We start from the raw sequence: 67,688 nt of genomic DNA, 5'->3' as shown, positions 1-67,688 counted from the left end.
AAGGGACCTTTCGAGCAGGGACATCTGCACCAGCTCAGGTTGCTCAGAGCCCCGTCCAGCCTGGCCTGGGATGTCTCCAGGGATGGTTCAGCCACCACCTCTCTGGCCAACCTGGGCCAGGCTCTCACCACCCTCAGCGCCAACAATTTCCCCTTCCTGTCCAGCCTGAATCTCCCTCCTTTAGTTTAAAACCATCACCTTTTGTCCTATCAAGCATCACTACTTATGATCCAACAAGGAGAGATGGGAGAATCCAATTAGTCCTGAAAAAAGGAAGAAATCCCATATACTGGGAGCCCAGCCACCTTGGCACAGCTGGGTGGCAGGCTCTTCCCAAGCCATCTTACTGCAAATGCATCTTGACTCAATGCAGATTCCCACTGCTGGTTGTCCCACCACTAAGGAATGTGGGGAAGAGACAAATTACCAGATTTCACTGCTTGGTATGTGCTTCTCTTGTCAAGTGTTATAGCAATGAAGTCATGGGTACCCTGCACTCACTGGGCAAGGTGCTCAGACTTTCCTCTCTCCCCATCAGCAACAGAAAGTTGTTTGGGTTAGACGGGCAAACAGCTTCCTTTTGAAAGCTCTTCCTTCTCCAAACACATTCCTGCGCTACTGGAAACTGTTCAATTTAGCTAAGTCATTAAGTCATCTGAGCACATATTTTGCAGTAAGAGGAGGCTGCATGGTGGGCTGGTTTGGGAGAACAGTTGGATGTAAAACTCCCCGGGGGGAACAGATGCTGATGACATGTTGCTGTCTAGTTGGTTTTCGTGCAGCACTGTCCACTCCAGCTCCCAAGATTTACATCAACCATTTCACACCAGTAAAACGTAGCTCATGGGATGGTATGAAGCCTTTTCTACACCTGCCTGCTGCCATGGCTCATTCAGAGCCCAGACTAAGGACATCTCTGCTGGCTGGCCCAGAGCAGAACAGCTTTGGGGATGTTCTATGTTATACTAGAGCAATATTATTATTATTGGTACTGTTCAGCACAGCTGAGGCATCTTCCCAGGCAGATGTTCACAGAATGTGTTAGTGCTCACTTTGCCGCCACATGAAAACACTCACAAGATGCTCAGTACAGCCAATACGTCACAGCCTAAATAGCAGCCTTTATTTCCACCTCACCTGTCCTCAAAACAAGATTTTTTTTGTGATTTCCTATGCGTGTAGTACAGCAGTGATCACTGAATAAATAAACAGGAATCCCTCAGGTCCGACGATGATGCTCAAGAAAGGCACAAAAGCAAAAATTCCACTTATCTGAGCATCCTTCCCAAATTTGCTTCCCACACAACCTTTTGGGAGATCACGTTTGCATCAGTTTCCTCAATTACTGCTTCTATCACTGGTGTAATTCTTCAAGTGAACTCCCAAGGGTTCCCCAGAGATGAGCCGGGGGTGGCAGGAAAGGGGGTGTAGTGACTTAGTTCTTGTTCTCCTGAGCTCACCCAAGGCTGCAAACCATGAGTTTTTCATCTCGTGATTTAACCGGGTTTCCTGGAAAGACAATTCCTTGGATTTTCATCCTACACCTTCCTCCTGGCCACACTCGCATGGGGCAGACCAGCCTGCTGTATGGCAAACGCCCATGCTGCAGGTCTGGCCAGGGGCTGCTGTCCCCCTGCCTTGTGGAAGGATGTCCCCTGTCCCTCTTACAGAGCCCCCAGCCCCAGGTTTTGCTGCAGCGCTGGTGGCAGCTGAGATGGGCAGGGGCAGAGCTTGGGGGGCTGAGATTAAGCAGAGCCCCCATGCGAGGAAACGGACCTGTTCTCTCACATGGGGACCAAGAGATCCAAAATCCTTGAGCGTGCCATGCAGCCGAAGGAAATCAGAGCATGGGGTTGAGAGACCGCTTAGAAAACATTAACAGCTCATTACTGATTGTCTGTTTAAAAACCCTTATTAATGTATACACATACGTCCTCAGACAGCAGGTTTACCCCCAGCTAATGGCACTGAGTGGAAGCTGGAACGATCTGTGCGTAACAACCTCAGCAAACTCCCAGGCCTCTCTCATTTACAGTTTTGCTGCACAGGCTCCTTCTGACCTCTTCAAATCCCATCCCAATTACAGCTTCCCACTTACCCTTCAATGTAAATAAATTCTGCGTGGTGGGGATCGCTGCTAACAGCGCAGATAAAAGCAATGACGTTGATGGAGGAAAAGCACAACCTGCAGCTGATTCTTGAGAAGGGCAAGAAAACAGAGCCCAGGCGGGATGGCAGGGCTGAGAAATGGGACAGGAGGTGACAACCGTCAGGATGCTCAGACCTTGGACACGGCTCAGCCCTCTGGGGAGATCCAGAGATCTTGCAAGGAGAAATTCCAAAGTAACATAAAGCTGTCCGCACTGAATAGATGGATAGCCAAGAAATCCCTGTGGGACATCCACACACCTGGGACTACTTCTTTGCATGCATGGGAAACTTGCTTAGGAAACTGCTTAATTTCTTTGCAAAGATGTCCCCATCTACTGCATGTTGGAGGATAGAAACCCAATCTGCATGAGATACAGAGTTTTCTTCCATATCTTCACAAGGTCTTGGTTCAAAGGATTTTGAACCATTTCCTCAGCAAACATAAATCACTACAATGCCATTGGCTTCAGAAAGTTTACACTGGTTTTACACCACTAAAGCACTGGATCTTTTTCGCTTGGGAAAAAAACGCTGCCTTCCCAAATGTATTCAAGAGGGCTCAGGGAGATAAAAAGCTGGATCTCTGCTGGCTTCCTGATACATCTTCAGGCTGGTGCTATGTTGGCAATTTTTTTCTCTGGGTTTGTGGACATTTAATAGCACTTTTGGACACATGGACAGAGTAAAAGCCACACGCATATTCCTTCTGGCACAGAGTGAATGGAGGGAACGAGCCAGATAAACCCATCCAGGCTCTTCAGTCCTCCTACATCCCATCTCTAAAAGTATCGTCCTCAACTTGCACCCAACCTCATCGCAGGTTGGACAATCTTTGACACACAATCATCTTGGGGCCTCAGGCTGAAGTTTCCCTGTGAACTATCACTAACTTTGCAACTTCAAGCCACCAGGTGCAATTGCAGTTGAGATGGGTCTTGGGATGCTGGAGATTGGGGGTGAAGGAGAGGGGTGTTGTGTATTGGTTTTTTGGATTGTTTTCTTAATTGTGGGCTTAATGCAGGGCTCATCTACTGATCATTAAACAATTACCAAGTGGTTTGAATTTGTTTTTAGTGAGAAAGGACTAAATGATCTTATAATGTTCTGGAACTGTCAACATGATCTATGGGGCTATATTCAGCATAAATTACAGGCAGTTTCCATGCCACAAAAGCCACACAAGCTCACAGATCCAGGCAAAATATTCAGCAGAAAATTCTGCCAGGCCGCAGGGCCCATTTTGCCAAGACATGCAGGTGTTCACCGTGGAGAGCAGCCCCACCACCAGCCCAGGAAACTCCACGTATCCTCCCGCCCAACCCCATTCTCAAGTCACCTGAGCCAAAGTGTTATGTGATGCTCCTGCACTCTTGCTCAGTAGCCAAGATCTCCCCTGTCAGGTGGGCAGATAGTTCAGAGGCTGAAACATCAAGGAACACATTTCACACACACAGTCCTGGAGACAGGATGCCCAGCTCACAGGCACAGACACACAACATCCGACTTGGACCTGTCCTCCACGACAGTCAAGGACACTGCTCTGCCATTCTAGTTCCCAGACTTGGGGTATCTGCCAGTGAAGCTCCTCTTTTGGAGGAGACATTTGAAGACCAGGATGGCAGTGCCTGATAAACAGGCATCTCAATGAATGACCCACCTTTGAGAAGGCAGCTAAGCCATCTGCTGTTGGGACAGTGGGGTTTTGCATGAGGTCAATGCAAGGGAAAGGTTTTTCATGCAGCTCTGTTTTTTGCTGACATGTTTTCCCACATTTCAGAAGAGTACGGAAGATGCTAGAGGGCATGCCAGGCACAAATCTGTCATTCACTCCATGAAATGGTGCTTCAAGCCCTAACTGTGATCCCCAAAACACCACCAGAGCCTGACGAAATTCCATCTGTGCTCTGACCACCAACTTCCTCCTGCTCTGCTCCTTTCAGAGATGGGGAGACAACCCAAATGAAGTCCAGAGCTGCCACGTGGAACCACCAGCAGGTAACATTGCCCCACCTCAGTATAAATGTTGGCTTCCTAACAACTTGGAGAAATAGTGATCAAATAACCATCATTTTGGTTGCACAGACGTCACTTGGTGCTCTGCTCAGTTCAGGCCCACGGGCATAGAGCATGGTCCGGCTGAGAGCTGACAGGAGCCATCAGCCTCCCTGGGGCCCAATGCACCAGCAGCTCTGTGGGACATCCTTTCCTTGGCCTCCATCTTCTGCACATGCCACAGAGATGGTGGACTACAAAGCTGGGCAGAAGCTCCATCATTTCAAGATGCTTCTCACCCTGAGTCCACAGCAGATGGGGAAAGTGGTCTTAGCAGCACCCAGCCTCGCGGAACATGGAGTATGATGGAGTCCCACCAACCTTTTGCATCCAGTTTGTCCACCAAGTGGTGGCTTCTCCAGGTGGGGATGGGAGAAGATTTGGGAGCATTTTTCTCAGTGATTCCTGTACTGCTTTTCCTGGCTCTGCATTTTCCAGAGGGCAAAGGGAAGAACCCTGTGTCATCATGTAAGAACATGATCAGGAAATACTCTATCCCTGCTCCTGGTTTTGCTGAGTCTGAAATGAGTCGTTCAGAACAAGATAAGAAACCAACAGCAGCGGATGTGTGCAGGAGGCTGTGGGCTCCCTGCAAAACATCCTGTTGGCCTCCACATCGTAAAGCAACAGGGACAAACACGGCTTGGCAGAGCAGATGTTGGACAAACTGTCCCATCGCTGATGTCCCATCAGGGACAACTCCTAGGATGGAAAAACTCTTGCAAAATCCTGCAATCTCGTTTGGGGAGCCTTCATGCTAAATGGGCTGAGCTTGGTATCAAGGATCCTTTGGAAAGAATATTAATAATAATAATTAATAACTCTGCAATAGAGACAACCCTTCTTCTGCAGCATCAGAGCAGGGAGGGGAGGAACCGGTCCCCAAAGCACAGGTACCCAGCTGGCTTTTCTAGATGTCACATTTTACTCCATAAATGATGCTTTCCTACAGAAAACACCTCTCAGGCTTTCTCTTCAGCACAGCTAATCATCACTGTCCCAGCCTCTGGATCAGACTCAAACCAATCACACTGGTGTGCAAAAAAAAATGCCCGCTTGTGTTTCATTTACTTTTATGGGAACATTAACACATTTCAGTCACATAAAACCTTCACCTTCAAGAAAGGAAGGGAAAAGACAGAAAGGAAAGTCTGCTATTTAAAGTACTTGGTTTAGCCCCAACTATAGGCTGAATGACACCAACTCAAGAGGAGCCAACAGGGTGCAAATGGGTTTCTCCACACATGGCTTCAGATTGATCAAGGGGCCCAGGGATGCCAAGCGACAAAATGACAAGATGCAGGAGCAATTCCAGGACCATACCACCCCGGCTGTCACCACGATCATAGAATCATAGAACATTTTGGGTTGAAGAGACCTCCCCAGCTCCCCCAGTGCCCCCCCTGCCATGAGCAGGGACATCTTCACCAGCTCAGGTTGCTCAGAGCCCCGTCCAGCCTGGCCTGGGATGTCTCATCCACCACCTCTCTGGCCAACCTGGGCCAGGCTCTCACCACCCTTAATGAAAAAAAATTTCTTCCTTATGTCCAGCCTGAATCTCCCTCCTTTGGTTTAAAACCATCACCCCTTGTCCTATCACAACAGGCCCTGAAAAAGAGCCTGTCCCCATCTTTCCTGTCGGTCCCCTTTAAGTACGGAAAGGCCACACTAAGGTCTCCCTGGAGCTTCTGTTCTCCAGACTGAACATCCCAGCTCTCTCAGCCTGTCCTCATAGAAGAGTATCCTCATAGGATGCTGCCACCATCCCAGCCAAGCCATCTCGACCAGTCTGCAGCTGCAAACAGCCGTCCCTGCCCTGTCTGTGGGGTCTTTCGTCGGTGGTTTAGGATCTTCTTTTCGCAGAAGATGCTCCTAACTAAAACCAGATTTGATTCCCAAATAGCCCAATTCTCCTTTAAAGCTTACAAATCTTCCACACCTGTGCTTGCTCATCACTGCTGCTTGGCCCTGCCCTGGGAAGGAGGATGTTTATTCCACTCCTCCACAGTTATTTACAATGGGGTTTTCGGATGGAGATGGAGCACATACTTGTCTAATGGCAACAGGGCAGTGAATTTAATTCTGCTCATTAACAGTCATCAGCTTAACGGGAAGCAATAAAAGATTTCTTTTAAATAGCGGGTGTTTGTGAGATATTATTTATCACTGTCACCATCAGCAGGATGAATGAATTCTTGGCCTGCAAGAGGGGAAACTGAGGCATGAGGCCATTTACAGACTCACCCTGAACCACGCAGACAGAGGTGGGAAGACAACCCAGCCCTCCTCTCCCCCGTCCCTTGAGCTGACCCAAGGCCACACAAGCCATGCTGTTGTTATAAGCCATTATTCGAGCCACAGCAAAGGCAATTTGTGAGGTGCACTGTATCATGCTCGCTATTTCCAGCACCCAAGGGAGTCACGCACCCACCCTCTTCCTCCCTGCATCATCCACCTCCAAATCTCTTGGGTTGGGGAGAGCAACACCCCCTTCCCATGTCCCCCTTACTACCCATTGCTCCAGGAGAGAGCATTTCTATCCCCATTCTGCCCATGAGAAGTAATTTTGCGTGAAGTCACTCCTCGTCTCCCGCTCTGGTAGCAGAAGCATGGCTGCCCTTCTTCTGACCACAGCTGGTGACATCCATGGTGACACCTGGGAATGTAGGTCCTCCCTTAACGACTTTGGGTCCTCACAGGGTGTTCACCTGTACCCAAAGCTGCAAGGACCCCCCCAGGAGAGGAGAGCTGCTCTTGGCTGTCCTAAGGACCACATTTTACTTTGTCATTGGTAAAGAGGAGTCACTGCCAAACAGGGACAGCTTTTTGTCCTTGATGGGACCTGTTGAAATGGCCCATCTGGGATCTCATTTCTGAATTTTTTTCCCAGTTACCAGAGACAGGCAGCCCTTCCCTCTTGTTTAGGATTTACCCAGATAAATGCACACAATTCCCTTCTAGCCTCCAATTTTCCTGGCAGGACAAGACCAAGATCATTTGAACCTCATAGCAGTCCAGTAAAGTCTTATACAATTTATCACGAATACAGAGATCAGAAACCCACTCAGTATTTTGGCCCTTCTCTGGGGGAAAATCCTCACTTTACCCATCCCAGGTTCTTTAACTTGGGCTCTCCGAGGTGTTTTCAGCCCAGCAAAGACCCAAGGTCTTTGTTCTCCACTGTGTCCGGGAGAAGAGCTGCTCAGCTCACCGTGCAGCCCTTCTGACTACGCTTTGTTGCTTGTACCATTAAATTTTGCTCCCAAATTGCATCCTGCTACTCAGGCACATGTTGGTCCCTCTCAATGCTACCGTTGGTTAATCAAATTTAAAATATTATCTTTGCAAATGATCCTTGGAGACTGCCTCTTACTGGGAAACTGTCCAACTCCACAAACTGCCTTTCAAGGAACACTGCGGCGATTATTTTTAATACTGTTAAACACCAAAACAAATAGCAACAGCTTGAGTACGAGCTGTATATGTTGAATCTCTTCAAATGACACCTAGAAATACCTGCTTCTGATCTCCTAAGTCCAGAGGTGGGAAGGATCAGTGTGTTCCACAGAATGTCTTGCTCCGTGCCTCTTCCAGACCCATTCATGACCTGAAGGCCCTTGGGTAAGGGTTTCTGTGGTGAAGAACAGGAGCACCGTGCCATGCCGGGTTGGAGCTCTTTTACTCAGAAGACCAAGCAGGGACCAACCCCCGTCTCACCAATGCAGGCAAGGGATGCTCAGGTTGGCTGTTGGGTCCATGAGAACTGAAACAGGAGGAAGGGTGTGTCCAAGAGCACAGTTTTTCCTTTTTGATGTAAACCAACAGCCAAGAAACTCTCCTCCAGGACCAACCCAGCAGCACTGGTTCCCCCCTCAGCAGGCTCAAGGCACAGCCCCCCAGATCCCAAACACATGAGCAGCCAATACAGCATCAACGGGGTGGTGGTGTCTCCACCATCCCCACACCCAACCCACAGCTTCAACCACCCACCCACTACTCCCCAAAGAACTTTCACCAGCCCTGAGAAGCATTTTACCTTTGCTCACCCCATCGTGGTGGCTGCAGACTCTCTTCATGGGTCTCTCAGAGTGAAAGCAACACGTCCACCAGTGTGGTCAAGCTCGAAGCAGCAGCAGGCGATGGTGTTGCGGCTGGTGGGTGCTGCATGGCTGCCTCAGACATGCTGTGCAGGACCCAGCGGCTGTAAGGACACCCCTGGTGAAGGGACAAGCTTCTGCCCAGCTCCAGCTCTGTCACCTTTTTGGCCAGGAGGAAGAGCTCTCTGCACCACACAGAAGCACTTGATGCTCAAGCAGCATATTTTAAACACATAGAGCTTTGCACCCATGTGTCCATACGTACTCGGGATGGAATGAGGTTTAAGAGAGAAACTCCAAAAGACAGGAAAGAAAGCACAAGAGTGGCTCTTCATTGAGCATCTAAGCCTTTCTCTCTTGCAGATAACTGCTTAGTGCAGCATTCAAGCTGAGCGTTTGCTCTGGTTTGTTTAATTCCCTGTTAGAAGTGGTGTCCCCAGCATGTCCCTGGGCAGGAGGTGCCCCCAGACTGGTGAGCAGGTGAGGCCCCTCACAAGCCCTTTCATCCCACCCATCCTGTCCAGGGCTCCCCAGTGAGATATAGAACCAATTTAGTATGTCTTAGCTAATCTCAGCATGAAGGATTTCACTGATTTTGGTGTTAAATAGCAGGTGTGCATTACAGCACAGACAAAACGAGCAAAGCCAATAAAAGCAATGCAGAATGCCTACCATCTCCCGTATAATCTAGCACATAAAACAGTGCAGCCTGTTTTCAGGCAATTACTTTACAACATATAATCTCATGTGACTGGAAGGAAAGGTGAGGAATAGCTGGATTATTTGGAAAAACACTTGGTCTTTGCCTGTGGGACTCCTGGCTGAGCCAAATCTTCAGCTTGCAGTGACAAGAAGCTCATGGTCTCCATTCAAGCATAGGCGGCAGAATTAATGTTACCCAACACATTCATGTGGTGTGAGATTATCTAATCAGGAAAGGGCAGAGCTAAATCACGCAGGATCTCAGAAGAGTTTTAAATCTCTGTCATAAAGGCAGCACAAAAGCAATTAGGTTGGTGTGGAGAGTCCTGCTCCAGGCAGAACCCACCCAACAGCACCACCTCCATGTGCAACCAGCACGGTCATCGAGCCTGGCCAGGGAGGAGAGCGTGTGGGTCCCCTGCCCAGCCCCGAACTGGCTGGGACAGAGCTGGATCACAGCTGCCCACCCTGCTCAGTGGCCTGGAGGAGCAGAGGTCCAAGCTGCACCTCACCTTGAAGAATAAAGGGGGTGTGAAGCCCCCTGCAATGCTGCAAAGGACCCCCAAGCCGTATGTGCACGCAGTTGCATGCAATGGAACTGCCACCAGTCAACCAGGCCCTTCCCAAGTTTTAAGATGTAAAGCAATGCATTGTTTTTTTTATAGGCCCAGATGCATGCTTTACAAATGTATTTTTTATATTTCAAGAAGTTGATTGACATGCTAAGGGTGGTTTCTATCCTCCACCACCATTGCCCAAACTGCTGGAGATGGCACTGCTAGAAACAGCACTGAGAATGTTGAACACCAGCTTCCAGCAAAGCAAAGACCTGCAGGTTTCTTCAGCCTGGACAAGGGTGACAGATTTGGCAGAGCAGAGGAGATGCAGTCTCTGGTGTGGAAAACGAAAATAGGAAGCAGAGTCACACTGTGTTCAAAAATACAAGAGCTATGAACTTCATTAACTTTTTAGGTAGCGGTTTCAAGACAAATGGTTCAAAAGAAATAGATAGGCAAACAGTGGAAATGACTGGCACAGAATAATCCAGATCTGAGAAAAAAAATGCTTATAATGATAATCTAATTCTATACATTTCTGGATGTAAAATTCATTCTGGCCTATTAAATACAATGACCCTGATTTTGGCTTCAAGAAGCTCTGACCTGTAGATGGCTGAAGGATGGTGGATGTTCCAGAAAAACTTAATTAGAGGCTTGCTCTGCCCCTGCCTCCTCATACAGCACTAGGTGGATCTTTGGAGAGAACTAGCACACTTTTTGTTCTGGTGAATGTAGAGTAGCATCAACATTTTCCATCCATAGTCTGCTAGAACTGGGAGCCAGCTTCTCCTCTGGGAACCGTGTGGTCTTCCTGGATCTGCACAGCTGCAATCTCCAGGAAAAGGGGGAAATCAGACCAAGAGTGGAAAGGAAAAAAATCTGCGTTTAAAAACACACCATGTGCCAGCATCTGAATGAAGAGAATGCTGGAAGAAATGCTGGTGATGTAAATACAACCAGCCTGCTACAGAGCACTAAAAGCAAGTGAGCATATCAAAGCACAGACACATCTGTAGTGTATGAGCAGATCCAAAGCACCAGGCTGGGTTTGGATCAAGCTTTCCTTGGCAAAAGGTCCAAGCAGCCCTTGTGCTCTGCCCTCCAAACACACCTCTGGGGCTGGGGATGGTGTTTCTGATGGACACAGGTCTTTGGCCCTGTGGTAACTGGTCAGCAAACAGGCTCAGAGCCATTTCCAAAGTCAAGGTAGAGTTCTGGGAGGCCACAAGGATGGGCTGAGGGGTTGATGGGGCTATGGCCTCCACAAAGCCATTCCCATGTGTAACATGACATCAAGGCACGGGCAGGAGGCACTGCGTGAAAAACACTGATCGTGTGCAAAACAGCTCCAAGTCAGGGCAAATTTTGGATGGACCAAGCAGAACCGAAGTTCCAGCACATATGTATCTGCTGGGTGGAACAAATGACTCACAGCTGATTCAAGAGAGGCAGAACTCCCCGTGGCCTCCTTCCTCCTTGGGTTCTGCTAAGGTGCAAGCGCTGACTGATGGATTTTCCCCTCCACTGTTTGTCAGGTGGATGCTCTGCTGTCAAATAAGAAGTGAGTCTGAGGTGCTTCTTTAAGAAGCCAAGTGAAAATAACATCTTAAAAAAAAAAATAATCCTGTTTTACCTTTCAAAACTTGAATGCAGGATCCATGAAGGGAAGGAAATATCCAGTGTCTGGGTAATTTCTGATAATCTCTCTCATTATCGTACTTGCCTAGAGAATGACATGGACTTCGTAGCCTCCCCTTCCATTATACTATGCAGGAACCCACCACTAGTTTGAGGCTAAGTGATGGATCTTCGGAAGGACAGACTCAAGACCAGAGAATAATTTTGTGTCTAGATCACAAGGCAGGGACAGAGGTGGTTGGATGTCTCTTCTGGCTCTGCCTGCTCTCCATACCTCACTGTGCCCAAGTCTCCTCATCTCTCTGTGCCAAAGATCCTTATCTGTAGGAGAGCAGTAATCTCTCCTCATGCCTGCTTAGGTCCTGTGACTTCAGACAGGGAGACTATGCCTAGTGGAGAACCTGCTATTTTGTGATAAAACCCCAGAATAAAGAGAACAAAGCACCGCTTGATGCCAAGATTCAACAGTTTTTCAAACCATCACAACTAGACTGTGCTAATCATTATTGTAACAGGCAAGGAGTTTTCCAGAGGTGTCCAAGCGCTGCAGTCAAACCAAGAAGGGCCTCCGTCTTCCTTTGCTGGCTCCGTAGCAAAGCCTCTGTGTTCATCCCAGAATAGCAACATGCAAACCTCGGTGCTTCTCTTCCAAACCAATTTGCATTTTTAGAAACTAATTTGCAAAGCCTCGGACCCTGTGGCTACAAGCAAAGCCCGGCTGGCTGAGACTCACTCCTCAATTACGGCTTCTCCAGGACAGCAACTTTTCTTAAAATGATGCTGTAAGCTTGGACTTGGGGGCAAATTTTCACCTGAAAGAAGAAAGTCCTGGCAGGAGACTCTTGGGATCCTACACGCCAAGAGAGTAGGGGTTGGGGATGGGAATCAGGGTAACCACAGGTCTCTGGGGGGAGCTCCTGACACAGCAGAACGTGGGACCCCATTTTCCAGCTCACCTTACCCTGTGCCCTCACCAGTGCTCCAGCAATAATGTTAGACCAATAGAATAGTTTGGGTTGAAGGGACCTTCCCAGCTCCCCCAGTGCCACCCCTGCCATGAGCAGGGACATCTTCACCAGCTCAGGTTGCTCAGAGCCCCGTCCAGCCTGGCCTGGGATGTCTCCAGGGATGGTTCATCCACCACCTCTCTGGGCAACCTGGGCCAGGCTCTCACCATCCTCAGAGGCAAAAGTTTCTTCCTCGTGTCCATCCTGAATCTCCCTCCTGTGCTGTGTTATAGTACACTCACCAAGAACCACTGTGACCAATTCAGCTGAAGCCACAGGTTAGCAAACCCTGCTGAGATATTCTCCTCATTTCCTACATCTGTGTGCCACACAGGCTTCAGTATGATAGAACTTTTTAGGTATGAGAAGTCACAGCCTTCCTGCGCTCAGCACAAAGATGAAGCCACATGCCAGCGAGCCGCACAGCATCCACCATCGCGCTCACACTTCTTGGGATGCTGGGTGATGGAAACAGCTGCCAGCAGGACACCCAGATGGTGGGGAAGTGGCTGCACACCCACCTTCAACCCATTCTCCTTTAATTCCCAGCTTGGTCCGAATAAGAGGGGGATTAAATTGACATGCCTTATCTCAGACCTTCCAGGGATTTCTGTGCCAGCCACCACAAACAAAGCGCTCGCTCTGAAATAAGTAACGTTTACAAATAATACGTTCCACAGTCAGAGGAATTATTGCACTCAAAGCAGATTGGATCTGTCATACTTTTAAGCTAAGCTAAACATTGCCTATCTGAGGCTAAACCAACACTCGGGCTCTTCTCTGCTGCACAAGCAAGGTAGTTTCTGACACAGATAAACCAGCAAGAAGCCACATTGGCACATCTGTGGCACACAGCACTTGGCAAACAGACAGGACCGGTCGTGATGCTGATTCCAGTGGGCGAGATCAAACCCCACAGGCGCTGCAACAAATGAACAACATAGCCAGAAATGCTGCGTGGAATTCCTGCGTCTCTCCGCACCAGTGCCTAACGCACAGCTTCCCAAAATCCACCCTCTCCCCCTCGCCAGGGTGGTGAAGGGAGTTCTGATTAACACCAGCAAAACCCAGCACAAACTGAAGTGGTGGGAAAAAGACACCACTGGTTATCACCTTAGAAAAAAAATATCTGGTTTCCCTGACAATTTCTTTGTATTTTCCTACTTTTAAACCATTTATCCAATTCACAACTTTTGCTAAAGGCCTCTCTGATGGCAGGAGGCCACACAGCAATCTGCCACCCACCTGGGTCAGAGGGACATAGACACGCGGGGCAGGAAACCCCCAGCCCCTGCGCCCAGTCCATGTTAAACACACAAGCTTAGACGTGCTCCACTCAGCAAGCTGCTCAATGCTTCCGCGAATATTTCGTTAGATACATCGCTTTTACCATCAGCTAATTTATATCCACTGTTTAGACTCTAACAACATTTACAACATTGAAATACTTTGATTTAAAAAAATTAAAAGAAATAAAATTCCTATAGTTTCTGAGCAGAACACCCCATGTAGGATCTCACCAACCAGCCCACAGCCCAGCACCAAGCCAGGAAAACCAAAGCGAAGGAAAACCTCCACATATGCATCAGAACAACCTCTCCCCTCGCAGCACCTATGCAAGAGCAGGTGCCGCTCCCTCCACGGGGCTGAAGCTTTGATTTCATCATTTAAACACAATGCAAAAATAAGCACCAAAACAAACAGATCCATAAAGCAGCAGGAACGCAGCAAAACAGTTGGAGACCTCTACAGTGAAAATGGTCTAAATCCAAGAGGCTTTCGTGCACACGCTGCTGAGCTTTGTAACTCCCCCATGGCCTTCAGGACAACCCGGGATGCACCGACGAGCAGGGAAATGAACCTGGTGGAAGCCTCTTTCTTTAAGTTTCTTTTTCCCCTTTAAAAAATAAAAGCATAGTGATCTTTTTCAAGGCATCCTCCTGCAGGTCCTGCCCTGCAGCCCCCAGACCCCCTTTCCCCGGCCACAGGTTATCGGCAGCGGGGCAGATGTGTGTAATTGCCCTGTCAGACAGCTGAAAGGCGCTCGCCCTTAGCTGATGCCACTTCAAAATGAAATTCTTTCTTTGGCATGGCTATGTCTGATATGCAGGCATCAAAGGGGAGGCAGCAGGTCGCCGGTGCCCCGGGCCACACATTTCCCTTCTAAAAGCAGGAATGAGAGTGTCAGCTCAGGGCCGAGGGGGCCCCGGAGACACAGCAGCAACAAAACCCCCATCCCCTACACCCACCGCAGCAGTGGGGTGATCCCCCCAAATCTTCCACACTGTGCATCCCTGCAAATCCGGGGATGCTTGGCCCCCATGTAGCAAAGACCCACTGCTGCACCACAGGGTGTGCGGAGGCTGTGGGGACCCCACAGCACCCTACATGGAGCCACCCAAAGGCATTCCAGCATCCAAGGGGATGTGGTGACCTGCTCCCATGCACCGGCACCCGGTGGGACAGAGGGGTAGAAAAGCCTCGAGGAGGTTTAAAGCTGTTATTTTGTTGTTGTTGTTGCCGAGAGAAATGCGGGGCCACGCTCGCCTCCCCCCGCGGCTCCCATCTCCTCTCTCCACCTGCGCTCTTCAGGGAGCCAAGGCTTTTGGCAAGCTTTCCACTCCTTTTTTTAAGTCGGTTTCAACCAAGCTGCCCCTTTCGGAGGGTTGTAAAGCTTCAGTCATTAAAGAAAAAACACAAGGCGCCTCATGCACCCTCATTCTACTGCCCTCCCTTCCCACTCCCGCGATCACCAAGGCACCAGCTCCAAACGCACCCACGGCACAGCTCCTGATTTTCCAAGCCAAACACAGTCCGTCCGATGCCTTTGAGCCAGGGGTTTCAGGCCTTGATAGCTCTGACTAACTGTACCTGCTCGGCTCCGATCGCCTTCCTGCTCGGAAGCAATTTGGAAAGGACACAGCACAGGTAGCTATTAGCTAACACATATTTAACTGCTCCAGATATCTTTTTTTTTTGGCATTGTAATGGGGTGATTTGATCTTCAAAGGACTCGTGCAAACCTTTGAAGCTTCCCAAAGAAACCAATCTCCAGTGGGGAGGGGAGGAGAAGGAGGGGAAAATGTTAATAGTTTTAAAACCTGGGGAATCTTGAAGATGGACGAAGGGTATAAAACCCAGTGGGTTTAGCATAAAGCCCTCAGGTAAATCTTCACCTTCTTTTCAAATGCATTTTTTGGCGGGTCGCTTTGCAAACGCTTAGGCCAGGTTAGCAAGGTCGGTTCTATTCCCAGCGGCCGGGAGAAGCAGCTCTTAATCTCCAGGGACCCTCATCTCCCTCGTGGCGCAGCCCCAGCACAGGGGGATCCGCGGTACCTCGGTGAGAAATAGAAAGACTAAAATTTGCAAAGCTTTTAAGGGGAGAAGGGTGGGGGGAAAGCAGGGGCAGGGGGTGGGGAAAAGATGAGGAGAGAAGATACACTCCCTGCCGCACTCCCGGCCAGCACAGCCTCGGCAGCACCCTGAGAGGTGAGACACAAAATGCGTTTACCTTTAAAATAATGACTCATTTTATTTTTTTCTTTTAATATGTAGTTATAAATATATTTTGTCAAAATATATGATCATTATTGTCAAAAAAAACATTTGCACATAAAGTCATAAATAAGGTCAAGGTGAATGTTTAGTTTAGAGAAGAGTCCAGCTATAGCAAGCAGTTCTGGGGTGGGACGGGAGGGAGAGAGAAGGGGGGGAGAAGGTGGCGGGGAAGGGGGGTCAGCGGCACCCGCACCCCTCCACCACCATCTCCTGGTAGTTTTTCAGGACCACCTTGTCATACTCATCCAGGTAGAGCATGGAAATGGCGCTCAGCTCCGTGGGCACGCAGCAGGCCTTGGGGATGCTGGAGTTCACCGAGTTCACCAGCGTCTGCACGATGGCGTGGTTGGTGGAGTTGAGGTGGTCGGCCAGAGGGAAGGGACAGTCCCCGTGGCAGTAAAACGCCTGGTACCCCGGGGGTGCCACGATCCAGTCGTTCCAGCCCACGTCGCTGAAATCCACATAGAGGGCATGGCGGCGGCAGTTTTTTTTGTTCTTGCGGGAACGCTGGTGTTTGGGGCTCCGGCGAGCTCTGCGGGTCAGCGCGTGGCCTCGCCCGTCGTGCCCAAAAGTGACCAGGAGCGGCCTGAGCTGAGCCCAGTCCCCGCGCCCTTGAGGTAAAGATCGGCTAATCCTGACGTGTTTGCCCTGATGAGTCTGTGCGTGGTGGAGGTGGGTCACCTCGATCACCAGCCCGTGGTTCGGTTGCTTGTCCTTGGTCCACCGGATCACGGCCGGGCTCACATCAAAGCTCTCCCAGCGCGTCACGTTGTGGTGCACCAGACGCGTGTCCAACAGGCGCGTAATGGCCTGAGCGCGCTCCGACAGCGGCTTCATCACTTCGTAAATGTTTATCCGGTGGAAGCCCCTCTCCCACGCCGCGCTCGGCTCCTCCACCTGCTCCCGGTACAGCCGCAGCTCTGCCGAGGAGATCACCTCGTTTTCCGGCACGCTGCTGAGGTTGAAGACGAAGCGGATCCAGGGCGTCTCGCTGGGACCCGGGATGCTCTCCAGGTGCTCTGGAGAGGAGCAGGGCAGGGGGGAAGCGGTAAAAGAGAAAGCAAACAAGAGCACGTCAGCCTCGGGGCGCCCAGCCGCGGCCCCCAGCACAGGACCCACGCTTCACCGGCCCGCAGCCGCCGGCACCTCTCTGCTCCCCACGCATCCCTCCGGCCAGACCCGTCCTGCTCGCTCGCCCTCCGCATGCCTGTGCCCAGAGCGGGTCACCCCTGCCTGCTCTCTCCCCCTTTCAGGAAGGCTTTTCCCCCTTCGCTTCCCTACCCCAAGTCTCTCCAAAATCACCTCCCCGGCGAGGTGCGGTGCCACAGAGCACAGAGGTGCCTTGTTACGGGGCGCAGAGGGCAGGGGGAGAAAGAGAAGCAAATTCCAAGGCAGTAATGATGCGGCTGGATTAATAATTCAGATTTACTTTGGAAAAGAAACATCCGCTAGGAAACATTTGGATCGGATTACAAGGGCCTATTGAATAAACCTTATAAACACACAGCTGTAAGTATTAAATTCGAGTAGGGGTTTTTGGAGATTTTTTTTTTTCTTAAGAGCAAAACCAGGCAGCAATCGCTTTGATAGTTCAAAAGAAACACACCAGGGGCGAGATCCCGCCCTCACTTTACTCCCGCATCCGATCCAGAGCCATTAAATCCACCCGAGCCCAGGGAGTGACCCCGAGGCAGAGGCACTGAAGGAAACTCGCTGTTGTCAACAGAAGTGAAAGCACCTCAAAAATATGGTCAAGCTCGGGTTAAGCACAGGATGCTGGAAAAAACACAGAGCAGCACGCCTGTCACCCACACGCAGCAGGCTGGGGGGGGGGCGGTTTTCCTCCCATAAATATAGGGCCAGGCACGTCCTCCTTCTAAATGCATTCGTGAGCTTCCAAACGCAAGGAAATCCCGATTGCTACTGGGGCTGGGAATTTACCTCCTCCCATCACTGACCTTCATGGTGGAAACTCCTCACGGTGTTTGCCCGGCTGGTCGATCGCTCAGGGTACTGCAGGCTAATTTCCTGGAGGTTTTCCTCCTCTTCTCCAGACTGCAGTCGATAGAGATCCAGCATGTAACTAGGAATGACGGCTGATTTGCTGGGCTGAGGCCGCCTTCGCAGCCCAAACATCTGCAGCAGAGTTGTTTCGAAACCCCGCAAGAGTTCATGGCTTTGGGCAGAGCGGCGTCCGGGTCCGGCTTGTCCCTGAAGCTCTGCGATTTTCTTCCTGCCGGTCTCCGGTATCAGGCTAGCATGGTTAGTACCTCCTAGCAGGACTTGGCATAGTAGGATGACCATCAGCATTCGGTTACCAGGAATCATGGTGTCTCTGGGGTGTAAAAAACGCAACAACAAGAAAAGTCAGGATGAGAAGCAACTCCCCCTCCTCCTCCTCCTCTTGCGAATAAACTTAAAAATAATAATAATGCTACTAACAAATGGCAAAAGGGTACTAGAAGCAGCCCCCGAGCGGCCCGGCGGGCAGGGATCGGCCGCTCGCCCCCGGCTGCTGGCCGCCCGCAGCCCCCACGGGCAGGCGGGTCCCGCCGCATCCCGGCCCCGCTCGCCCCGCCGGGTGAAGCTGCGGCGGGGAAGGGTCGCCCGGCTCGGCGGGACGGGAGAGTTGCGGGTTCGCGTCCCGCCGCCGGACGCCGGGAGGGGGAGAACGGGGACAATAAAATAAAGTTTAAAAAAATAAAATAAAAACGACCCGTAATAAAAACTGAAAAAGTAAAGAGTGAAGCCGAGGAAGAAGAGGGCTGTACTCACTGACAGCAAGCAAGGCATATCAGCACAGTCCATGATTCTGGAGAACCAGCCCGGACCCAACGCGCCGAAAGCCCCGGGGCAGCGGCTGCCGAGCGCCTCCCGCGATCGCCGCCCGGGCGCAGTGCGGCCGCCGCCGCCGCCGGCCCCGGTTTTCTCCCGGCCCCGCAGTCACGTGGAGCCGCGCACCCCGCCAGCCCGGCCCGGCCCGGCCCGCCGCCCCCGGCCCGCCCCCGCCCGGCCCGGCCCCGCGGGGGACGGCCCGGCCCGCCCCGCCGCCCCCGCCCGGCTGACGGCCCGCGGCGCCCGCCGCCCCGGGAAGGGGGGTGGAGGGGCCGGGCCGGGGGTCGGGACCCCGCCGGGGGTGGGACGGCGGAGTTAGCGCGGTCCCCCGAGGGGTTCCCCCCGCTCCGCTCAGGTGCATCCCCGGGGGGCACCGTGGGTGCGAGTGTCCCCGGGGCTCCCGTGTCACCGCACGGTCCCCGGCGGGCACCGCGAGGCCGGTTCGGGATGGGAAACTGGGCAAGGGAAACTCGGGAAGAGCCTTGAGAGGAAGGGAGGGAGCGCTTGGGAATGGGGAGCAGCTGCAGGGGCAGAGGGCCAGCGGCAGAGCCCCGGTTCCTCCCGCGCTCATGGCACCCGCACCCGCCGGGCCCCGGGGACCCGCTCCCAGGGCTGGGATCCTGCTGCCAGGCCGGGGATCATCACTGCTCCCTGCTCTGGGTTCCCACTCGCCCTCCGGATTTATCCTCCTTCTCCTTCCCTCCCTGGCTGCCAGAATAATAACACTTGCTCGCCCCTTCTCTCCAGACCAGGCTCCTGGACCCCCACGCGGATGAGAAGGAGTCGCCTTCCCAAGCCATGTGCAGCCACAACTGGCTGCTCCAGAGGGGTACAAACGGGGGTCTCCTAAAGGAAGGATCCTTCGTGCCCTGCAGTTCAACGCCAATGACACCCTGGACCAGCTTAGGGGTTGAGAGTAAGAGCCAGGCTTGCCAAGGCTTGGGGTTGTTCCCAGGAGGGGTCTGGGGACAGGTGTGGGGACAGATTGGTCTGCCACCCACACACATCCACTGTGCCTGCTGGGAGTGATGTACAAGGTGTGGAGAAGGCAGCTCCTGGGAAAGAGCCTCTAATGAAGAGCAATGGATGCCACATACTTTGAGGACACAACGTAGACTGAATAAGCCCATGAAAAAATAAAAACAAACTCTACCGGGGCATTAAAATATTGTCCCTTTGCCCTGCTGGGGTGTCCCTTTGTGTTGGCCAAACTGTCATCCACAGAGAGAAAAGCTGATTTATGAGACCAAAAGACGTGGCCATGGGAACTCCTAAATCCATTAATTAACCACAACCAAAAGCCAGCTCAGAAATGATGACTGTAAACCAGCACGTCCCCACAAACCGCCAGGCCGCTGTCCCCAAGCACACCATGAGCCCACAGCAGCACGGCGGCTTCCTCACAGCACCGCCCCAAAACTCACACTCAATCAGATACCACTTCTTTTAATATTTCACTTGGGTTTTTTTAGCTCAGATTTGACCCATGCATTAGAAAAGCCCAGGGATGTCACTGAAAGGATAGGCACAGATAAAAGGCAGTGCTGACACTGTAATATCTCTGAGTTATTCCTATACCACTCTGAGTTTAAAAGAAACATCTGTTAGCAAGGTATTCGGGCTATGAATCCATCAAAATTTGTGAAATATTGCTATCGCCATTTCAAATGTATCACACTGTGTGTTATTCTTAAGAAGGAAAAACAATTTTTGGAGTAGCTGCTGTGCAACTTTTTAAAGTTAAATAACATTTTCATTGAAAATACTCCAGTCTATAAACAAAGTTTACGCAAGGGCCTGTATAGCGCTGCTCTTAAAACAGACCTCGGGATTTGGAAAAGCAACCGGCTCCCTCTTTGTGGGAGCAGCGGCGATACGTTCCGCTCTTTGTCTGAAGACTTCACTCGTGTTTGGTTGGGATGAGAGTGTTTGAAATGTTTGTCCCTGGGGAATTCAGTCCCACGACATCCAGTGCCTGCTCTCGTAAGCCGTCCCGTTAAACCAAAATCCAACAAGTTGTGTATGTGATGCTGGTTAACTATGGCTCTGTGCAAGCTGGGGACAGAGATCCAGCGGAGAGCAGCGTGTTTTGGGCTTTTGGAGGAGGCAATAGCGTATTTGAGTAGCTTATTGCTTAGTAAGAAGTGTTAGTCATGGGGAAAGCTGTAGTGTTTATTCCGTAAAATGTAAATACATAACCCAAACCACAAAGGAATAACCATGGATGGAAATAGTGTAGCATTTACTGAGGGAGCTGAAATGCTTGTCTGCAGAAGCTGTATTTCCTTAGCTCCATAGAGAGTAATTCACCTTGAACGTAGCTTCTGCTCGAGCCTGTGGAGTTACACATGGGCTGAATTCGCTCCAGGCACGCTAAACAACTGAGTGTGTTATATATTCCAACCAAAAAACAGTGAATGCCAAAATCAAGCTAAAAATACAAATGCGGAAGGTTTGAAAAGCAAACACTGCTTAAATTCAGTGGTAGATACAACCTTGTGCATTTTAAAGATCCAGCACATCAAAAATAGAGAACATGATGCCTGTGCCACCTCCCCCTGCATCCCACCTTGCATGGGTTGGGTTGGTTCTTGCCTGTGACCCCATCCCAGCCATATTCGGGGACCTGCTGCCAGGTTTCTTCCTCTCTAACTTCCATGCAAAACCTTCTGGGGATCTCTGCGCTGGGCCAGCAAGACGACTGGCCTCCTCTGGAAGCAAAGCACCGGGTCACTGGGGACGTCACCCTGCAAAAAATGGCCAACGAGGTGATTCACGTGTGTACAGACCTTGACTGTGACAGAAGGTTTTTTGTCGGTGGCAGCAAGGACCCCGGGAGCTGGCAGGTCTCCTAGAGTCCGAGCCCCCAGCTCTGCTTGCAGAGGTCACCAGCTGAGCAGCAATTATGTGCTCTCTGTCGTTTCAACCCAGTAATCGTGGATTTGCCCAGACGTGTTCCTGATAAAATCCCAGCCACTCACGTTTGACCCGTTTCCAGGTTTGGTGTGCTCAGGACCTACCAGCAAGCGCCGCAGGTGGATGTTCAGCACCTCTAGAAATTAGGCCAGCTCTGTTTACAAGGCAAACTTCTCCTCTAATGGCAGCAGTTCAGGGGATGCCTCTGGACTCGGGGCAGAGAGAGATCTTCCCAAACCAGTTCTTGCATCCTGTGTTATTTTTAGAGCAGCTGTACCTTTTGGGCTCCAAAGTTTGCAAACAACCTGCATTGGGAAAACAAACAAACAAACACCACCACACATACAAAAGCCAAAAACCAAACAAAAAACCCCCAAACCTTGTCTCACCAGAGTTGCGCTTGAGCAGAAACAAGCTTAAACCCATAAATAAATAAGTAAAGCCACACGTCAGAGACCTTTTAATTATGTGAATTACAGGAGGAGATGCCCCACAAGTGTGCTAAGATCAATTCCCTCCTACCCTCTCCTTTCAACTGCTTAAGCTTGTCAATTAAAACAAAGGGAACTGAACAAACAACTCCAAGGGATTACAGTTTCCAAAGTAGCTCTTCACTAAAGAGCCGGATGACAACCGGTGAAAACAAGCGCAGCTGCTTGAATGGCAAAAGGAACATTTTTTACAACCACTCGAGATTTTCATGATTTCTGTGAACATTTCAGAGCTGGTTCATTTTTCTACCTTCTCTTGAATAAAGAAATTCATACTTCTCCTGAATCAGAGGGCTGGGCCCAGCTTGGATTTTATTTCTGCATGACATTAACTTGTCTCTACTGAGGTGGCAGGACCGTGTCTAGAACCACTCCAGAGCTAAGAAAAGAATCACGTTCAGGATTGCTGGTTTATTCCAAATAGGTTTTTTAGCAAATACATACAAAAACACTGTGTGGGAACACAAAAACAAATGCAGTTATAAAAAGGCAGTCTTTGGTAATCAGATCCACAGCAGTTGAAACAGCTGGATTGTCTGCTTTTCCTATTTTTAAGTTTTTAAGAATTATTTTTATTGTTTTCCAAATGCTATGCTATGAAGGTTGAGAACGTTTAGTTGCTTTTACTCGACTAGATCATTTTTTCACTTCTCAAAGATCCTCAAGACTGAGCAAGCCTAGAAATTCCACCCCTTGCTTTTTGTACGTACATCATCCATCTTCTACTGTGAGAGCACGAGGTCTCTGCTGCTAAATATTGTTCCTTAAGAGACACTTGTGCAGTGCATCAAAACTAGGAGGCCTGGGTCTTAGGGAGGTGCTTCAGTGATATGACACATAAAATAAAGGTAAAACTATTTCAATGGTCTGCTATTAAAATTCTCCTGAACTGGGTTAATGAAGTGTTCAGGAGAATTGTAACAGCAGACCATTAAATTAGCTTTACTTTTATTTTATGCGTCGTATCGCTGAAGCAACCTCCCTAAGGCCCAGGTCTCCTAATTCTGGTGCATCTGTTGAAAATTAATCTATCCATCGATTGGTTTCCTTGATCAATGTTACAAGAAGAATACGCACTGATCCCATGCAGCTTTTGGAAGGAAATGTTGCCTTTAGCATGTGTTTGCTTCCGCGCTGCATCACAGAATAACAATCATAGAAGGGTTTGGGTTGAAGGGACCTCTGGAGATCACCCAGTCCAACCCACCTGCTAAAGCAGGTTCACGTGGAGTAGATTGCACAGGAATGTATCCAGGCGAGTCTTGAATGTCTCCAGAGAAGATTCCCCACTCAATCAAAGCCTCATCCCTGAGGAGCAAGAAGGACCTCCAGAAGATGAAGAACGCATTCCTCCTCCTCTGAAATCCTCACTCATTAATAAAGACAATCATTCTTCCAACGAACACCACATGGCCATATGGTTATCTAAGATAAGCAGATGCATTTTGGATCTGTTATCATGAATACTTTTCAAGAATCCCACGAGCACTGGCAGCTCCCTTCTCGTACGTACCGCTGCTCTGTGTCTCTGGCAGCTTTGTCTGAGTTCGGCTGCCACTTGGACATTTCAAATGCTTTGCTCTTCCTCACCGTCTAGCCCCACTGCCAGAACCTACCATTCCACACAACCACGTGGCACCTCCGGGGTGCTGACATTTGTCTTTGTCCTTTAATTGTATCGTGAGATCTGCTATCACCACAAGCCTTAGTGGTTTCAAACACTTGCACAAGGCGTAAATAGGCAGAGCAGGACAACTGCTGCGAAAATAGGTCATGGCAACTATTTGATTTTCAGCAATAGCAAAGGACTTTACTGGCAGATATTATCACAATGTCAAATGTCGGCACACTGATGAATTTTGAGCTTGTTAATGTGAACATCCTCACCTGAAAGCAAAGAGGAAGGATCCTGCTCGGGATTCCCAGTCGGGAAACATGGATGTGCCCTGTGACCTCCATCTCCAGCAATAATAAACTGGTGGGGCTCGTTTGTACCAGTTGCCTGGTGACAAATAATCATCAGACCAAGGATCTTTCTTAGAAAGTGCTCAGGGAATAACCTTACACAATGAACTTGTACAAACAGAGCGTGAGCCTCCCATAGACATGTGACAAGAAAAAGGTGCTTTCTGAGGGAAAGGCTTCTTCTCCATTCACGCATCGATGAGGACAGAGGTTGTCTGGGCTTTGCAGGTATTCTTTGTCAAGCTGCTGTCCTACTCCTCAGTGTCACATGTCATTTTATAAACATGTATGTGTGTATAAATGTGTGTACAAGACACATGTATATCCATCACATTCAGCTAAAACACACAGGATCCTACCAAGGTGAGACCTTGATGCCTTAATCTAGTAAAAACAACCCACGTTAGTGAAGCAACTTTGTCAGGACAACCCAGTTTGCTGCAAATATCCTGCAGGTTTAATCCTTATGAAAGGGGTAATGCCCTGTGCAGCAGAAGGAAGGAGCTGGGAGAACCTGCTGTCCTTCCTGACAAACCTTTTAGCAGGACCGACTTCACCACGGTGCGGCAAGGCTCTCTGTTTTATCATTGATAAAGCAAGCCCACAAGTGAGGCGTTAGCTGGGTTTATTTTCAAGGTATAGACATTATTACTTACTATTACCTGCTCTGATCCATTCTGGGGCAACAAAAAATCTTTGTAAGCAGATCAAAGCCCACCTCCCCTGCCAAAAACTACTACCCAAAAGCATCCGATCAGGGGTCAACAGCGGCGAGACCTGATTTCATTTTTGGCTCTTTTCTACATAAGCAATTATGTATTTTCCCCTTCACTGCTTCCATCATACACAGACGCTGACTCAGCAGCCTGAAGAAGGCCTTTATTTACCTGGGAAGTTCAAAGGCGATAGGTTTGGTGCAGTGCCACAAGTACCAGGATGCCTAAAGGACCAGATGATGAAGGAGTTGATTTGGACTTCAGAAGGTCCAGGTTCAGCTTTGTGCTTCTGTGACACTGGCTGAATCACCAGGAACCTGCTTTATCCAAGTGGCTAAGCGTATGCTTAACAGCGGACAGTAATATAAAAAAATGGGGAAAGAAGGCAATTAGAATTAAAGGCATGTCAGCGTGTCCATTCTGGAAGAACAGGAGCACTTGGCACCGTTCTCAGAAATAAAGCAAAAGCAAACTTTAGTTCTAACCAGGTCCTCCAATTCCAACCCAGCATATAGAAGGTTTTCAAACCATTTCAGTGGGGCTCCAGCCCCTGGAAACATATTGGAGGAGTACATGAGTCAGAGACTCTGTATGATCTCTCATTTACAGCACATGAAACACGAGTTGTCCTGCCCCATATGTCGAGGAGAGACACCCCGTGATGCACGTCTCACCTACAGCAGAAAGACCTGGGCTGACTCTCTCCTGTCTCACTCGCTAGAGAAGAAGAGCAGAAGGGAATTACTGCTGTGGGACTTTTCAAAACCTACAGGAGCAAAATCTCCTGCATAAGGACGAAGCAAAAGGGAATATGCCTGGAAACACGTTGTAGTCAAGAGGTGGGTTTCCAGCATTTTCCAGAAATGCTCGTCAGGGCTTTAGATTAGTGGCTGGCAGCCGCATGGCCCGTGAACTGAAGGGAGGCCAATTTCTTGACCTGTTAGCCTTCAATGCAAAGACAGTCTGTAATCTCCCATACCTTATCCAAACGATGTGGGCAAACCAGCGTTGGATGTGCGTACCATGCATGTCTAATCCCGCAGGCAAACCAGGCTTGCTATGAAAGAGCTTTTGCAGGTTCTCCTTATTTTGTTTTTTAAAATACCACTCACCAAACAGCTTACAGAGGAACAAAACTGGCTCATTAAGAAAGGGAGAAAAAGGACTTTTAGGAATCTAAAAATCAGTTTGAAGAAGAAAAAAAAATGAAATGGCAAAAGGGGGTGAGTCTGAAAACATTTAGCTCTGTCTTACGAAGGGACTCTGTTATGAAGGGACCTTCAACGTGAGGGGTTGGTCACCCACCCAGAGGTCCACCTGACAGAAGGGTTTACAGAGCCAGACCCCAGAGGACAAGCAGGAAGACAGAACAGGAGAGAAAACCGATATGGGAAAGAAGTGAAAACCAAGAAGGCAAATTCAGTCTGGGCAAAGGGCCAAGGCAAGGCCAAGTGCAATTCTAGAAAACGGGACAGAAGCCAAAGGCACCAAGGTGTCACGACAGGTTAGCACTCGTCTGCAAAGACAACCCAGAATGACGCAACTGGCAGGTGCACAGCATCACCCAGATGTGAAGAGAAATAGGCTTAAGACTAGATTTCTGAACTAAAGGCTCAGGATGAAGAGCCTGAACCAGCAGGTTCTATTTGTGCAGCATCTGGGGTGAGCAAAACACCAGTATCTCCCAGTACTAGCCCCCTGGGCACGCTGGTGTTACACTTTGAGTCACGGCAGGCAGAACTAAGTTGCAGCAATTTCCCTGAGGACCTCTTTGATCCCCTGGTCGCACCCTGCATTCCTGCTTGTTCCACCTCCGTCCTGCTGACTCTGCTGCCTTTTCCCACTTTTCCCACCCTCTGTACACACACCTGATAAGGCAACAAGACTCAGAACCATGTATTGTATGCAAATGACACCACACCCCATTTCGAAGAAATATTGCAACGAGCAAATGTGCAATGTCATTTATAAAAAAGTGCCATCAGCTTATACATGTTCCTCACAAAGACCCAACACTGAGAGAACTCCACGGCTGCCAAAAACACAGAGTAATCTGCCTCCAGAGGCCCTCAGCAAGTCACTGCATCTCCCATCACTCTTTTCCCACATAACAGTTGGGTGAAGAGGCAAAGCGGGGCAGGAATTCTGCTGCCCGTCCACTTTGGACCAGGCTGAGCATGGGAAGGGGAGAGGAGAAGTTGAGTGGGGTTGGAGCTTGGGCAACTACAAGATGAAAATGAAGTGGATTAAGAGTGGAGGATAAAATGAGAAGGCCAAAGAAGACTTAGAGTTAATAAGGGGAGGCTTAGATCGGATAGTAGAAAAGATTTATTCCCAGAAAGTGCTTTCGGGCATTGGAAGAGGCTGCCCAGGGAAGTGGTGGAGTCACCATCCCTGGAGTCGTTCAAAAAGCATGTAGATGAGGTTCTTAGGGACATGGTTTAGTGATAACAGTTGGACTCAAGGATCTTGAGGGTCTCTGCCCAACCAAAATTATTCTATGATTCTGATGAGTATTGAGTCAAGGATTGTGGAGACAACCTCCAGATCTAAAGCACAAAATCACAGCCATCCAAAGTGAGCCTGACAGAATGTCCCTCAGTGTGGCGCCATGCAGGCAGTTTGGATTTGTAAAGCTGTCTTGTGGTTCATTTCTCTCTCTTGACACCTTTGGCAGATGCCAGCACTGTCATCATTCCTTTTTTCAAAGGTTCCCCAGCTGGTAAGCCACCAAGAGCGCAAGATGAGACCATCATAGAGGAGATGCCTTGAAAGGCAGGTGTTTCTGCCTCTCTATTCTGCTCTGGTGAGACCCCACCTGAAGTCCTGCATCCAGCTCTGGGTCCTCAGCACAGAACATGGACCTTTTCGAGAGGGGCCAGAGGAGCCACAGAAATGATCTGAGGCTGGAACAGCTCTGCTGGGAGGACAGGCTGAGAGAGTTGGGGTGTTCAGCTGGAGAAGAGAAGCTCCGGGGAGACCTTAGTGCAGCCTTTCTGTGCTTAAAAGGGGCTGATAAGATGGGGACAGACTTTTTAGCAGGGTCTGTTGTGATAGGACAAGGGGTGATGGTTTTAAACTAAAGGAGGGAGATTCAGGCTAGATATAAGGGAGAAAATTTTTATAAATATGGTGATGAGAGCCTGTCCCAGGTTGGCCAGAGAGGTGGTGGATGAACCATCCCTGGAGACATCCCAGGCCAGGCTGGACGGGGCTCTGAGCAACCTGAGCTGGTGAAGATGTCCCTGCTCATGGCAGGGGGGGCACTGGGGGAGCTGGGAAGGTCCCTTCCAACCCAACCTGTTCTATGATTCTGTTCTACGACACAGATGGCACAAGTGGATCAACTCCCTTGTGCTTTCTGCTAGGTAGAGGTGCCTGAATGTATCTGTAGGGTTAAAGAATGGTTACAGCCTGGGGGCTAAGCAATAATCAGCAGATGTAACTAGGCTGCCTATGCTTGCAGGAGGTGCACAGTGACGCTGTCTCAGAGGTAGCTCCCAGTCCATTCTTAACCCCTTTTGGGAAACAGAGAATTTCTGTCACCTGGCATCATCCGTTCCCTGTCCACACAGGATCACCCTTGCCCTGTTGGGCAAGATCTCCTTTCACCTAAACCAGCAAAACTCAACGTACAGTCTGAAAAAAACAAACAAACCAAAAAAACAACAAAACACCAAATCCCCCCCAAATTTAGATAGAGAGATAGATAGATAGATAGATAGATAGATAGATAGATAGATAGATAGAAAGAAAGAAAGAAAGAAAGAAAGAAAGAAAGAAAGAAAGAGAAAGAAAGAAAGAAAGAGAAAGATACCCAACAGAGCAAGCGGATGAAAGGCTTTTTTTAAATAGAAGATAAATAAAGGTTGGGCCCTGTTCTGTTCCCAGAGGCATATAAATGCTATGTTCATACATTTTAGATTTTTCCCAGCAGCAACAGAGCTCCCAAAGCGCTTTGTCTCTGCGGGGTGAGCAGCCCCACGTCTCCCCTGGCAGAGGGCAGACAGAGTGATCTGGTTCGTGTTACCGAGCGGGATCAGATGATCGGCGAAGATCCATGATGCTGAGCAGCAGGCGCAGCTGGTCAGCAGCTCACAGGTCACAGGTCCTCCTGTCTGAAAACCCTCCTGCACCTTTCTTTTCCCAAGTTATTGGCGGCCCTTCGTTCTCCAAAGAGTTTTGGTGCTGCCAAGCTTTATGTACTTACCCATCTCTACATGGGCAGATTTTAGCACAAGGGCATTGGCACAATGTGATTCAGCTCACATCATTTTTTTATCATCAATTGTTCTGTAAAACTGGTCATTTTACTGCCCCACGAGAGAAGAACAGTAAATCCAGCCAATAAAACTGCCTCACATCATCCCTGGGTCTTAGGAAATGTAGGTTTGTCACCCTTCGCTCTCTCTGTACACTGCTAGATTTTCTCCACATGATTTTATGCTGCTCAGACATCTAATGACCTAAGTGGTCCCAGGAAAGTCGAATTGGCTTCTCCTGCAAAAAGCCTGGTGTTTATTTGCAATTTAGCTTACCTGACTTGTTTAAAGTGTTATCAGAATGCATCCACCTCCTTTCTTTTCTTCATTTTCACTAGATATCCAAGATTCGCTTGAACTGAGAATGCTTAAAGCCTCAGGCATGATCCTGGGTGTTCTCAAGACTTAAATGCTACTGCTTAAAGAGTTAAAGATCTAGATGGCTGCACTAAGAGGATGATAAACTAATCACTCAGTCACTGCTGGTGAGCCTGGTGTCATTTACTGAAACATGGAATGCATTTAACAATGTAAAAGAAACTCCATGCAGTGCAAAAGCCAAAGATTATTGTTAGATTGTCAAGGTTTACTTCGGAGAAAGTCCTCAGTCTAATTACCTACGTTTAAGCAACAGAAGTATTTTTCCACTCATTGAAGAAGTTAACATTTGCCTTTCAAGCCAATGGGATTTTTTTGTAAAAAAAGGGCTGTGGATTATTTTCAGAGAACCACAGAAAATTATGACAGGGACTGGGTAGAATAAATAACTCTTCTAGAGGACAGTTGAGAAATATTTCCTATCATCATAAACATAACAAAAGTAGAAATAATAATTACAGTAGTAGCACTGCACATTTACCTATTGATGTGTATCTTTCTGTTTGGTGAAATTGTTTGAAAGAAAAAAAACACGTGACAGAAATACACTTTTTATTTAAAAGTCAGGCTCTGTTTGGGTGTTAAAAGAAGGAAACGCTTCAAGTAATTTTCCCTTCAATCTCTGACCTATGAAAGAAAAGAAAGACCAGGTCCAAAATTTTGGTTTTGCCTTTTAGAATTTAGTGAATATTGGCATTTTTTCTCTAGCATTAAAATGGGATCTCAGTCAAAGATCAAGGTATCAAATATGAGTAAAAGATCCAAGGAATTTTGTGAGGCTCACCCAGTGAACATCCAAGCTTCAAATAATGTCAGTTTGTTAACTTTTACTGTATTAAACTTAAATCAGAATGGTATGGGTACAACTCCATTGTGCTGAGGAGTTGGCACAGGACCCTGTCCCCAGGTCCCAAATCCCAGAGCTGCTGTTGGTGGATGAATCATCAAGTGTCCTGAGTTGGAAGGAACCCACAAAGATCATTGAGTCCAACTCCTGTCCCTGCACAGGACACCCCCAAAATTCACATGGTGTGTCTGAGGACGTTGTTCACAGAAGGTTTTCATTGATGGGGAAGGAAGGCCCAGAGTGGCAGAGGATATTACTCCAGAGCAAAATGAAGGTGTGACCATGGCTCATCTTTGCAGAGCAGTGTCACTTTGACCTCGCAAACACAGGCAATAATAGACAATGCAGCAACATGGGTTTTGCACGTACTAACAGCTTAACAATTTTCTGGAGACTCCGGATGGGTCCTCTGATATGGCCATAGCACGTCCTTGCAGACAAATATCAATTTGACCTTGCAAACACAAGTAATAATAGAAGAGGAAGCAAAATCACCTTAGCAAGTGTTCTCCAGAGACTCTCTGTGGGCTCTCTGCTTGCTGGCTCGGACAAAACTTGGCCCATGTCTTTGGTACTGCCACCCAAATAACTTTTGGGAAGGCAGAAATACATATATTCTTATGACACCTACCTTCATGACAAGCCTGACAAGATGGCACATGATGATTTTTCCTGCGGGGTGACAGCCAGTGGCTCGGGCAGTTCTGATGTTGGTTGGGGCAGTCTCTGCAGAAGCAGGGAAAGCTTCATCCTGAACCACAGGATGAAAATCCAGCTGTATGGGTGGAAATTTGGCTGATCAAATGGAGAATTCTCCAGCATCGCCTCATCCTGAAATGAACATCAAATATAGATCAAATTGCTCTCAAATGGTGGGTATTTCTCTGCACACCTGAAAAGGGAATCTAAACGAGTATCTCAGGTGTTGCTGTCTATGCTGTAGAGATCTAAAGGCAGAAAACACAAATGCTCTTCAAAGGAACCTGTTGTTCCTGTTGTGTAAACCTTTCCCTCTACAAAGAGGCAACATTTGCCCTGGGAAGCACCACACTTGCCTCACTGCATTTCATGAAGGAAAAAGTGCAAACACTTTAAGATCAGCGGGACCAAGAAATGGTTCTACCAACAGGAACCCAGAAACCTTTGAAATACACTCACAGCTCCAGAGGCCCTAATCACTACTGCAGAGCAAACCACGTCCACCTCATTTATACATGCATGTATTTTAAGAGTTGAAAAACCGCCACTCTCATACTTCTCAGCAGCTAATAAAAATCCTTGTTAGCAACATCTGGATACAAGATAAGGGAACCTTGCAAAGAAACATGAGGTATTCAACAAGTTTCTGCAGTGGGTTCATCATCAGTCCTCTGAGGACATCACTCCAAAGTCCACTGAGGTGTTGGGGTGTTTTTCCATTGACTTCATTGGGCTCTGAACCAAGACCTGAAGCCTCCCTGTGGTATTTCAGACATTTATTTGTGTTTGATCTGTAATAAGATCTTTCATTTATCTTATTTCTGTAAAAACAAATAAAGGCACAGTACAAGAAAGCAACTAAACACATGCTTATCTTTAAGCATATCCCTAAACCCATTCACTTAAAGTCTTTGGGTCCTATGGACTCCTGGGAGAGAAAAGCACATGCTTAAAATCAAACATGTGCTCAGGGTCTTTGCTCATTAGTGATGGCCCTGTGTCTTATAGGGCCTTAAACACATCTTAGAGCATATGGGGTTTTAGGCTCCACATGGGAGAAATTACGTGGAGACCATCTCAGATGTGCAACTTCTAGTGTTGTATTTAATACTAGAAGCCTGTCTTTAATGGCTACAAGACTGATTCTGTTACAATTCCATTTACAAGTAGCTAAGGGAATTAGAGTTTCTTAGATATTTGTAAAAGTAAGAATATCTAAACCCAGAGCCTTTTCTCTATTCTTACTACAACACGATCCCATCATGAAGACCAAACTCATCAAAGCAAAAGCTGCTTTTTGGAATGCATGTGTTTACTGGCATCTCGAGAGCAAATGTGTCTCACTTCAGCCAAAATATTGTCCCTGGCCACCTTCACTTTGCTTAGAGGAAGCACTTATGCATCCTCTAGAGTCTGGCTCTTAGAAGATAAGCGAGCCTTTACCATCGGGTCAGACAGCAAAAGGAAGACCATTCCCGGTAATTTGCACAAAGCAGAAAGCATTTTTCTTCACCACACCTTATTTGTTTTGGACATGTACTAAAGAGTGTTAAAACTCTCGGCTATCTGGATCACAGACGAGGACTGAAATTGAACATGTCTGACAAGTCAAAGCAGTGTTGTCTCCAGTGAGAGAACATTTGGGCAGTTTCTTTGCAAAAAAGGTCTTTCCATAGGGTTTGGCTTGTCTGAGAGCTACTTGCACTTTCTGCTGTTTACTCCACATTGGCACAGGTACCACATGCCTGATAACACAGAACATTTTGCCATCTCAGCATCTCCTGTGTGAGGGCTGAAACTTGTTCTTCTGTGGTTTCTACACTCTGTCTCTTCCTTTTAACATATCTTCCTGAATTCCTTTTTCAAGATGCATCAGCACACTTCACTTCAAGATGCTCTTGGCCCTTCAGTTCCCTCTATAAAATTTTATGCTGTCCCATGTTTATAGGTTCATTGTTCTGCAGGCTGAACAACGAGGCCGTATTTCCATGTCCATTAACGAGGAATCTGGATCAGATGTTAGCACACAACGTGTCTCTCGAGTTAGCCAAAGCACGCAGTCTGCTGCGCCTGCTGGCTTCGCTATTACCTGAACCCAGCACAAAGCCTTCAGAAGAATACTTTTTAAAAGAAAAGCGATCATTTGAATGCTTTACATCATGTGGCTGCAGTGTCTTTGATCTGGAACAAGATTTACCACAGCTTCACGCTTACCTTTGAGTAACGTGTGTCATCAATCTGAACCACCAAGAAAAAAAAGGATGCTGTGGGCTTTGCTGGCCTAGAAGCATTAGCAGCATAGTCCTCCATAATCCAGGATCTAGGAAAACTCCTCAAACAGCTTCAGCCCAGTCCAGGCTGTTTTGAGCGTGGAAAGGAGGATGAGCACAGGAAACTCCTCTTGGATCCTTCTGTAGACCACAGTTTTTAAGTTGACATTGGTAATCTCCTTAACTCCTTGATTCTTCAGTGCCAAAGACCCACATCACAGTCACTCTACAGAAGAAAATTTTCTAGCACCTTCTCTGAATCCCAAAACGGCAAATCCAAAGCAAAAGGGCCCAGGATGTCCATCTAACAATAACCCTTTTCAGCCATTTGCTCTAAACTATGAGACACTCTCCCAAATCAGCTGTTACACAATTGTAATGCCCTGATTACAGAATGACGTATTTACTGAGTTTGGAAGGGACCTCTGGAGGTCACCTAGTCCAACCCCTTCCTCAAACAGGGTCAGATACAGCAGGTGGCTCAGGACCTGCTGGATCAATATCTTGATCCAACCCTTCCACGCATGCTTGGAATGTTTGGAATAGTTATTCTCTCTTCCTTCGGTTTCATGATCCTATCAGTAGTCAAGATGATGTAGAGAACTCAGGTTCTAAGAAGACTCAGTCTGAGCCATTTGGTGGCAAGTGGGATATTACACAGAGGATACTACTCTGTGGAGCTGATGGAGCAGACAAGGGTTAGAGTTTTGGGCTCTGGTAGATGGCTGGGTTGATGGATGGCTGAACACAGGAGCAGCAAGAGTCATCTTCTCCTTCTTGTCAAATAAATCACCCTTATAGAGAGAAATGGTGGCAATCTTTAGAGCATTCCTTTCTATAAAAAAGATTTTCACATGGACTACAGCCTTGGGTAGTATATGTTTTTGCAGATGAAACAGTTTTACTGGTATTTCCAATGCCTTCTGAGCAGCTCATATAATACAGGAGAATATTGCAACCAAAACAGAAGGTAAATATCAGCATTTTCCATGTTGAGTCTCTGATTGCATTAAATGTCCAAGAGTTACAATGCACTTTTAAACTATATTTTGAGGTTGACCTACATGTCATGTTGCAGAACAAGGGTTTATATCACTGCAGGCAAGTGGATTTTAGAAAGTCTGCATGAAGGACATGCCATGCGATTAAAAATTACCCCTCTCTGGTACCCTGCCCGACGCTTTCCCAGAAACCACTTTGCATAAAACCTGTGGAAATGAAATACTGTCTTCCTGCCGGTAGCAGGTATGTGAAAGAGTTTCCCAAGGAAATCTGGGGAAACAAAATTTTGTTCAATATACTTCCTAAACCCAAAGAAGAATGGAAGGCTGTACTCTCAATAGACCTCAGAAAATTCACTTCTTTCACCACTAGATTCCTGTTCCCAATGCTAACTCTAACCTCTCTGTTTCCCTTCCTTTCTACACAAGATTGATTCACAGAACTTGATTTAAAGGATGTTTATTTCCATAACAAAAATGATCAGGGGTCTAGAAAACATGACCTATGAGGAAAGATTGAAAGAATTGGGTTTGTTTAGTCTAGAGAAGAAAAGACTGAGGGGGAGACATGATAACAGCCTTCAACTATGTAAAAAGTTGTTGCAGATAGGAAGGTAATAAATTGTTCTTCATGTCCACTGGGTATAAGACAAGAAGTAATAGGTTTAAATTGCAGCAAGGAGGATTTAGGTCAAACATTAGACACATTTCCTAAGAGGAAGGACAGGTGAGCACTGGAGTAAATTACTCATGGAGCTACAGACTCCTTGGCACTGTTGAGGCAAAGACTTGTAGGAGTGGCACAGATCTGGCAAATCCTGCCTTGTGGTAGAGGGACAGATGATCTCTCAGGGTCCTCTCTGTCCCTTTTCCTACTAGTATGTATTTATACAGACCAAAATCATCACAAGTGTCTTTGTTCCATAGTATGGAAAGAGAAAATCTTTTTAGAACAGAGATCTTTACAGCTGGTTTTATCTGTAGCGGCTGTGTATTTGAAGGCATGCACATTTATTTCTATTTAGATAATTAATTAAAGGGTGAATTTTACAGCTCCATCCCCCTGCACATGTTTTCCTTATGGTTCATGTTATAAAATGACATGTCTGCACCCTATTCAAAAGCTGATAAGAAATACGGGACCCCAGACAAGCAGATCCTGTCCTATCTGGATGTGATGTCTGTAGAACCAGTCAGCATGACCATCATCTGAAGAAGCCTCCTCCACTTCAGATCTTCGGGTCTCATAGCCACAACTATAAAAATCACTTCCATGCACTGCTCAAAATGAGAGTTTTGGAGGAAACACATGGAACTACCATGTTCACAGAGCACGGACTGATGGCCAACCTTGGCAGACAAGGTCCTTGTCCTCCTGAGGCGGGCAACTGAGCCCCACAGCACATGCAGGGCTTGGATTTTGAACCCCAGCTCTGCTGGCACTGGTTGTGTCAACCCACCCAGTTCACCTCCAGCACAAAGGACAATGGAATTGCTCTTTAAAAAATGCATCGCAACGTCCTGCCATTGCAAGCAAACCTTGGCCATAAAAGTCTTTTATCAGCAAATTCAATACTCAGTACACAAACGAGGGGATGCTTCTCCACACACTCATTGGTTCAAAACAATCATCCTCCACACATTTAGAGGAGTAAAAACCAGCCTCTGACTACTGAAGAAAATACAAATATGATCATTCAGTGCTGAAAGAAATCTCCATCTTATGGCCTCAAGTGAACTAAGATTGCTTCGCAACCTAACAGAACATGAAAAGGTTGAAAATTATGTTTTATGTGCAGCAAAGGGAACATTTTTTTTGGAGCTAAACTTTATGGAAGTAAAATGATTCTGGATCCACTTGTGACTTTTTTGCGTTGTCTGGAGAGCAAAATTCGCCAGCCTGAGGCAAAATTTGCCATTTGCACCTTAAGAGAGCTTTTGTGATTCAAATTTTTCATTATTTTAATCCATTTCAAACAGCATTGGAATTAACTAATATGTGGAAGTCTGGGTTGCTTTCTTACTCAAGGACATCCATCACAATTTGGTCTGAATGAACTTTCAAATAGCTCTCCCATTCACCAGAAAACAGTTCCAGAGTGGCCAAGCCCAAGGATATACTTGTGGCAAGTCCAGAGACAATTTAGCCTCTATAAAAAAGAAACAAATATGAGAAAAAGGCAAGAATATTTGGGTCAATCTTTTTAAAAAGTTCAGATTTTTTGTCTGAAATGACTTTTTGAAACTCTTAGCATAACCGCATTTTTAAAATGTATTTTATGCTTACACACATGCACATAAATATGCAACCCACCAAGAATAAATGAAATATTTTATTTCAGGCCAATGAAACATTTAGTATGGTACCAAGAGGTTTGGCTTCTTTAAGAGAACTTCGTTCGTTGCTAATTTAGTGCTGTTAAACATGTACAGACATTATGGCACAGAACATTTCACAAAAGGTGTTTTTCCTTCATGTTTCCAATTCAGGTTCCTGTAAAAAAGCGGGGAGTCCTACAGGTCTTGGTGGATGGGGCTGGTCTGATATCAGGGTTTGTCTCCCTCTGCTGGTGTTTCAGCTTTTAGTGTCTGGAATGGCTGGAAAATACTAATATTTTCTAAAATATTTGACAAATCCAGGAGATATGCCTCATCTCTCTAATTCCTAATTATTATTACTGAGAGCAAGCACTGGCTGTAGGGCTGGGCGCAATGAAGTAAAACCATGTTGATACATCGATACTGATTAGGAATTACTTTTTATCTACTCACACTGGTTTAAGATTCTTTTTCTGCTATTGCTCGACCTCCTTCTTGAATCAAACCTGGGGTCCTGGGGTCCCCAACATGACAGGGACATGGACCTCTTGGAGCAAGTCCAAAGGAGGCCATGAAGATGATCAGAGGGCTGGAGCACCTCTGGTGTGAGGACAGGCCAAGAGGGTTGGGGTTGTTCAACCCGGAGAGGAGAAGGCTCCAGAAGATCTCATAGCAGCATTCCAGTACCTAAAGGGGACCTACAAGAAAGCTGGAGAGGGACTTTTTACAAAGGCAGGTAGTGATAGGACAAGGGGTGATGGCTTTAAACTGAAAGAGGAGAGATTTAAGTTAGATACAAGAAAGAAATTCTTCCCCATGAAAGTGGCCCTTGCACAGGTCTAGTCTGGAGGAAGGTGTCACAGCCCATGTCAGGGGGGTGGAACTAGACGACCTTTAAGGTCCCCTCCAGCCCAAACCATTCACAGAATCACAGAATGACAGAATGTTAGGGATTGGAAGGGACCTGGAAAGCTCATCCAGTGCAATCCCCCCATGGAGCAGGAACACCCAGATGAGGTTACACAGGAAGGTGTCCAGGCGGGTTGGAATGTCTGCAGAGAAGGAGACTCCACAAACCCCTGGGCAGCCTGGGCCAGGCTCTGGCACCCTCACCAGGAACAAGTTTCTTCTCAAATTTAAGTAGTACTTCTTGTGCTCCAGTTTGAACCCATTACCCCTTGTCCTACCATTGGATGTCATCGAGAAGAGCCTGGCTCCATCCTCCTGATACTCATCCTTTATATATTTATAAATATTAATGAGGACACCCCTCAGTCTCCTCCAAACAAAAGAGTCCCAACTCCCTCAGCCTTTCCTCACATGGGAGATGCTCCACTCCCTTCAGCATCTTTGTGGCCCATTCCATGACTCTATGTTCATCACCACCCAAGTCACACAACAACCAAACAGCCATGCCACGGCGGGCATGTGTGCAGGTCTGTTTAAACCAGAGCCCATCAAATGCAGGACTTAAGTTAATCTTCACGTTTTCCCACTTTATAACTGGCAGAGCTGAACTCTGCTCTCAGGTTATGCATGAACGGATAATGCACTGCTTGTGGAAAGTGCAGTCCAGGTCTGGTAGCACAAAAGGCAAAATAAAGACCAGGAGGAAATGTTGATCAGTTTAGGACAGGCTATTCACGATTCTGAAGCTGGGCACTGCAGGTGATCCTAGTGACTGTAGAGGAACCAAGTCTCAGAGCCAAGAAGCACAGGCATGCAAGTTCGAGACTTGCTCCTTTGACTTTGAACTGATAACATTGTCAAGAATAATCCCATTAGACAGGACTGTTTCCCTCCACTGATGACAAAGTGTGACAAATCGGACAGCTCTCATTTCTCCATCTAAAGCTATGAAAGGCAAATCTCATATTCCTGAGACAGCAATTGCACCCCATGGGCTTGTGCCCTCAGATTACCATGAAATTCTTGTCTTCCAGGTGGATTTAGCTGGTGAGGGACCTATCCCAGAGTCTCTCACATCGGGGCACAAACATTTACAGTGATCTGGCAGCACATCTAGAAGTCAGGAAGGCGATACACAATACCATGTATACATCACCTGGTAGGATTCATCTTACCTAACTCTATCCACCTGAGAGACAAGCGCCAGGTCTGAGCTCATCATATCAGCTCCCCGAACAGTCGACACAGAGATGCCTTTCCAGAGGGCAACTTATTCCATGACTTTGAGACACCCATCTTTGGCAAGATAAATCCAACCCTAAGAAAACGTTATCGCTTACATTTTTCACGTCAAAATAAAAGATCACTGTCAGCTTTCCCACCTGGCAAACAGCAGAGCAGATCTGTACTCGTCACTCATCCGATGGACACGTGAAGCTCTGGAGAAGGCAACAGAAATGCCCTGAACTACTTCAGCTGAAAAATTATAGACATTTGCCTATGTCAGAACAACTACCAACAGTCCCTTGGCCTGATCCTACAAAAGCTTTGCATTAATTTAAATACCTTTGCCAAAGATATTTAGGGAAAACTAATCCGAGCAAAGCTTTGATGGATCAGATCTATTGTTTTCAGTGTGAAAAGAGAATCCTCCTTGGAGCAGCTCCAACTAAATCTCCTTTCTGGGAAACGAAACATTACAGTTGCACATTAAAGAAAGCGGTCACTAGCATGTTCATTTCCTGGATATAGGAAATAGGGTTTTATTTACAGTATTCTTCCTTAAAATAAGTCTCCTTGTAACCTGTTTCACCGGTGATTCTAAAGATGATGACCATTACAGTCATGTGTCAGATCCTAATGTAGGCTGCATTTACTTTTACATTTAAATGCACACATGCACATAAAAGCGGCCATCAGAGTACCAATACATCAAGAATATACCATTACATCAAGATTTATCTAACTGAACCCCCGTAATTAGGTCATAACATATGATTAAGCAGTTGTTAACTGTGTCGTAAGGAAGTCTACAAAGCGAATGAAATATTTAAAACAGTAATAACATACCTATCCTGCTTTGCTATTTCTGCACAGTTAAACACATGAAAACAAAGGAGCAGCTCTTAATTACAAGGACAATTTATTTTGCTGACCTTCTTATTGGGACGCATGCCAAACCCACTGGGGGTTGGTTTGTTGGTTGATTTTGCAGCAAAAATGTCCTGGCCCATTGTCAGAGACGCTGGAGTTGTCTGCCCGGAGAAAGCAGAGCCTTTCGCTGTGCTAATTTACAGCCTGCTCGCTGGTCAAGGGCAGCAAGAAGTACACAAATTACAGTTAAAAATAGAGATGGCTTTACGGAATCTCGTCCCGGTGGCTTCTAAAGGTGCATGGGACACATACATCTCATTCCAAGCTGCCTCTAAGTCCATTTTCTTCTTTTTTTCCCTTTTCCCCTTGGATCCTGAGCTCCACTTCAGTTTTGAACTTACATAGGAAGGCAGGAGGTTAAACCAAACTGCTAACTGTGTCTCTTCAAAACTGACATTTAATACAGGGTATAAATCACTGTGGGAGCCTGTTATTCCTTCAGGAATGCAATTACATAGGGTCAAATAAAACATGAAAGAACCCAACAAGTTTTAAAATGTAGTATGTTCTCAAAAGCAGGCAAGAAGGAATGCAAAGCAGTCCAAATATGCTAACATCCACATGTTGTCCTGTATGAGGGGGATTAGAAGGAAAGGTTTCTGTTCTTTAATGATTATGTCGTTAAGCATAGGTATGTATGCAGGTTCAGGGCTCTCGCTGAATACCAGCCCATTCAGGGAGCTTTGGGCAGATTACTGTATTTATTTAAAGCAGGTGTCTTTTATATATCTCATTATTTTAATTGCCACTGTAGCCCTATTTAAGATACCACGGCCATTTAGCACACAAATGGGATATGCAAAATGGACATTTGCCCTTTCCTGCAAGGCGGAATGAAACACCCACCCATCTGGATCACAGGGACGTTTTTTGGGGGGAGAGATAGCGTATCATTGCAAAATCGTCTCTTTGATGAGCAAAGATCTGCTTCTGCCCGATTGAGGTCACCTCAATCGCGCTCAGTCTCAATGACCGGAGAACAACAGGCAAATACAGAAACAAAACTTCATGGAGCCTGTTAAAATCTGCACAAAAGGCAGATTGAGCAGGTTCAGCACCTCCTATAAAATCACTCACTGCACCATTCACATTGCTCTGAGCACAGAAAAACCTTCCTGTTTTCCTATTTTAGCTGTATGTTTAAATAGCAAAGTTACATAGCTAGAGGTTCTAGGAACTTTTAAGGTCAACTTTTGCCACTCTCCATTTCACTACATTGTATTTTCCACCTTAAATAGTTAAACTAAGCAGAATCTAAAGTTTCTTCATTGAAAACACGGGATTCATTGAAGACAACTCTTTTAGCTGATAGTCATTTCTTTGCAGCCAAACGGGATTTTTTTTAATTCAAAATGAAAGGCTTTATGGAAAAATAAGATTTTGAGCATTTTAATTTGAGACTTGTTGGAAATGTTTCCTTTTCTCTTTTAACCAATGTCCTCCTCTCCAAGAGCGAGGGATATTTACAAAATACATATGAGTACTTTGCTTTTTAAAAGTCTGAAGCTTTTTAGCTTGCTGTAATCTTGCTTTTAAAAGTTTTCCTTTCCACAAATAAAAATGAACCTTTCACTTGTTAATCCTCTCCCTAAGAAAAGAATACAAATAATACCTTACTTACTAAATTTTTTGCAGTAAAAAAAAAAGGAAGTAAAAAAATAAACTATAATAATAATAATAATAATAAACAACTCGTTTCAGTTTTTTAATCAAGCAGAAGAAGTGGGAAAACCTTAATGAATTTGAAGAAAAAAAAAACAGAGGTTTCCTCCAGATCTTTTAAAAATTGCTTTTCCACAGCAAATTTCCTTATGGGAAAATGGCAAGTGAGGATTTTGCCTACAAAAATGCTTTAGGTCCAGCTAAGCAGACTCACTGATTTCACCTATGGCTGCCAGAATAAAGCCTTGGATTTCTCTTTCTTGTTTTGTAACAACAAACTGCATCACAGCTCCATGGGCCACCGGTCCTGCCAACACGTACATCTATTCTCAGAACGAAGCCTGTGAATAAGCTTTAGCAGAACAAAAGCTTTGTTAAAGGTAGAAATAGCACTACTGTCTATTGTAAAGATTATTGAATGCTTCCTATGTGAAGAATATGGCTTTAGTGGCTTGAAAAGCTGCCGTGCTCCAGCCATACAGTGAAATAACTCACGTTAATCATGGGCCTCAGGGTTGGCTTGGGGGGGGGAGCGGATTTTTTTAAATTAGTATTTAATATCAGCCGGAATGACTCACCTGTTTTAGAGGGAGGTCTGGGGAACAAACGCTGCTCAAGGGTTTTCTCAAACGATCCCTGAGCCCTTCGGTTTGAGATGTTCTAGTGTCTGAATTCTTTGCAACAAGGGCTTAAAAACTGCTCGCAAGGGAGGTTCTGGATAAAGAACAGATCTTGGAGTTGTCACCTGAAAACGTCCCCAAACGCAACCAAATTACAAGCATTTGTAAAACTGCTGTTTGCACTTCTGTAAAAGCTCAGGGCCATTTCTGGCAGAGGTGCAGGATTTGTGTGATGCTGAAAAGCCAAAGCATCATGTGAAACTTCCACACAGAATCACAGAATGTCAGGGGTTGGAAGGGACCTGGAAAACTCATCCAGTGCAATCCCCCATGGAGCAGGAACACCCAGATGAGGTTACACAGGAAGGTGTCCAGGCGGGTTGGAATGTCTGCACAGAAGGAGACTCCACAACCTCCCTGGGCAGCCTGGTCCTGTGTTCTGTCAGTCTCAATGGGAAGAAGTTTCTTCTCAAATTTAAATGGAACCTCCTGTGTTCCAGTTTGTACCCATTACCCCTTGTCCTATCATTGGTTGTCACCGAGAAGAGCCTGGCTCCATCCTCCTGACACTCACCCTTTACATATTTATAAACATAAATGAGGTCACCCCTCAGTCTCCTCTTGTCCAGCTCCAGAGCCCCAGCTCCCTCAGCCTTTCCTCACACGGGAGATGCTCCACTCCCTTCAGCATCTTGGTGGCTGCGCTGGACTCTCTCCAGCAGTTCCCTGTCCTGCTGGAACTGAGGGGCCACAACTGGACACAATATTCCAGGTGTGGTCTCCCCAGGGCAGAGCAGAGGGGCAGGAGAACCTCTCTGACCTACTGACCACCCCCTTCTAACCCACCCCAGGTACCATTGGCCTTCCTGGCCACAAGGGCCCAGTGCTGACTCATGGTCATCCTGCTGTCCCCAGGACCCCCAGGTCCCTTTCCCCTACACTGCTCTCTAACAGGTGAAATTAGCTTGGAAGGTGCTAATAACCCAGTGAAAGTTTAGACATTTTTCATCCTTTCTAGAAAGTCATCATTCATTCCACTGAGAAGGTTATCTCATTCAGATCTAGTTTCTTGAGCTTTGCTCTGTTGGAAAAAAAAAAATGAACACACGAAGTTGCAACAATTAGGGATAATATCCCTGCGTTTCTGTGATAAATCCGGTATATTCGTACGGGCTGCGGACTCCTCTGTGTGTCTGCAGAAGGGCTGCCCTGGATCTCAGCCATTCTGTCTGCCAGTTCATGGCAAACTGTCCCTCTTTCCACAACAAATCCCCATTTATCATCCAGAGAGGTCTGATGTAGACGTGGCCTTATTTCAGCTACACTTTCAAATTAACATCAGTTTATCTTTGTTATGCAGTGTGTCCTGGAAAGGTGACAGACTTTTCATATACTTGACTTGAAATATATGAAAATCCCAGATACTAAAACTCCTCCATAGTAGGAAAGTGAAACGCCTCCTTCCCACAACATGTAGCAAACACGACGTTATTTCTATTTTCTGTATATCTGAGCCTGTTTCAGCAAAAACTCCACACACAAGCTTACTGAGGGCACACTGAGGAGATGTTACCTGACAGCAGAAAATCCCACATGTAAGGCAATGGCTGCACAGTCAAGATAGAAGTCAAATGTGTACAAAGTTAAAATTCCACCTTTTTAGCTGCATTTGGTATATCCCAGAACAGGGATTACGCACTGGTCCCTCAAGGAGAAACATAGAAGTCACTCGCTCTAGTACAACTTACATGTTGAGTGTGCTTGAGTTGGGAGGAAGCAAAGTCAACCCAGCTCTGAATACTGAAAACCGTAGCATGTAGAATTGCAAATCTGGTGACAAGATTTAATATATTGAAACTGATACCTTAGAAAAAAAGGAAAATGCAGTGCCTTTATTTAAGGAGGAAAAGAAATCAACTTGATCACTCCTAGGGTCATAATGCCAAGATCAATATTAATACGTGCTTCAGAAGGAACATTGGGTAAATGATAAAGAAAGCCGTGGCAAAACATGACACAGAGGACAAGCTTCAGTCTGGGTATAATAATGGCAAGCTTTTGTACCAAGATATTAGGGAAACCCTTGATATGTTGCCACATAATATTACTAGTTAAAGTGGAGAAGAGAGGGATAAGACAAGTGTTGTAAGGAGGATAATAAATTGGCTGAAACAGAGACGATAGCAAGTTGTACTGGCGGAACAGCTGAGCCAAAGGGAGGTTACTGGAGGAATTCTCAGTACCAGCCGTGGGATGGTTGCATTTAACGTTGCCTCTACCAGTGCTGCTGCAAAATATTGAAGTATTTCTAACCATATTTGCTGAGGCACAGGGTTTAAAGTCATCATAAATACCAGGAAGATCAGAATATCACACCTGAGGAAGTCATATATAAGCCACAAGATCACTCAGGGTCTAATAAATCTTCCTACTGCAGCCATTGATGTTGTACAGGGTGCTGGTGATGCTTCCTCGAGACTTCTCTGCTCGTTCTTATTTTAATGAGATTAATTCAAACTGGGATAAGAGTGGAAAAAGGGGTGAAAAAGGGTGGTCAGGATACAGGAGGACTAACTAGGCAAAGGTCAGCTAGAGCAGCCTAGCTTGGTGAAATCAGGGGGATCAAAGACTTGGAGGAGTCACCTCAGGGGACAACATCATGACAGTAAAGGGATGGAGTAAATAAAATATCAGTGTTGGCAAATGTGGCCCAAATAAGGAGGGGAAGAATTGTAAAGATCATGGTAGCGGGGTTCACAAACAGGGCCCCAAGAGGAGCACCAGAAGTCTGAAGCTACACACTGGTTGGGTTAGAAACAGTTATAAAACAAGGCTGCCTGCTCTAATTTATGGATAGGTCAGCTAGCAAAAGGGAGAGAGACTTAATCTCGAAAACCCGATAAAAACAACGCTAGATATGGGTTATTCAGCTGGAGGAGGAGAGTGCTGAAAGAAGGAACATGACTTAGCAAGCACTTAAGAGCTGGATATCTGTGCTCTCTGCTGATAACACTGTGGTTTAAACTCCATTGCCCATTTCTTAAACACCTTGAGTGAGCACACATTTCAGAGTAACAATCAGAGGCAAAAGGCACTACATGTTAGATAGGATTTCCAGCCCCTAGAAAGAAGCCAGCATTGAACTAGAACTGCCCCAGAGATCAGCAAATGCATGAATTACTAAGCTCTGTTAGACAAGGTTCTGATTTGGAAAATACAGGTCAGATTCAGGGTTTCAGAGTAAATAATACACCGTGTGCATTGGCAGTTACTGTGTATGCCATGAACACAATGTCGAAGCTGTAAGGGCAGATCTCAAGGATCATATTCAATTGGTGCTTGATCTGTCTTAGCGCGCTGGTGAAACTGGATTTTCACCAAGTATTATGCTAGAGATCCTCGTTCCACTGTGCTCAAGCACACACAGGCACACATTCAGGCAGGCAGCCTCATAAACTTTAACTGCACGCAGAAATTCCTATATTGCCTATTGGAGATGATCCAACACATGAAGGGGAGCACTGGTGGATGATCAGTACCTGCCAGGTACCAAGTCTTCCCTTTTTTCCCTGGGCTGAGAGCTGTCATGAGCTGCCCTGATGTCTTTGCAATAAAACTCATCAAATTCCACCAGTATAAAGTAACGAGCTGTAGCCCTTCAATACCAACCTCCATCTGCTGTTTAGAGCAGGCCAAGAAAACAGCCAGCGATGTCAGCTCTTCATCCTGTTCCTCAGATCATCAGCTCTCCGAAAATAACAAAATCTGAAAGGCATATGGACCTTCTCATAAAAACAACAAACACACAAACAAACCCTCAGATGAGTTTCCCGAGTCAGCAGGATCTGTCTGCTAATTATTGCCATGCAGAGGGCCCAACTATCCTGCAGCCAGAAATTACCCAAGAAGAGGGCTGAGTTTGTTCCCCCCAAACTGGGATATTTGGGCAGGCTGAGCTTCTTAATGTCTGGGGATAATGCAGCGGATTTAGCTCCCCAAACTGGTACAACCACAAGACCTGGGACAGCAGGGGACTTGTGGTGGCCCATGGGGGTACCCTCACCCTCCTGCCCATGCCTCTCCCACGTAGACAGCATGGGCTCTGCACAGACACAGAACCCCTCTCTGGCTCAGGAACCCTTGAGGAGATGTTTTAACCTGCACAGAGAGATATATGGATAGACGAATTGCATCAGCTCTGGAATAATTCAGGATGGAAAAAAAAAGGAGGGGGGAATGTCTGTAGGTACAGATGGTTTTGGTCCTGAAGCGCTTTCTCCCTCAGTGACCTCCTCTGCCAACCTCAGAGCCTCCAGGGAAATGTGTCCATAGAATCACAGAACAGTTTGGGTTGGAGGGACCTTCCCAGCTCCCTCAGTGCCCCCCCTGCCATGAGCAGGGACATCTTCACCAGCTCAGGTTGCTCAGAGCCCCGTCCAGCCTGGCCTGGGATGTCTCCAGGGATGGTTCAGCCACCACCTCTCTGGCCAACCTGGGCCAGGCTCTCACCCCCCTCAGGAGCAACAATTTCTTCCTCATGTCTGGCCTGAATCTCTCTCCTTTAATTTAAAACCATCACCTCTTTTCCTATCACAACAGGCCCTGCTCAAAAGTCTGTCCCCATCTTTCTTATCAGCCCCTTTTAAGCACAGAAAGGCCGCACTAAGGTCTCCCCGGAGCTTCTCTTCTCCAGCTGAACACCCCAACTCTCTCAGCCTGTCCTCCCAGCAGAGCTGTTCCAGCCTCGGATCATTCCTGTGGCTCCTCTGGCCCCTCTCCAGCAGGTCCATGTGTGTCCTGTGCTGAGGACCCAGAGCTGGACCAGCACTGCAGGGGGGTCTCACCAGAGCGGGGCAGAGGGGCAGAGTCACCTTCCTCCACCTGCTGGTCACACTTCTTGTGATGCAACCCAAGATACAATTGGTTTCTGGGCTGCAAGCACGCGTTGCCGAAAAACACAAACCTACAGCATCCCGCACAAACGTGACCTTCCCTGCAGACTCACCAGGACCTGGTCTCTCCGTTTTGCAAAGAGCAGAGGGGAGTGGTGTGAACCAACAGAGCGATTACCCTCAGCAGATGAGCCCCTGCTGTGCAGCCCCCACATCAGCTCAGAGCTGCTGCCAGCCCTCTCTTCCAGGGACAGGACAGAGCTCACCTCGCCATCCACAAAAAAAAGTAGCATCTGTGGGAGAAAGACATATGTCTGGCCTCCACCGTGAACTCTGCGCCTGGCAGGAGAAAGCGATGCCGATTCCAGCCCCAGCTTTTCATTCCTGTTGTAACAGTCATAAACGCCTGCTGAAACCTAAGAAGAACAAGACTGTAATCCTAATAAAACAACATTCTGGAACCCTGAAAACTAGATGGAGGCTTCTCAGGCCAACTTTAAAATTATATTTGCTTTTCCAAAAGCTGCACTTTCTGTGTGCCGGCTGGATGGACGCTGTCAGGCTGACCCCGGGGAGCACCGTGATGTGGGATTTCAGCAGGGAAGGTACAGAAGGCAGTCACTGCAGCACAGCAGCCCCAAAATACAGAGAGAATCCCCCATGCCCAGACTCTCTAAGTCCCCTCCTAAAAGCAAGCTGGGTGTCTCCAAAGCCAGCCCTCTTTTCCAGGTGCCCCGAAAGGCTGACTCAATAGATCAGGCACAGACTGTGCTTGCTTGCATGCAAAAAGTTTTCCGTGCTGAATTTTCCCTCCCTATCTATTTGGACTCTGTGTTGAACAGAAGCCCTCGATCCTCCCTTTGTGCACCAGCCACCCCTAAGGTGAAGAAGAGCAGGAAAAAGGGGGGTTCAGCTTTCCCTCCTCTCCATCATGCAGAGGCAACTCTCCAGGGAGACGATTAAGGGCTGTGCTCACTAGCCGGCATGTGTCTCTAGCAAGGCAACATATCAGCTTGTGCTTCTCTGTGGTCCTTCAAACACAGAAAGGACGGAGCAGCAACAAGCCCAAGGGTGGCAGATCCTTCCGCCGGCATCGGCAGAGCTGGAGCTGCGCCAGCGAAGGAGCTGCTCTCTGGAATGTCAGGCTGTGCTGGCCAATTCTTGTGATTTTACTGCAAATCTTCCTTGATGTTACATGAAACCCAGGCTCCTGATGTGCTGGTCTATCCAGCACTTGAAGAAAAGAAATCTCTGGTCTATGTGGTCTTAAAGAAAGCACTTTTCAGGAGATGGCCTGAAGACATGCTAAAGGCTTAAAGTAGCGTTCACAGAATAAAACCATCTCACAATTTTTAAAAGACTCTGGGGTCTCGACTTGTGATCTAGGCAGCAACCAGCTATTGATAAGCCAGCAACCGATCTGATTGGGAAAGTGTATAGTGTGATGGCAAGTGTTGGTTTCTTGGTGTTGGAAAGCATTTGAGAGCTGTCTAAGCAGGTAATGACACTACAGCAAAGACACAAGTCAGTCCCTGCAGGGAATAGCACATTTGAATTGCAAATGCCCACAAGGCAACAGTAATATTTATCTGGTAAACAGCATTTTCTATCATCACATTGTTGGAGAATCAATTAATTAACTCTACTAACCCACCAGTGAAGTAGGAAACATTTTCAGGGGCAGGCTGGGGAAGCTTTGAAGGTGTATAGAGGCTCCGTGTCCCAACCCAGGCCAGTGACACTATCGGGGTCCAGGCTGGCTCCTTAAGAGCTGTTGAGCAGAGGGCGACCTTCCCCAAGTAACCCCATCCCAAAAAGCAGCTCAGCATGCCCATGAGCACCATGCTCTGAGAAACCTCATCCCGACTGTCCCAGTGGAAAACAAGCGTCTGAAAAGCTGCTCCCAGGCCAGAGAGCTGGGATCTCGAAACCATCCTCTGAAATTCAGACTGACCTGGGCGCCGACACCGAGGGGCCTCTTTGGCCTTGGGTGAATCATTTAACACCCACATAAGCATCCCCAGACACACGGCTCCTCCCCACGCCACAAGCCCTTACCTACTCATTACATTGAGATGGCTCTTGACTTCCTTACTTGGGCCTGACTGTGGGGGCTGAATTCTTAGAAATCTGGCCCTGAGCTATTTTGGATGGGCCCTGCAGAGCACAGCAGGAAAGACAAACCTCAGCTCACGTGTGCGCTGAGCAAAAGGGGGCAGATCCCGCCCGATTCACAGGAGCCTCGAGCGTGGAAGAAGAGAGATCTGCCCACATTAATGCACCTTTTCTGGTTTATTTTGAGTCTTTTAATCTCTGCTGAGTGAAGTTTTTGTGAAGGGGGTATCAAAGAGTTGGAAAGAAATCAACAGATATAGGCAACATCACAGATCAAAATAACAGCATGTATTATTGCTGGCCATAAAAGACTGAGCATTTCTGAGTGCGATACTCAGATGGAGGAAATTCAGCTATCAGTGCCTTTCACACACTGCATTTTTCCCACTTTAGCCCATTTAGCCATCTTCCCAGTGCTTCTTTCTTGGGATCTCTTCTGCAATGGGATACAAGCTGTATAAGTCACAGTTCACTTACCGATTCCAATCAGGTAAATGGAACATTGCATGATGCTTCAGTCCACAGAGAAGAAAAAGTGAGTACTTTACACTCAAATAACGAAAAGCTTCTAGTGTGACACAAAGGCAAACTTCACTAACCTTTAATTTTCTCCACTTCTTAACTCCGCACAGATCCAATGAAATCAAATGAGATAATCCCAGCCTGGTGCAGCCTGGAAGCAGAGGTGAAAACCTCCCAGAGCTCACGCAATCAGAATGGAGCTCGGACATTGTCAACTTCCCCCCTCAACTATTTCCAAATAAAACACTTTTGTTGCTTGGCTGCTCCTGCCAAATGAGCTAACAATAAAAGAAGGAACTTGCAAAGCTTCTATCCACAGGAAAGAAAAAAAGAGGAAAGAGAAGTTAAGGATCTTTAAGGAGAAAAAATCCCCAGAAACTATAGGCCAGATCCTCTGGCTGGAGTAAATCAGCACAGGCCCAGCTCTGTTGCTTTACCCCAGGCAAATTGTGGGCCTGGTGCTATTCTGCATTTCTCAGGGGTAGGGGGTGGTCTCCACTGGAAGATTGCGACACTGCAGGATACTTTTCCATATTAAAAAGGCGCTTTTTAGCGTTTTGTCTATTGCCAGGTTTTGGGTTTATTGAGGACTCATTTGGCAGAGCCATCCTGGAAGAACAATACAGATGTTTTATGGAGAAATAAACTGGGACTTGGGCTGGATTCTTTCAGTGCTGGATTCCACCTAATTTGGAGGGCTCTTTTAATGAAGGGTGCAATCAAAACCTGTTCGAAAAGCCAACACGCCCTGGGCAAAGGGAGCAATAGATACACTGCCCCTCTCTGCTCCAGCAGCCCAGGAAATTCTGGTTTCTTTAGCACATACCTGGTCACCCAGGGAATCAGAGTGCGATGGCTTCATCACGGTTTCTCCTCCTTCTTTCTCAGCCGAGTCTCTTGGAGGGAAGTGGTGGCCTCTCCACAATTAAGGGTCTTCCCAGATTAGATGTGCCACATCTGTCTAAGGAACTGATCCTGTGGAGACAACAGGTCTTTGAGAGCTCTCCTGCAGCAGGACCTAGAGTCATCTTCTTAATTAGCAGCATTTTTCAATTGGCAGCTCCTGAAATACCTAGAAATAGGTATACTCCTGAAATACACTCGTGGAAGACTGTAAGGGAAGGGTTGAAAAACTTTGACATTCTACTCACTGACAGCTGTGGCCGGGCAGGTTGGGCTCACTCCCCTGCAAGGAAGGCAACGCCAGGTGACTGAAAAATCCAGCTTTATTGTTTATTTTCAGCTACTTTTTTCATGCAGTCCTTCTGCCATGAACTGTGCCTAATGAAAACATCCAACTTGATTCACTACCTGATCCACTTAGTTTAGTCTCCACTTCATATATGCTGAAACACAGTGTGAGTACCTATTGAACCATGGCCTCCTTTATCTTTCCTTTGGCTTCTTCCTTACTCCACATGATGGGAATTTTGCTCTTTGTATCAACCATCCCTTCTGATCTTTTTTGGAGCTCAATACTTTGGTTAGAAAAGTAAAGGGAGACTTGAGAAGTGTTCCCTTGGGTTATTAAAAGCAGCCAGATGTGCAGAGCTATGCTATAGATATGTCCACAGTAGGAGGACTCCAAAAGTGAAATATTGGAACAGAATTTACACTAGTTCCTAACCACAGCATTGCAGGAAACTGCAAGGTACCAAAAAAATAACATACAGCCTGAGCAGCTCCAAGTACTTGATAGTTTTCAAGTCAAGGGCTTGGCTGATGGCAAGAAAAGAGTCTTCAGGAATTGCTTTGGGCCAGCACCTAGCAAGGTAGAGCTCTTTCTGTTTCCAGCATCTGCTCATGATGCACGAGGTCGGCGCAAGGACAGAAATCTCCTGTTCTGAAACCATTTCTAACTCCTTCTAATTTATTTTCCTCTCTTTTGAAGTCGACAGCCGAATTTTCAAAAGCACCTGTGAAACCTCCCCCTGTAGGAGTGGCTGGAGACGTTCCTGGTACCTCTTCCAGAGACTGGATTTCACTGGCATCTCCGTTTCTCTTTCAGGTTTTTATTTTTCTGAACAGTACATGTGGTTTGTTTGACCTGTCTTGGGAAATTCAGTTTAGAAAATAGACAGGTTTGTTTAAATTGGAGTTTCTCAGCTCTGGAGGAGAAATGGCTACATTTAAGGCAAGGATGGAAGGTCCCTTTGAGCCCCACAGAAAGCTTGTCCAGGGTTACAACAAGGGATACAACAAAGAGTTGGTTTTGCCTAGCAGTTGAAAACAACAGTACTGATATTCATCTCTTACTGATACTCCAGACCTAAATACTTATGTTTTAGCCACCAGTGACAAGACTAATTACTGTACTCCCTGATCACTTCTGGCTTAATATATTTCCTTTCCTATTTATCTGTTGAATGCAGTGATAACCAGTTATATGCTGTGCAATACGCAGTTTTTGCCCAGGCCTTCCTTTGTGGTCTGTGTTTGCATCAACATTAACCTGGGAGTATTAATCAGGTCGCGTAGACACCCAGGAACATAAACCAACTCAAAAACCCAAAAGACACACACCACACTCAGAATCAACACACAGAAACCACAGGATCGAGTGCAGCATCCATTAACCGAACCAGATTAATCACATACACATGAAACGAGTCCAAACATAAAACATCTGATTCCCACCAACCTCTAACTTTACAAACTTGAGTAAATACTAAAGCACCCTGAGACATGACCAGCTTACTGCCCTTACCAAATGTGATGTTGGCCCCTCGAAAACAAGGTCCTGGTCAGGTAAGGAAATTACTAGCCATGAAAAGACTTTTGATATGACCAGTGGTCTAAATAACACTGAAAGTTAAGTCATTCAAGGCTCAGCACTCCCCAGGAAACATCCTCCAAAGTCTATGTCCTCTAAATCCTCCTTTCCACAAACATGTCAAGCTTGTTCTTATAACAAAGTGTTACTTGTCCCCAGCTCCTACTGGAAGGCTGTTTCAGAGCCTCCTTGCTCTGCAGAGTCACAAACCTTCCCCTCATTTGAGCTTAGCGTAGTCAGGCCAATTAGTACCTATTTAACCTTCTGTTCTTTAATTTACAGAGCTTATTTTCCCGTCTGACATTAACCATCCTGCTGTATGGAGGTATGGACATCACCTTTCTTCTCAGCTTTCATTTCTCTATGTTAAAATCTCAGCTCTTTCATTCTCCTCTCAAAGGACAAGCTCTCCATCCTCCCAGCATCTTCACCATCCATTTCTGTGTGCAGCCCAGGCCAAACTCACACTTGGAGAACACAGGGACCCGAATTGTCCATAGGATGCCACACAAGGCTTCACCCATTCCTGGGAAATGGCACACCTTCCTTCTCCATAAAGAAACATCTCCCGGGACATATTAGAAGTTGTACACACCTTTTTCAGAGCCTATCCTGCAACTGAGCTACCGCATGTGTTTCTTCTCCTTTGTCATCTACAGCTGACAAGTCTCCAGTTTATAGTGGAAATTCTTATTACTCCCTAAACTCATGACTTTGCATTTTGCACTACTGGATTTCATCTCATTTCTATTACTCCAGTCTTCGAGGTCATCCAGTTCTTTCCGTATGGCACGTCTCCCAAGTTTGTGTCATCAGCAGACTTCAGCCACATGCTATGTTTTGTGCCAAGGTCATTCATGAAAATATTACATGAGATCCGTCCTCAAGACGAATCCTTGAAGAACTCCGCTCATATACCCAGCCAGATACTTTCCCTTTTAACGCTACTTCTTGTTGTCACTCAGTCAGTTCTTTAAGCATCTTAACAGCACTTGTTCTAATCTTCAGTTTATGTGATAAACATGTAAATGGCACAAAATCAAATGATTTACTGATGTCCAGTTAGATACAGCCCATTGCATTACTCTTGCCTAGAAAGTCCAGGTATCTAATCCAAGAAAGCTGCCAGGTTTGGAATAACTTCTCCCTGGAGTCACACAAATTATTCAGGATGCCACCTGACTTTTTCTGACTGTGGCTTCTCTTGACATCTGTTTCCCTCAGGACCCACAGGTCTGCTGGCCTCAACAAAGACCACCCCACATAAGCACCTTCTTGCCAGCTGGTCCATGGCTGTGGAGTTCATTTCCCATACGAGCAGAAGGACCATGAACCCAAGTGAATAGTCATAGAATCACATAATTATCTGGGTCGAAGGGACCTTCCAAGGTCATCTAGTGCCACCCCTGCCATGAGCAGGGACATCTTCACCAGCTCAGGTTGCTCAGAGCCCCGTCCAGCCTGGCCTGGGATGTCTCCAGGGATGGTTCATCCACCACCTCTCTGGGCAACCTGGGCCAGGCTCTCACCACCCTCAGGGCAACAATTTCTTCCTCATGTCTGGCCTGAATCTCCCTCCTTTAGTTTAAAACCATCACCCCTTGTCCTATCACAACAGGCCCTGCTAAAAAGTCTGTCCCAATCTTTCTTATCGGCCCCTTTTAAGCACAGAAAGGCCGCACTAAGGTCTCCCAGGAGCTTCTCTTCTCCAGCTGAACACCCCAACTCTCTCAGCCTGTCCTCCCAGCAGAGCTGTTCCAGCCTCGGGTCATTCCTGTGGCTCCTCTGGCCCCTCTCCAGCAGGTCCATGTGTGTCCTGTGCTGAGGACCCAGAGCTGGATGCAGGATGCAAAACTAAAGCCTCGCTCTTACAGAGAAAGGCTGAACTCTCCCAAGACCAATACTCCCAAGTGAACCAGCTCTTAGTGAGCCAGTTTTCATATGACAACTGAGACACAAAGAAGATGGAACGGCTTGCTGGTTGGCAAGATCTTAGACCTGCCTGACCTACTCTGTAGTGCCAGGTTCCCAGGAATCATTATCCCATTGTGCATTAAAATTAACACTGTTAAATTAATGTTGTTAAAGCACGAAGCAAGTACTAGTAATGAAAGAGGTGTTGGCTGAGTCACTCTAATTTTGCCTAATGTAATAACACTGTCACGAAGAGGCACGTGGTTTGATGTGTACGCACATAGATGGCTTTACCTATGAGCATTTTATTATCGATAAAATCCATCGACTGCAGTACAAACTTGTGCCTACTTTTGTCGCGTCTTAAGCAGGGAGGAAAAGAAAATTATATAAATCCAAAGGGAATTAAAGTTATGTTACTTTCCTTCGATAACACTAGAAATAAGCAGCTTGCCGTTCAAGATTCATTGGTATTCACTGTAATAAACACACTTCCGGATGGATGTATGTGATCATAACGAGCCCTGTACAAAAACGACACTGTAATTTAGGAACAAGACAAACACGAGGATGCAGTTCAAAGCTCCGCCGCTCTCTGTGCATTTTTATTTGGTTTGCTGTTTCGTTTTTCGCTGGCTCTCCGTGCCCACGAAAGCCGGGACAACCTCGAGGGCTGGAAAGCATCGGCAGCGATCCCGCTGACCTCTCCTTCTGACAGCACCCGCCCGCCTTTTAACGGGGGCCTGAACCCCGCCAGAGGTGAAACAGATAAATGACTGAAGGTCCAACTGTTTTCTCAACAGGCAAGTTCCCACACGCTCGATTTTCTTTTCCTCCATGAGCGGAAAAAAAATTGCAAGTGATTAGCTAATGAACATCTGGTTTGCTTTATTTGTGCTTCCCTGCAGCCAGGGGTTGCATTTACTAATTTTTATTTCCTACTAAAAACAAAAAAAAAAACAAAAAAAAAAAAAAAAGAAGCTTTTTTTATTTTCCAAAGCCTGTAGAGAAATAGGCTCCTCGCAAGTGCGGCCGTTCCTTCCACCACTGTGATTACCTGGCCCACATGCCACGTCCTGTGTGGTTACCTTCTGTCCTGAGCTTTTCATGTGGTTTGACGTGTCTTTAATTTAGACAATCAGACCACGTCTAACCTGAAACAAAAGCACTCTTTGGAGATCCTGAGCCCTTTTTGAATTCTACAGATGTCAACCCAGCGGGATGTGATGTCTAACTGTTAATTACGTGTGTAAACAGGGTCAACGGTAATTACATACTAAACACAAATATTATCTGATGTAAATATAGACTGATTGTGCTCTTGAACTATTGACTGTTAAAAATAGCTGATTTAAGGCCCAGACCTGCGCTGACTGCATTGATTTACGTTGACTTGTGCATGCTCACTTCAGCTCCTGAATTCATCTCTCGACTTGCCTATTTTCAGGGATTTTCACAGAACTGACTACTTGACTTTGCACAGGAATAAACAGAGATGGCTTTTATGAACAAGCACCTCAGAAGAAAACAAAGATTTGGAGATCTGCTCTCCCTCCACCTCATGGAAATCCAGTTTTCCAAGAGCGCCTGAGCACAAACGTGAACTTCCCCAGCCCTTTCAAAGTGTTTTAAGGAGGTTCTGTTGGAAAGCAAAATGTGGGAAAGCAAGATGTACAGTTCCAGCCATCTGGATGATAAAGGAAGATCAATACTAACATGACCATTTGGACGGTCGAAGACATAATACTAACATAATAACATATAAAGGGCCTTGGACAGATTACTTTGAAGTATGTTTCTCATAATTGTAAAACGTTATAGCCCAGACTCATGAGAATGGTATCTTGGGCCAGATAACCTCCCCCAAGTGCATGGGATGTGTGAGTGTCCTTGGGCCTGGTCTGTGAATGAGTGGAAAAACAAGTGAGATAAACATCACATGAGTTTAGTGTGTTCTTAATAACAATTAGTGGAAAACACCTTTTGTAAACATCTTAGTCCAGGCCCGTACCTGTAAATCATATAAATTGTCTATGGTGAATAAAGAAGGCAGCCTAGGCCTAGGTCAGCTCTCTGCTAGGCCAGGCTCCGCGCTCCTTCCTGAACAAGATCTCTGCCTCTGCGTGAATTTCTGTCTGCGTCCTGGTACGCGTCGTTTCTAATCGCCACAAGGTTCCCCAAATCTTTTGTTACTTTAGGGAATTAGAGCCTTTCTTTGTGTGGTCAACTCAATTTCAGAGGCAACCATGGCTCCTTCATTGTTTACTGTTGCCCAGCACTGAACCAGAGGTTAAGGGAATAAATTGCTAGCCATAAACCCTTTAAAAACATGTTTTGGTTTCTTCCTCCCGCTCCCACAGATTTACCTTCCGTTTACTTTGCCAATGAGTTGCTCGCTCCAGTCTGTTTTCACTGCAGTCACAAAGCCCCAAAACTCCTGGTGGTTCAGTTTTATGCAACAGCCTGAACTCCAAAATTATTGAAATGGCCATTTATGGCAAATCTTGGAGCCAGATCCAGAGTGAAGCTGCAGCAGTGTAAATCTGGAGGGACGCTCTTGTGACACGTGTAACTGATATCGTACTCTGCCCCATTTTATCACTCCCATCTTTCTTTATCGTCAGACCGTTCAACCAACTTGTTCTCCAGAGAAGGATCATAAACCCACAGGTAATTGCGGGATGGCCACACAGACAGTAAAAAGGAAAAGCCTGCAGATGGGTAGTTCAAAGAGAGATTTCTCAAAAAACACCAAACCACTGAAAGGAGCCAAGCTGTATTTCATTTGCGGATGTACTAAGCATCTATAAGTTTATTTAAAATCAGCAATAGCTGCAATATGCAACGCCTATCAAAATCAGACATTTACCCACAACTGTGGCTTTTGAGAAATGTGATTTACTTCAGAACTGAAGAAGAAATAACAGGGCTTTTAGACAGACTAATAAATGTATGGTCCAGATACTTTTCCAGTAGCATATTTATTGTCCAAGGCCTCCAGTCAGCAGCACGCTTAATTTTAAGCACATGCTTAAGTGCTTTACTGAACAAAGCTGAAATATGGACCTACAGGGCAGCTCAAGAGAAGTACTTTCACATCAGTCATCCTTCACGAGCAGTGACACGAATGAGCTTTTTGCCGTTATATGCACAATCCAAGCTTAGAAGCAGCTTTTCTCCTTGGGCTGTGATCTAGCAGAAAAAGCAGTGACCTTGGAGAGTAAGAATCGTATAATCATGGAATTGTTTGGGTTGCGAGGGACCTTAGAGATCATAGAGTTCCAACCCCCTGCCATGGGCAGGGACACCTTCCACTAGACCAGGTTGCTCAAAGCCCCGTCCAGCCTGGGCTTGAACACTTCCAGGGATGGGGCACCCACAGCTTCTCTGGGCAGCCTGTGCCAGGGCCTCAGCACCCTTGTGGGGAAGAATTTCTTCCTTATATCTAATCTGTACCTCCCCTCTTTCCATTTAAAGCCATTACCCCTTGCTCTTTCACTAAAGGCCCTTGTAAAATGTCTCTCTCTGGCTTTTTTTGCAGGTCCCCTTTAAAGAAAAAAGATACTTTCCTTGTTTCTTAGGCTGCCCCATGTGATGATCCAGCATGGAGCCCTTGGAAAGGTTTCCTGCAGCGCTGCTGGGATCAAGTGGCTGGTACACGGATTTCGGAGCAGATGGTGGCACTGACTTACAGAGAGGTAAAGGAGGCAGGAGTAAGCAAAGTTACAACAACCAGTTACACCAAATAATTTTACGCACCTGACAGTGTTAATACACGTCTGACAAGGTTAGAGGTTTACCAAAGTCTCAATATTGCTTAATATTCCACCTACTCCAGCTATTTTGTTTTGGAGACAAGGAAAAGATCCAGGGTGACCACACACACCACAATGTAAAATCCTCCTTGTTGTCCTTAGGTGAGTGGAAGTGCAAACACCTTCCTGAGTGAATGTGATGGGTTAATATTCTACTCCAAGGATCATGTGTAGAAAAGGGACTGTTGGTAACCGCAATATTGAAAAGAGAAAGGAAAAAGAACAACCATATACTGTTCAATAAGGTGTGTGGTATCAAACGAAACCTGCGTCAGTCAGAAGACTGCAGGGCTTATTTCGATGTAAGAGACAATTTCAGAGGAAGAAAATGTAGACAGCAGGTATCAATTTCCTGCAAGATTCGGCAATAGTCATAGAATAGAATTACAGAATCATTTTGGTTGGAAGAGACCCTCAAGATCATCAAGTCCAACCATTAACCCAACTCTGGCACTACCCCATGTCCCTGAGAACCTCATCTCTGTCCAACCCTCCAGGGATGGTGACTCCAGCACTGCCCTGGGCAGCCTGTTCCAATGCCCCACAGCCCTTCAGGGAAGAAATTGTTCCCCAGATCCAACCTCAACCTCTCCTGTCACAACTTCAGGCCGTTTCCTCTGATCCTATTACTTGTTACTTGAGAGAAGAGATCAACCTCCTCCTGGCTCCAAGCTCCTTTCAGGCAGTTCAGAGATCAGAAGGTCTCCCCTCAGCTCCTGTTCTCCAGCTGAACCCCCAGGTCCCTCAGCCGCTCCATCACACTTGTGCTCCAGCCCCTCACCAGCTCCGTTCCCTTCTCTCAACTTGCTCCAGCACCTCAAAGGCTTTCTTGGTGTGAGGGGCCCAAAACTGACCTCAGGATTCAAGGTGCAAATAGTGAGTAGTCACAGCTCCTCAAACAGGACATGAGGCATCACAGGAAACATTAGAGAATCCACACAAAATTATCTCTTTAGCTGATGGGTGGATCCTCTGGTACTCATTTACAGTACACCATGATGTAAGCTTTTCCTGTTTCTCTTCCATCTTCTGATGTCTAATGAGGGTGGAGTTTTGCTTTCCCTGGTCTAGAAGGAGTAATTAGGTCTCTCACCAACACTTGTGCATATATTTGCATAAAGCTTCCTAAAACTGAAAATCTTTGGTATTCTCCGGTTTGAGTAAAATTGGGCTATGGGTAGAGACTGTTGGGGGCAAAAAGCAAAGACAGGGACCCACACACCCAAGCAGTCACACAGAGCACGGCTGCGTAAATCTTTCTTTACTTTCAGGAAATCAGGCTAAAAACAATGACCAAAATTGCAGGTGCAACTGTTGTCCCATTGCAGATTCTCGCTCATTTAACAGGGCACTCTGTGACATATCAGACACATGGTAGCACTCGAAGGACTTGGCTGCGACAAAGTTCATGCCCAGGCTCCATTCATATGCACCAAAAAAATAATTCTTACGTGCACAAATTGTTAGTCTAAGTAAACTAGACAGGAAGAAAGTTGATGAAATTTTCAATTCAGAGCATATAAGGGTTCAGATCCACAAAGATGTTTATACACTTCATTCCTATTTATTTCACTAGGAATCAAGCTACAATGTATTCTTTGCAGATTTAGGCTTAAGTAACTTGCCCAATGTTGTTCTGGAAATCCAAGAGAACCCAGTTCTTGCACATGTTGGTTCACAGCATTAACTGCAAGAGCAGCTCCTTTTTCTGAGCAAGTTGTGTCCAGCGTAACAGGACTGCAGAAATCCTATGAACTCCCGAGTGACAGCGTGGACTCCTGCAGAGCAAACCTGAGCCTTCTGACCATCTTCTCCGTTAACTTTCAGAGACCTCGCAGGAGCAGTCTGCGAGTCCCAAAAGAACCACCAGTTATACAATCACAGAATCATTTTGGTTGGAAAAGACCTTTAAGATCACCAAGTCCAACCGTTAACCCAAAACTGGCACTAACCTATGTCCCTCAGAACCTCATCTCTGTTCAACCCCTCCAGGGCTGGTGACTCCAGCACTGCCCTGGGCAGCCTGTTCCAATGCCCGACAGCCCTTTCTGGGAAGAACTTTTTCCTAATATCCAATCTACACATATTATAAAGCCCCGTTCTCTATGCTCCAGAGTCCAGGTGAGCAGTAAACACAGGAAATAAAATCCCCAGGCCCAGTGACGTGTGTAACTATGGGATGGGGAAGTCTGACCTTTCCAGTCTTACTGGGAGCTCCGAAGCAAGAGGCTTGTGTGCTGTCCTGCTCCTCCTCTTCTTCGCAGTGCTAAGCCAAGGCACGTGGCTCCAGCCTCCCAGTCCCCTACAGCTGCCATAAGAGGCAAGGAAAAAGTTGGTGGTAGCCATTTAAAATGTCACCAATGCAGTCACCAGTGCCTGCACCCGGTTTTTATATCCATGCAGAACAAGGACAGCCTGTACAAAGCTATATACTCAAGTTTAATAAGGTGTTGACTGGATAAATACAGGGGAAGAGGAATTCTTATGAAAGGCAACAAGACACCTGCATTTTCATTTGTTGTGTAGCTGAAGCTCCTCTCCCTCCTCCCCAGTGCACATAGACCAGGACTCAGCTGCACGGGTGCTGTAAAACACAGCACTAAAACCCAGTTATTTCCCTCAAAAGCTCACAGGCTAAGCAGATTTTCTCTAGCAAAGAAAACTGCAGTCCACAGAAGCCTCTGTGTTCCTCAGAGGAAACCCTGAGCCTGTCTGCTTTTGCAGGTCACTTTTCTGCATTGCCCACACAGCTCTGAAGCACACGGAGAAGGGGCTGAGCCTCCCAGAGCTCTGCAGACATCACAGCACCCAGGAGGTGGGTGCTGTCCTTGGGGAGTCGACAAAACCCCAAGGGCACAGAGGGTTCCAAAGCAAAGCGAGTAAAAATCTTCCAGCTGGTTCTGATGCCTTGTGAATTGCTCCGTGCCTCAGCTCCCAGACGTCAGGGCCGAGGAACCAGCCCAGAACTCCCAGCCCCCATTAATGCCTGTGAAACTCAAAGATTTGCAGAGTTTACTTGCAAAGCCTTTTAGAAGCAGAGACGAGTAAACAAGAGTGAAAAGTTAAACAAAGGAAATACATTTATGCTTGTACTGTTTTCAAGTTTATGCAAACAATCCATTTCTAAAGCTGTCACTGACACTCCTGGCACATTCTCATTCCCCAGCTCAGAGTCATGTTGGAAACTGAAATCACAAGCATTTATGAGATGCTTTGGGCAAAATACCTCCCTCAGCTCCACTAGCCGAAAATCAGTTGAGTCCACTGCAGCCACAGAGCCATGGCAATGTCCTCGTGCACTGATTGATTCTGGAAGAGGATGGAGAAGAATCTGAACTTCTCCAGGCATAGCGGCCATGGAAGAAATTGGTATAGAGTCAGCCAAATGAATTGCGAAGGTCAGTTGAAGAAATAACAGCAGGAAATCATCAAGCAGAGCAGAAATTAAAAAATATTACTTTTTAGCTGCTCAGGCAGTAAGTGGGATCTGCCATAAACGTAACCTTTTGCTCAAGACTTGACCCGAGGGAGGGAGACATGGGCAGCCTGTTCGCCCACGGCAGAGCCCACCAAGCTCCACGTAGGAAGGGAGGACACTAGGCCAGAGTTGAGCACAACTGCAGAGTCAATGCAGTGTGTTCCTTGCTCTGGTAACTGCTCAGGGGCGTTTTCCTGCTCACATTAATTCACCTCTGGATGTTGGATTTTGCAAACTGCACAGCATCCTGGACAGGGCAGGTATGGAGGGACGAGGTTCTCGTTTGAAAAGACAGAGATGTCCCCCCAGCAACCCTGAGTGCTGCAGGGGAGCTTTGCTTCTGTCTGTTAACACTGGGATTGAGCCGTGTCTCTGCCAGATTTCACAGCAAAAAATATAGAATCATAGAATGTCCCGAGTTGGAAAGGACCCACCAGGATCATCAAGTCCAACTCCTGTCCCTGCACAGGACAACCCCACAGTTCACACCGTGTGTCTGAGGGTGTTGTCCAGTCTCTTCTTGAACACTGTCAGGCTTGGGGCCGTGACACCTCCCTGGGGAGCCTGTTCAGTGTCCAGCACCCACTGGGTGAAGAACCTTTTCCTCATGTCCAACCTGAACCTCCCCTGACATATCTCCCTGCCATTCCCTGGGGCCACTTTGTGCACTGGCTTCCACTGAGGTCAGCAAAGCCACAATTTCCCAAACTACGTGTCAAAAACTGGCCTTGGGTTGATTGGAAAGTGAAAGCAAAGCGTGCACACTCACGACAGGCAGCACAAGCTCCGCTTCAGCCAGAACACAGCACGGTTGCCATTCAGACGCCTCCTCACCCTTTTTCCCTTCCCTTCCCTCCGTTCAGCTGCACGAGACAGCACGTTTAACAGCTGATCCGTCTGGACGAGAGCCGACAAAGTTAATTTCTAGCTTTGAGATGGTTACTGGCAATTGTAGGTAATTTCAAATATAATTGCAATCGAGTTGAAAAAGCTCTGTTTGCAATGTTTATGCTCATCACTCTAATTTAAGACTTAGAATGCTGGATACGCTGCTCTTCAATACACACCCATTTTTCATCTTCCTGATTTTACCACTAGTGATTATAAAAACAGCCCCAGCAAACCACAGTCTGCAATGCAAGACAAATGTTTGAAAAGTCGCATATAAAGTTTCAAGCAAAGCTGCTTGAAGGTTAACGACGGAACATGTTAATGATTATCAAATAGACAAGGAAAGCCGCAAAGCGCTTCGAACACAGAAATGTAAGAGCCCCTCGAAATAAATGGTGGCTAACCTTGTTTAGAATAATACTTCTCTTCAAAGAAATGGAACTGTTGCATGTCGCAAATACGTCCACATGTCGTTTTAATACAGGAATAATTACCCACGGCATGTTTGTTAGTGGAAAAAGCTAAGGTCTCCTATTACTTACACGTAATAAAACCTGCATTGTTTACCATGAAGGAGTTATATGAGACTGGTAATAAATAAGTGTTGTAACAAACTTTGGTGCCCAGGCCTACAAACTGTTCTTAATATTAATATCTGCAGTTTGGTAGCACCTAGAGGCCCCCGGTAAGATCTGCGATGCTGAGCCTGCTGCAGAGGGAAAAAACTGCCCCCGTTCTGAAACACATAAAAGACGGTATAGGTAGAATAAAAGAGATTCAAACCCCCTGAGGAGGGGACACATTGAAACCCACGGCTGCGCTTTCGGCTGTTACCAAAAAGATGGTACGTGCAACCGCTCACAGACTCGGAACTCTAAAATGACCATTTAAAAAGCGAGGCTACACCCTTGAAGTTAAACTCAACAGCTGTGTGCTGGCTCATATACACTATCTGATTTTTAAAAAATACATTCGTCTTTCTGTCGTTGACAAAACTGCTTTGTAGTCTGAAGCTTTTCAGTGGCTAAATCGCATCTGACAAATCTGCACGTGTAACATGGGATCTCTACCCATATCTCTATTTGTAGCTGATCTCTGTGAACATGTGCTTAGAAAAAACAAAGAATAGAGAAAAAAAGCCTAAAACCTTAGCTTGCTGTATTCTCGACTCAACAAACCAAGACAGTTAAAGGAACTATTTAAAGCTGGAACTACTCAGGAAATGATTTGTTTTCCTATGAAAAATTCAGAGGAAAATGAAAAAAAAACCAAAACTTTTCCTCAACATTTTCCTACTTTTTGTTTTAAAATGAAAAAGTGTCTTTTCTTAAACTGTTTTTGTTGGGTTTTGGCAGCCATCAAACTATTTGAAAACTGTTGCAACAGAAAATTATCCGGCCAGCTCTACTGAGAGCATCAATTCTGCGAAGGTTTGAGTGCTTGCTTATTTTAATGCAACCCACAAAGGTAAGCCTCTCTGCGGAACTCAAAAAAGCTATCTGAAGCAAACTTAAGCCTTGCTTCAGTAATGAAATGGACTTCTTTTAACTTCTCAAGGTTCAAACTGGAACACAAGAGGTTACAGCAGGATGACCATGAGCCAGCACTGGGCCCTTGTGGCCAGGAAGGCCAATGGTACCTGGGGTGGGTTAGAAGGGGGTGGTCAGTAGGTCAGAGAGGTTCTCCTGCCCCTCTGCTCTGCCCTGGGGAGACCACACCTGGAATATTGTGTCCAGTTGTGGCCCCTCAGTTCCAGCAGGACAGGGAACTGCTGGAGAGAGTCCAGCGCAGCCACCAAGATGCTGAAGGGAGTGGAGCATCTCCCGTGTGAGGAAAGGCTGAGGGAGCTGGGGCTCTGGAGCTGGACAAGAGGACACTGAGGGGTGACCTCATTCATGTTTACAGATATGTAAAGGGTGAGTGTCAGGAGGATGGAGCCAGGCTCTTCTCGGTGACAACCAATGACAGAACAAGGGGTAATGGCTACAAACTGGAACACAGGAGGTTCCACTTAAATATGAGAAGAAACTTCTTCCTGGTGAGGGTGGCAGAGCCTGGCCCAGGCTGCCCAGGGAGGTTGTGGAGTCTCCTTCTGTGCAGACATTCCAACCCGCCTGGACACCTTCCTGTGTAACCTCATCTGGGTGTTCCTGCTCCATGGGGGGATTGCACTGGATGAGCTTTCCAGGTCCCTTCCAACCCCTGACATTCTGGGATTCTGTGCTTTATGTAGAGAAGGATGCAGCTGTGGATTACTGGTAGAGGCAACACAGGATTTGTAGCTGTGCAGCCCTTGACCCAAGACAGACATTGCTCCAGGCAGTGGTAGCTGCTCTTCACCCCAAGAAATGCCCATTTTCTTACTTATTTCTCTTTCTTCACTTGAAGAATAAGGAGTTTAGGACAATTTAAGACAATTAGCTTAGGTGCTAGCAAAGTCCCAGTTGCTCCTTCTTGGGCAGAAGGGTTTACTAGAGATGAGAGGCTTTAAAGAAAAACAAATGAACAAACCAAAAGAGAAAAGTTCAAGAAAACGAGTTTCATGGCAACCTTGCAAACCAGCAAGGCTCCTCCAGACCCGTGCAAGAGAAAGCTCGAGTGCTTGCTCCAAAATAATGTCCTGATCTCACAGGCATCAAACCCAGCCCAGTGAGGTCTGCCCTTCCCCAGCCACTTGGCTGGAACGTGGGAAAAGGAAAAGCTGAATGGTTTACACTCGGGAGCAATGTTGGTGGCCACCAGGACTCCAGATTCATCAGCAGAAAGTCCATCACCTCCTCCTTGTCACCAAACTCCAGTTCCTGCCCTGTGGGAGTCAGGGATGGCAGCATCCGAGCAACAGGACTGAATCCTCTGGCTCCTGATCACTATTTCCACTCTCTTCTTTCAGACTTCCAAAGTTTTTGCTGTGCTATCTGTGACTATAACATCATATAAGGCTTTACTGAGGAGGGAAAATAATATGGGGGCCTCAGAAACATGATAATCAAAGGCAGCTGCATGCAAGACATTACACACTAGCTCTAAGAATAACCATTAATTGCTTGCATGGGTCAAAAAAATTAGCTCCCATGAAAAATGAATATCAATTAAAGCCTAATGAGAGGCTGGTTAAACATAGCAGAGAAATAACAGTAAGGAAGAAAACTTCAGGACGCTGATTCTGAATGCCTGGAGTAACAAAAACTGGTGGTGAAACCAAGAAAATAAAGTCTGATCCCCAGGAGCTCAACTTGCTGATGTTTATTAGTTCAGTTCATGGGTCACCTTCATGTTATTTAATGGTGTCTGGAAAAGCCTGCGGTGTTATTGAAGCTGAAAGGGCACGAGGACCACTGAGGTAAACCAGAGTTTTTGTCTGGGAGGACTCTGGAACAGGTTAACAAGAAAAAATATGGAAAAGGGATTTTTCTTGCCAATATGATGCCTCAGAAATATCCTTCTGAGGACACAGAAAGCAGCACTCACCCAAGGCCCTTCTGCATTAAAAATAATCTCAATCCATCCACGGGGATCTAAGTAAAACAGAGATAAGCCAGGTAGAGCTAACCCATCGCCTCGGTTCACATCTTCGCCCAGGCTGGCATTGTGTTTAGCTCACAGTGATAAAACTTGGTTGGAAAATGGTCAAGACAAATCTGAAGCTCCCAGCCCACCAAGCACTCATAAGTACAAAAGAAAAGCAGAAGGGATTGAAGTCAGAAGGATAAAATGAACCTACCGTAAAGGGTACTGGATGTTTCTTGCATGGGACACTTTTGCCCTGCATTTTGGTGACCTGTTGGAGCTTGGAAGGGGAAGAGCCCTTCCCACCTCAGAAACTGCTGCTACTGCCCAGTCAGTCTCTGTCAGCCACATGTCTGGGAGGACAATCTGATATCGTGCACCATTTGAATGAGACATTGACTCTTCCTCAATGGAGAAGTGTGAAACCAGCCAGGGAACTTGTTCTTCTCATTAAACCTTCCCAGTTCAGTTCAGTTCTGCCTTTTGGTCTGTAAAAGAGGGAAATGGGTAGCGGATGGGTAATGGATGGGTAATCCCCAAGGAGCACCAGCCAAGTTCCCAAGCTTATTTTTCAAATGCTTTGCATTTCACTGTGCAAGTTGGAATACCAGAAAAACAACCTTTCTTGGTAGCTGTTCTTCTATTCCTGGAACTTGGCAAAGGGACCCTCAGCGATGCTCGAGATGCTCGAGCGTTCCACAGGCCAACGGGCAACGCAGGACGCTTGGAAAAAATGCAGCAAAGGCAGGGCCAAGGAAAAATATTTCTGGCAACAAAAATCAACCCTAACCTTTGTAAAATGCATGTCGACATCAGTATTGTTTGTTATTACCAACTGTAATCCTGCTGATACTTTTGAGCTGAGAACTGGTTCTGATTCGTATTTCATCTGTGTTGCTCTGAATCACAAACCTCCATTATTTCCCCTGTTGCTCCAGTGAGGAAACCTGACTCTAGCATTTAACAATCCATTGTATTTAGGATCCTCTATCACCTTGAATCACTTGGAAAAAAAATACAACTTTAATCTCAATAACTTGCACTCAGATTTTGCTGTTTATTGAAATTCTCCAATATATTGCATAAATACACTTGAGATTTGATTTTAGCTGATCCCTGTATCTGTTAATCCAGATATTTGTATTTGATGCGTACTTTGACTCACCTCATGTAGTTACCGTTTCTAATTCAGTGGCAGAAGCTATAGAAATAGAAATAGAAATAGAAATAGAAATAGAAATAGAAATAGAAATAGAAATAGAAATAGAAATAGAAATAGAAATAGAAATAGAAATAGAAATAGAAATAGAAATAGAAATAGAAATAGAAATAGAAATAGAAATAGAAATAGAAGGCGCTTTCTGAAAGTCTTACAATTTGATTCTTTCTCTGAAGTAGCATTAGTACCTGTACTGGCAAGCATTTCATTTCTGGGCACTGTCTTATAAAACTTCATTCATTTTAAAGACCGACAAGCAAAAAGGGATGCAATTCCTGGCTAATCAAATAAAAGCCCTGGTCTGAACAAAAGCCTTCTGTCCTGAGGAACCATATTTAAAATGACATCTATTAGGCTTCAAAATCGAGCACATATCTCACTGCAGGTCTCCTGCGCTTATGTCTCGTGACGGGATCTTTAATTACAGCGTCATTTCAGACCATTTTGATGGCTCTCATTCACACACAGTGAAGAGTGCTGAATGAACGAGTGGCTTATTCAGTATTTTGCTCCCTCCCTCACTATCCACTGTGTCTCTCTCTGCCTTCTTTTGCAATCCAAACCAAGGCAGGATTAATAATTTTCTTTCTAGATTCTTCTCAAGAGCATTTCAATGTAATATGTGAGTGCTTGCCCAACGTTAATCAATTACTATTCACCCTGGAAGTTGGTACACTTCCCGTTTTGTAAGCAAGGAGCTGAGGCGCAGAAAGAAGGTCAAAAGTGCCCATTAATTTTCAGAGCCCAATTCGA

General features: G+C 46.5%; 1 protein-coding gene and 1 long non-coding RNA gene across 6 annotated transcripts; both read right to left on the bottom strand.

Annotated features, from left to right (window-relative positions):
• Positions 1 to 15,713: 15,713 nt before the first annotated feature.
• BMP4 (bone morphogenetic protein 4) lies at positions 15,714 to 50,308 on the bottom strand. 5 transcript variants are annotated; one of them, XM_065063170.1, is made up of 7 exons: positions 45,479 to 45,569; positions 30,807 to 31,006; positions 24,860 to 25,033; positions 21,621 to 21,821; positions 21,170 to 21,347; positions 17,724 to 18,100; positions 15,714 to 16,784 (listed from the first exon to the last, which is right to left on the bottom strand). In XM_065063170.1, exons 5-7 carry the CDS (start codon positions 21,214 to 21,216, stop codon positions 15,943 to 15,945), a joined length of 1,266 nt encoding a protein of 421 aa, XP_064919242.1. In that variant the 5' UTR covers positions 21,217 to 21,347; positions 21,621 to 21,821; positions 24,860 to 25,033; positions 30,807 to 31,006; positions 45,479 to 45,569; the 3' UTR covers positions 15,714 to 15,942. The 5 variants fall into 5 exon arrangements, with proteins under 5 accessions (XP_064919242.1, XP_064919241.1, XP_064919243.1 ...); XM_065063169.1 differs by lacking the exons at positions 24,860 to 25,033; positions 45,479 to 45,569 and adding an exon at positions 50,165 to 50,308; XM_065063171.1 differs by lacking the exons at positions 24,860 to 25,033; positions 30,807 to 31,006; positions 45,479 to 45,569 and having other exon boundaries at positions 21,621 to 22,671.
• Positions 50,309 to 59,086: 8,778 nt separating this feature from the next.
• Positions 59,087 to 62,547, bottom strand: LOC135579505 (uncharacterized). The gene is made up of 2 exons (XR_010472696.1): positions 60,035 to 62,547; positions 59,087 to 59,685 (listed from the first exon to the last, which is right to left on the bottom strand). It is a non-coding gene; the product is annotated as an uncharacterized LOC135579505 (long non-coding RNA).
• Between the last annotated feature and the right edge of the window lie 5,141 nt (positions 62,548 to 67,688).

Source organism: Columba livia, chromosome 5 (genome assembly GCF_036013475.1).
Source record: "Columba livia isolate bColLiv1 breed racing homer chromosome 5, bColLiv1.pat.W.v2, whole genome shotgun sequence".
Lineage (NCBI taxonomy): Eukaryota > Metazoa > Chordata > Aves > Columbiformes > Columbidae > Columba > Columba livia.
The sequence above is the reverse complement of the archived record's forward strand: the minus strand, read 5'-3'. Positions and strand labels throughout refer to the sequence as shown.

Coding starts and splice junctions, on each gene's coding strand:
- BMP4 (XM_065063169.1), bottom strand. CDS start 21,216: ATGGCTGGGATGGGGTCACAGGCAAGAACCAACCCAACCCATGCAAG. Junction 18,101..21,169: donor ACCAACCCAACCCATGCAAG/GTGGGATGCAGG, acceptor TTTACACCCCAG/AGACACCATGATTCCTGGTA. Junction 16,785..17,723: donor GAGGAGTTTCCACCATGAAG/GTCAGTGATGGG, acceptor GCTCCTCTCCAG/AGCACCTGGAGAGCATCCCG.